Source organism: Anolis carolinensis, chromosome 3 (genome assembly GCF_035594765.1).
Source record: "Anolis carolinensis isolate JA03-04 chromosome 3, rAnoCar3.1.pri, whole genome shotgun sequence".
NCBI lineage: Eukaryota > Metazoa > Chordata > Lepidosauria > Squamata > Dactyloidae > Anolis > Anolis carolinensis.
The window spans coordinates 80,526,155-80,598,243 of NC_085843.1; the positions used below are offsets into that span (position 1 = coordinate 80,526,155).

At 42.3% G+C, this 72,089-nt stretch overlaps 1 protein-coding gene across 1 annotated transcript; it reads left to right on the plus strand.

The window, feature by feature from the left end:
• Positions 1–7,432: 7,432 nt before the first annotated feature.
• Positions 7,433–59,046, plus strand: bace2 (beta-secretase 2). Its single transcript, XM_003218963.4, has 9 exons — positions 7,433–7,930; positions 37,788–37,876; positions 38,977–39,193; positions 40,096–40,224; positions 41,907–42,041; positions 44,755–44,856; positions 52,767–52,916; positions 56,391–56,559; positions 58,075–59,046. Exons 1-9 carry the CDS (start codon positions 7,631–7,633, stop codon positions 58,323–58,325), a joined length of 1,542 nt encoding a protein of 513 aa, XP_003219011.2. The 5' UTR covers positions 7,433–7,630; the 3' UTR covers positions 58,326–59,046.
• Positions 59,047–72,089: the final 13,043 nt, after the last annotated feature.

The window sequence follows — 72,089 nt, forward strand, 5'->3', positions numbered from 1 at the left end:
AATCCCCATTTCCTTTTGCATTGCATATCCAACTCTTTTTGCAGTAGTTCTTCATGGAAATACCACTTTCCTTTGTTGTTTCCATATTTCTGGCCTCCCCGGTCTCTAGTCCTTGCCTTCTTTTTCTTTGGTTGACATATGGCCATGTCAGGAAGACTCATGAGTGTGTTTCTCTTTAACCTTTATAGGAAATCCACCCTGGGTGTACATAAGCCGAATTTCCTCTTTAATTACAGGTGAATTTCCCATGTAATTTTCTGTATTTCCTGTGCATCTATTTGCCTTCAGCTTCACTGGCCATGCCATTTTCCACATTGAAGCAATGTGGTCACTTGGTAATAAAAATGCATGACATGAAATGAGTCCTGCAAACAACAGCCTGCCAAACGGAAAGGAAGGGAAGGCCCAGAGGTTAGAAAAGTTACAATTTGAACTATAAGTCCAAGAATTCCCAGCCTGCATTTCCACCCTGCCCTGTCTATGTAGGGGATTCTGAGTGCTATAGTCTTAAGAGGAAACTGTCCCAGACTCTGGCAATTCAGTGGTATCACTATTTTGATGGCCTGAGAGCAACCTTAAATGGACTTGAGGCATACCTCCTTGACCAGTGGGCATTTATATATATAGGGGTATATCCTTCCATATCATTTAAAACTTGTGTTAATTTCAGAGGTTGGGAAATTCACATGTTGGACCATATTTCCAAGGATATGCTAACTAGTATTGATTGGCCACAGAATTATGGAAGCTATAGCCCAGAAAATGTAAATTTTCCTAACTCCTGTAATTTCAGAACACTTCAAAACTGCAGTGGCTGCTCTGATTCTGATCAATAACACATCCCAAAATTTCATGTTGCTAGACATGTATAATTGATTTGCAGATAAAAGAGTCCATTCCTTTTAAAATTCACAGATGTAAAAAATGATAAAGAATAACCATCAAGAAACTTACTACTGACAAATTCAGCCACACATCTCTTGATTCATGATAGCAGTTTAAGATTGCAGAGCATTATAAATAGTTGTTCCCAGCCTAAATTAGCAGTAACTACTTAAACAGTACGTAAAATGCAGCAAATTAGACAGTGATGCATAAAGAAACCACAAGAATAATAGGCATGTCATACTAAGTGTGAAATCTGCATGATTTACCAACACTTCAACTGAAAATATTTATGTACTTAGAAAGAAAATGTGGGATGTAAACAATGCCAAATGAACACGAGATATGAAACTGAAATGAAAAAGAACAGCAGCACTCATCATTAAATGAGGATGAAGATTTTGGAAATGATAGTAATGCACTAGAAATAATCCACAACAATCGCTTTACAGCTGGCAACCTGTAGTCTACTAAGTTTAGGATGTATTCCATATCCTAAGTAAATAGAGAAGAAAGGTGCCTGTGTTTTTATGGACACATTTTATTTTATGTTATGATTATTCTACTTTTCTCTGGATAAAATTAATGACTCAAGGTGGCTACTTTATTGCGGCTAGCAATGTGCATAGCCATGAATAAAACTGCATTATGTGAAATGTTGTCAGGTCAGCTGGATGGATGAGGATAACATTGTAGGAAAAAAGCAAGTACACAGAGATAGGTTTTAATGTGGAATTACAAGATGCTATTATCATGCTTGGCCTTTGTGCAAAGAAAAACAACTAGCAAATTATATGCAGGCACACAACTTCGATCATTTGGTGTAGCAAAACAGGTTTCTTCATGCATTCCTTGTGCGTGTGTGTGTAGTGAAGCATTTTATCTTTGCAGGGTCGATGAAATAGCATGAACTAAGCTGTCTTTTTTGGAGGTAGAGACCATCTCCCTTATTTCTTGCTTCACGCATTTTACACAAGAGATGACTGGGTTTTGTGGGGAGATCAGTAAACATTATTCCTTGGCGCGCACACCATAGACTTCTGTTCAACCTAGTCTTAGTTTCCTGGTCTCAGATATGAGAGCCAAAAGTACGCAAGGTCAATTCTTAATTCCTATAGAAAGAAAGGCTACTTGGAAACCCTTCTCCTGAATCTTCAGAAGTATGGTGATTTCCTCCAAGTGGAGAAAATATTTTGTGAGGTGTTGGAGGTGGTAGTATTTCTTTCTGTAATTTTTAAGGGTTTTAAAAAATATAAATATATAAACAACATTCCTGTAATCCATGGCAATTCCCAGCTCCAGCTGTAGTATTTTATTCTTACTCTCAAATGGGGCCGAATCTACACTGCCCCATATTCCAAGATCTGATCCAAGATTATCTGTTTATCCCAGATTATCTGGCTGTGTGAACTCGTATCATCCAATTCAAAGCAGATAATCTGGGATTGGATCCTGGGATATAGGGCAGTTTGCATCCAGCCTGGGTTGTTGTGTGTTTTCTGGGCTGGATGGCCATGTTCCAGAAGCATTCACACCTGAGGTTGTGAGGTATGCCTGCCATAGATGTAGGTGAAAGGTCAGGAGAGGATGCTTCCGGAACATGGCCATCCAGCCAGGAAAACACACAACAACACTGTGATTATGGCCATGAAAGCCTTAGACAACATCCAGCCTGGGTTTCTTTTCCATTTCTCCTTTCTCCTTACTTACTGAAAGTTATCATGTATCAATTAAATGGCACTGTTGCACTATAATGCAAAAAAAAATTCAGAGGAGAAAAACTGGTTGTCAAAGTATATTTTAAAAGATAAAGGTTTCTCCTGACATTAAGTCTAGTCGTGTCTGACTCTGGGGGTTGGTGCTCATCTCCATTTCTAAGCCCGAGAGCTGCCGTTGTCCGTAGACGCCTCCAAAGTCATGTGGCTGGAATGAGCACCGTTACCTTCCTGCCAAAGTGGTACCTATTGATCTACTCACATTTGCATGTTTTTGAACTTCTAGGTTAGCAGAAGCTGAGGCTAACAGCGGGAGCTCACCCCACTCCCCGGATTCTAACTGCCGACCTTTCAGTCAGCAAGTTCAGCAGCTCAGCGGTTTAATCCGCTGCACCACCATGGGCTCCCAAACCATATTATCAGTTCAGATAAAAAACTCCTGCTTTTTTTTTCTTTTTAAAAATCTTTCGAAGAGCCCTAGTACAAGAAACTGCTACAAATACCCCCTTCATCAAAGAATGAAATGAACGCGGGTAGTGGGGGAAACAACAGGAAAAACCCAAGCATGCATACTGTGAAAACTCACACTCCTCTGAAGCAGTCTGTAATTGTAAGAGCCACTCAAAACCTATTTAGCAACCATCTTGTCCTATTTCAGAAGTCCAGTCAGACTCAACATGTATCTACATTATAGAATGAATGCAATTTGACCCCATGTGGGAGCCCTCGGTGGCACAATGGGTTAAACCATTGTGCTGGCAGGACTGCTGACCAAGAGGTCAGAGGTTTGAATCTGGGGAGAGTGGGTTGAGTTCCCTCTGTCAGCTCCAGCTCTCCATGCAGGTACCTGAGAGAAGCCTCCCACAAGAATGGTAAAACATCAAACATCCAGTCATCCCCTGGGCAACATCCTTGCAGATGGCCAATTCTCTCATACCAGAAGTGACTTGCAGTTTCTCAAGATGCTTGTGACACACAAAAAAATCCCATGTGAACTGGCATGGCTCAATGATATGTAATCCTGGGACTTGAGTTTGCTGAGATTACAGCACTATTGGGTCGAAGATCTTGCAAAAATATAACTCACAAGATTCCATACCACTGAGCCATAGCAGTTGTTGTTGATTATTGATTATTATTATTATTCTGGTTGTAGTGAGTTTTCAAGTGATTCTGGCCATGAAAGCACATTATTATATGTTTATTTATACCCTACTTTTTCTCTCCACTAGGATACTCAAAGCGGCTTGGAGACTCACGGCAGGAGTCAAACTGCATTCATTCTATAATGTAGATGCACCCTAGTATTTTGGCTAAATCACACCCTCTCAGCCTCTGCCGAAGTCAATGGCAAAAGCTCTACTGAACAAATATTGTTGCGTGAAAAACTAGAATAACTTCATATTAGGCTCGCTCTACACTGTTCTTTATCCCAGGATCTGATCCCAGATTATCTGCTTTGAACTAGATTATATGAGTCTACACCAGTGGTTCCCAAACTTATTTGGCCTACTGCCCCCTTTACAGAAAAAATATTACTCAGTGCCCCCTGGAAATTATTTTTTTAAATTTTTTTAGTAGCAATTAAACAGAAATATATATGTATTAATGCATATGGCAAATGCACCTGTGGCCATCACCGCCCCCTGGATCACTGTAGCGCCCACCAGGGGGCGGTAGTGTCCACTTTGGGAATCACTGGTCTACACTGCCAGATAATCTGAGATAAGCAGATAATCTTGGATCAGATTCTGGGATATAGGGCAGTATAGAAAGGGCCTTAGAGTCATGATAGGTCTGCAAACAAACTGAACGCATACAGCAGCAGTGGGAACAACAGCACACTACAATTCCTCAAGCCACTGTAGGACTATGGGCATGTGTGTCTACTCAGAAGAATGAATGCTGGGTTGCTGTGAGTTTTCTGGGTCATATGGCCATGTTCCAGAAGCATTCTCTCCTGACGTTTTGCCCACATCTATGGCAGGCACCCTCAGAGATTGTGAGATCTGTTGGAAACTAGACAAGGGGGATTTATATATCTGTGGAATGTCTAGGGTGGGAGAAAGAACTCTTGTCTGTTTGAGGCAAGTGTGAATGTTGTAATTGATCATCTTGATACTTTATTTTTCTATCCCGGCTCCATCTACCTACAGGGACTCGGGGCAGTTAACACGGGCCAAGCCCAAAGAATAAATGATAAACAAAATAAAAACAATTTATTTATTTATTTATTTATTTACAGTATTTATATTCCGCCCCTCTCACTCCGAAGGGGACTCAGGGCGGATCACAATGTACACATACATGGCAAACGTTCAATACCATATGAACATAGAGACAGAGACAGAGACAGAGAGGCAATTTAACCTTCTCCAGCTTCCAGCTTCTTGAGGGTATGCTCGATTCCGGCCACAGGGGGAGCAGCTGCTTCATCATCCACTGTGACGCTGACTTCCTCATTCCAGACGCTACTGGAAGATTTTTATGGTGTCATAAATTAGTTAAATTAGCCTCCCCACCTAAGTGGTACCTAAATTTCCTACTTGATAGATGCAACTATCTTTCGGATTGCTTATGTCAACAACAAGCAAGGCTATTTATTTATTTTTTTAATGGTCGGGTGCTCACTCCGACACTGGCTGGCCTCAAACTCATGGCCCCTTGGTCATAGTGATTTATTGCAGCTGGCTACTAACCAGCCTGTGCCACAGCTTGGCCCTTCAAGCAAATAAAAACACATTAAAACCACAATATAATACAATAAAAACAGTAAGCTAGTAAAATGGTAACATTCAAGGACCACCATTTAGTAATGAAGTTAGTAAAATGGGAGGGTTGTCTAGACACAAGTGCAAAGATATGTATTGTAATGCCATTGGGGAGCGTAAAAGGACAAAGTGCTAAAACATTCTCTTGGAGTGGGGTAGGAATTCAAGTTACTTCCAACAAGGAGCAGAATAAAGTGCAAAATATTGTGATTTCATTTAAGTGGGGTTTTGGTAATGGGGACTAATTATTCAAAGGCGCACTGGAAGAGCCAGGTTTTAAATTCCTATTTAAAAGCTGTCAGGGTGGGTGCTTGCCTAATCTCCCTGGGAAGGGAGTTCCAAAGCCAGGGGCCACTACAGACCAAGCCCTCTCCCTCGTCCCAACAAGCTGCGCTTGTGATGAAGGTGGACACGAGAGGAGGGCTTCCCCAGATGATCAGAGAGATCGTGCAGGTTCATAGGGGGAAACGCGGTCACGAAGGTAGGTGGGCCCGGAACTGTTCAAGGGCAGCCCCATGTAGAGTGCATTGCAATAGTCCAGTCTAGAGGTGACTAGGGCATGGACCACTGTGGCCAAATCAGACTTCACAAGGTACAGTTGCAGCTGACGTGACATTGCAACACTCACACTTGCCGCAAACAGACAAGAGTTCTTTCTCCCACCCTGGACTTTCCACAGATACATAAACTCCCTAGCCTAGTTCCCAACAGACCTCACAACCTCAGAGGAGGCCTGCCATAGATGCAGGTGAAACGTCAGGAGATAATGCTTCTGGAACATGGCCACACAGCCTGGAAAACTCACAGCAACCAAGTGATTCCAGCCATGAAAGCCTTCAATAAGAAACAGGTTGTTGTGAGTTTTCCGGGCTGTATGGCCATGTTCCAGAAGGATACATCAAGGGAACCACTGACTGCATAGACAAGCTGATGAAGAAACACAACCTACAAACTATCTACAGACACACTAAGAAAATCCAACAAATGGACAAAAGGGACTCTCTTATACCTGTCTTATACCATACTGCTGTGGACAAGTCTACATAGGGACCACCAAATACAGCATTGCACAAACATGAGTCAAGGAACATGAAAGGCACTGCAGACTAATTCAACCAGAGAAGTCATGGCACCTGATGAACCATCCTCTACAGGACACAGCATATTATTTGAGAACACAGAAATGTTGGACCACTCTAACAACCATCATGTCAGACTACACAGAGAAGCCATTGAAATCCACAAGCATATGGAAAATTTCAACAGAAAGGAGGAAACCATGAAAATGAACAAAATCTGGCTACCAGTATTTAAAACTCTAAAATCAGGACAGTAAATAAGGAACAACTCTCTGAAAACAGACGAATTCCAGACATGAATCAATCAGGGGCAGTTCATGCCTCCCAACAAAGGATTCCCCCAGACAGGGAGAAGCCAGGACATGAAGCTGGCAAGGCCATTAATGCTAATCAAGGTGATTAATTACAACATTCACACTGGCTTCCAACAGACAAGAGTTCTTTCTCCCACCCTGGATATTCCACAGATATATAAAACGGCCTTACATAGTTTTCCAGCAGACCTCACAACCTCTGAGGATGCCTGCCATAGATGTGGGCGAAACGTCAGGAGAGAATGCTTCTGGAACATGGCCATATTTATTTATTTATTTATTTGCTATATTTATACCCCGCTCTTCTCACCCCGAAGGGGACTCAGAGCGGCAAAATCCAATGCCGCATTATACATACAAATAATAAATAGAACATTTCAAATTATAAAACAGTTAAAACACATACACATACAGCCCAGAAAACGCACCGCAACCCAGTGATTCCGCCCATGAAAGCCTTCGATAAGGGACAGGATGACTACAGTTTGACACTGCTTGAAGTGCCGCGGCTCAATGCGAGGGAGGCTCCTCTGGCAAAGGCGGAGTGGAGAGTGTTGTGTATCCCACCCCTTTTTTCCCTTTTTCCTCTTGACCACATTTCCAAGGCCGTCATATCCGCCGCTGGGCCGGCTTTGGGAAGTTCCCCGGCGTCTGTTTGCCAAAGGAGGAGGAGGAGGAAGAGGGCTGGGGAGGCGATTGGAGTGCTTGGGTTCTGCAGAGAAAGTTTCCCTGGAGTGGCGGCGAGGGCTTCGAGGAGCCTGGACGGGGAAGGCGGGATGCGGCAGCCGGGGCGCCGGAGAGCCTCCTCCTTCCTCCTCCTCCTCCCTCTTCCTCTCTAACCAGAGCCGGATCGGGACGCCGCCGGGATGGGCGAGGGCTTTTCGGCCGGGCTCGCCCTCTTCTCCGCCGTGCTCGCCCTCCTGGCCGCCTCCGCCCGCTGCCGGGCTCCCTTCGCCTTCCCGCTCCGAGTGGCTTCCCCCGCTGGCCCCATCCCGCCCTCGCTGAAGCCCCCCGGCAGCCTCCCGCAGCCCTCGCCGGAGCCCCCGGGAGCGGCGGGCTTAGCCTTGGCGGCGGCGCCCAACTTGGTGGCCATGGTGGACAACCTGGAAGGCGACTCCGGGCGAGGCTACTACCTGGAGCTGCTCCTGGGCACCCCGCCCCAGAAGGTAAAGCGGGGTTGGTGGCCCGGGAAGGCAAGGCATGCCCCCGGCCTCTCTTTCTCTCCACGGGTCGCCCAGTCTCTTTGCCAGGACAGAATGCTATGGTACAGCCTGGGAGGCAGCAGCGCTCTTGGACAGAGAAGGCTCAAGACCTGGTCCGGGTGCATCTACATCAGGCATGGGGAAACTTGGGCCTTCCTTCCAGGGGTTTTGGACTCCAACTCCCACCATTCCTCACAGCCTCAGGCCCCTTCCTTTTCCCCCTCAGCCGCTTAAGCTTAAGCGGCTGAGGGGGGAAAGGAAAGGGCCTGAGGCTGTTGGGATTGATGCAAGTTGAAGTCCAAAACCCCTGGAAAGAAGGCCCAAGTTTCCCCATGCCCAGTTTAGATGCACCCCAGAAAAGGGCTTCTACAACTACAACCCCTGTGAGTTTTCCAGGCTTGTTCAAGACGCACTCTCTCCTGACCTTTCGCCTGCATCTATGACAGGCATCCTCAGAGGTTGTGAGGTTTGTTGGAAACTAGGCAAGTGGAGTGTCTATGTCTGTGGAATGTTCAGGGAAACTAGGCGAAGGAGATTTATATCTGTGGAAGGGCCAGGGCGGGAGAATGAACTCTTGTCTGTGGGAGGCAAGTGTGAATGTTGCAATTAATTAATTAGCTAACGCCTCCCAACAAAGGATTCCCCCAGGCAGTAATCAGCCGGGCCTTGAAATTTCAATAATAATAATAATAATAATAATAATAATAACTTTATTTATATATCACTCTATCTCCCCAGAGGGACTCAGGGCGGTTTCCAACATAGGTAAAACATTCAGTTACCAACACAAAATGTACAGCAACAACCATAATAAAACATCAACATAATTACTATTAACACAACACACTCGTGTAAAATTAAAGCCAAGGCTTTTCAGTGCTAATCAAGATGATTAAGTGCTAATATTCAGTGCTAATCAAGGTTATTATTATTATGATGTTTATTTATACCCTACTTTTTCTCTCCAAAAGAAGACTCAAAGCGTCTTCTTGTGGACGTGACATTCACACTTGCCTCCAACAGACAAGAATTCTTTCTCCCACCCTGGACCTTCCACCAATATATAAACCTCCCTTGCCTAGTTTCCAGTATAACTCATAACCTCTAAGGATGCAGCCATAGATGTGGGTGAAACATCAGGAGAGAATGCTTCTGGAACATAGCCATGTAGCCTGGAAAACCCACAGCAACCCAGTGATTCCGGCCATGAATCAACAACGCCTTGATACTTAAAGTGCTGCCAAATCGGTTGATGTTACAGTGTAAATGCACCCAGAGGGGGCTACAGACTTTGTCAAACTCCAGTTCCCAGGATCCAGTAGCATTGAGCCACGGCAGTTGAAGTGGGGTCAAACTGCCTTAATTCTACAATGCAGATACACCCAGTGCCCAGATGCTTCCTTGCGGATTTTATTAGCCACTGGATCCCCCCCTTGTCACCTCATTGTCTTGTTCCTTTCTTAAGGGAGCAGGAGGGAGGGTTGCCAAATGAAAGCGGCTGAGGGGGTGCATCCATACAGTTGAATGAATTCAGTTCAAGATCACTTTAACTCCCATGCTTCAATGCTGTGGAATCCTAAGAGAAATGATTTGATGGGGCCCCAGAATTATTTGGCGGAGAAGGCAAGAGACCTTTTGAAACTACAACTCCCAGGATAGGTGGTAGAGAACTGAATGGATCAAAATATGTTGAAGCTCACTGAGAGAGTCATGTGAGCAAGGGATCAGTAAGGCATGTCCCCTCCCAAGTTTGTGCCTCTTGATTCCTCCAGACCTGGCTAGTTTCTTCCCCCACAAAGAATGATTTGTTGAAGGCTTTCATGGCTAAAATCATTGGGTTGCTGTGAGTTTTCTGGGTTGTATGGTCATGTTCCAGAAGCATTCTCTCCTGAAGTTTTGCCTACATCTGTGGCCGGCATCCTCAGAAGTTGTGAGGTCTGTTGGAACACTATGCAAATGAAGTTTATATATCTGTGGAAGGTCCAGAGTGGGCAAAAGAACCCTTGCCTGGACCACAATAAAGGTCAAGCATTTTGTTTCCAGAATAGCCAGCCAAATACTTCCAGATAGTCAGTGAAACTTGACACAAAAAACGTTATTTTCTGCTGTTTTCTATGCCAGCCCCTCCCAACATTTAAAGGTATACTGCATCTGTACCTGGAGGCTGTATTTAGCTGTTCTGATTAAGCACCACTGGCAATATTTTATTCTGATTGTGTCAATTCCTCTTCCATATACAATTAAACCTGTGACTACCAAAGATCTGCGTATCTTGTAGCAGCAGATTCCATAGTTTAGGTATAGGTTGTCTGTTTGGAACAGGATTTCCTAGATTTCCTGAATCATCTAATAGAATACACATGGGGAGGAAGATTTTTTCTCTCCACATCGTGTTTTCATGAATGCCTGGTTTTAAAACACATATTTTTATCTCTCTTTATTTTCTAATTGAAAAAAGGGCAAAAGAGATATCTGCTCCTTTGTCAAGTTTGTTTCCTTCTCCCACACCGTTTTCCAGATCAGACATTTATCTTAAGAGGAATGAAAAGTGATCTATGTTTAGTTGTTTCCCTTTGTCTACTGAGTGTAGTATTTGCCTAAATGCCACTGCACATGCAGGTCAGCTTTGAAAAATCACACACATTCCGATTTACTTGTCTTGTGAGATTTCATGGGGAGACTTTGTCATGTGCTCTTTTATTTTAGTTTATTACAAAAAATAAAAACTTCCTTTGGGAGAAACCACAAGGCAGACATACAATGCACAAAGCTAGAGCTGGAAAAATTACCATATATAATTGAATATAAACCAAATTTTTCAGCCCTTTTTAGGGCTGAAAAAGCCCCCCATGACATATATTTAGCAAGTCTATATTTAGACATATAAATAAATATGTACTTTTAACTGTACTATATATATTTTTAATTGACTAAAACATCATCTGGCACTTTGATTGCATATCTCAACACATTATTTCAGTAGGAACAAGGGGAACTTCCTTCCATTCTCAGATGCCCTTGTAAACTTACCTTTGTAGTCATGTTTCCATATGGAAAACTGATTTTTTTTCTTGTCAAAACTTTAGTATAAGTGCATTCTAACTCACAGCTAGCTTGAACATCTCCACGCTTTAGGAAAATGTTTCCTGTATTTCAATTCTTAGGGGAAAGTTCTAAAGTCTTTGCTTTTTCTACTGTGTCACGGGGTCTCATGTGAATAAATGGTGCATTATTGGGCAGGAGGGTGAGTCAGATGATTTAGATTAGTTGAGTATGTAATCTTCGGGCTTCAGCAACCTAAAGTCCGTCAGGGTAATTGGGGTTTTTGCTAAAGAAGCATTTGGTGAATTGTAGGCTTACTTCCTAAAATCCCTTAGGGGTTTCTCTTTTTAAATGTCTAAAAGGCTCACATGAACATTGGGAGAGGCAAGAAAACTTGGAGAATCTCTAATCCACTGTTACAGTGTTTCATTGTCTCATACCATTACGAGGGCTAGTCCTGTGGTTAGAAGTCTTCAGTCCTAGCCAGTAGGCTTGTGCATTTGTATGGAATTACTTACCATTTCTATTTGTTCCATTCATATGGTCCTGTTTCCATCCGCCGTTTAACAGAAATGGGTGCCTATACACATGGGCTTTTCTGTCCAAGATCCAACCCCCCCCCCCCCCCCCAAATTCAGATCTTGGGCATCAAAGCACCAGGCCCTGTGAGCTGGGCCTACAAGCCATCGAGCACTTGATGGCTCATAGACCCAGCTCGCAGGGCCTACAGTCGAGCGCTCGACAGTAGGCCTGGCAGCCAGGGCCTTTAAGCATCAAGTGCCTGGCTTGCAGGGCCTACGAGCATCTAGCGCTCGGCGCTTACTTGTAGGCCCTGAGAGCCAGGCCTATGAGACATCGACCGCTCAACTGTAGGCCTGGCAGTCAGGGCCTATGAGCATAGAGCACTCGATGTCTCATAGGCCCGGCTTGCAGGGCCTACAGGTGAGCACCGAGCGCTCAATGCTCGAAGGCCCTGCGAGCTGGGTCTATGAGCATCAAGCGTTTGGTGCTCGACTGGAGGCTCTGCAAGCCAGGCTTACGAGACATTGAGTGCTCGATGCTCGTAGGCCCGGCAACTAGGGCCTACAGCCAAGTGCTGAAAATCAGTTAGCCAAATGGTTACCTCTGCCTTTCGTTTCACGGTTTCTTTGGTTCCATTCGGATTGCAGTAGTTCCATGCAATCTGAATGGACAAAATGGCACAAACCCACAAAACGAATGAAACAGAATACGGGCCCTACTCGGGCTGTGGCGCAGGCTGGAGAGCAGCTGCAATGAATCACTGCAATGAATCACTCTGACCAGGAGGTCATGAGTTCGAGGCCCGCTCGGAGCCATGTTTGTCTTGTCTTTGTTCTATGTTAAAAGGCATTGAATGTTTGCCTATATGTGTAATGTGATCCGCTCTGAGTCCCCTTCGGGGTGAGAAGGGCGGAATGTAAATGCTGTAAATAAATAAATAAATAAATACTCCACTAGCCAGCAACGATCAGAAGAAAACTGCAGCTGTTTAGCACTTTGGTGCATAGTGCTAGGGTTGTTTCAGTCTGCTTCCATTATCTTTTGGATTTCCAGTCCCAGTGCAAAACCCTGCTTCTTTGTTCAAACTTAATTTCTCTGACTTTCATGAACATTTTTTTGTGAGATATTGAAGGCAGCATTGTAGAGCAGGGGTAAAGCACCTCACTTATTCATATGACTTTCCGCATTCAACTATCCATGGGTTGAGATGTGTGTGTGTGTGTGTGTGTGTGTGTGTGTGTGTGTGTATCCAAAAAGAAAACCTTGATTTTGCCATTTTATATAAGGGACACCATTTTATTATGCCATTGTATATATAATGGAACTTCCATATCTGAGGCCCTAGAACCAAACCTCAGTGAATATCAAGAATCCACTGTATACAATCCACAGAGAAATACTCTGAAGCCAGAATTTGAAACAGAGCTTGGAAATACTATATTTAGACTACATCTAGGTGGGGAATCATCCCTCTCTGTGGGAAGGATGACACTGGTTTGAAAACTTTCATGTAATGTAATGGTTTCATGTGGAAATACATTTACAAATGACAGCAGTAGATTAGGTAGACGCTTGTTTCACTGGCAAACACCCCACCACTAAATCATTTTGAAATATCGTCTGATTTCGTACTCTAACTACATGTTTTCTTTGATCTCCTTAAATGGTTTGGTTATTTATGTATATCTGAGTGAAACCATGGAACAGGCTAGACAGCAGCTAGGAATGCAAGTCGTGTAAGTTTCAGAATTAATGTGATGAAAAATCAACAAGGACACTTCACTGTGCTTTTCATATGGCAGGAAGCTGCCCACAATCATATTACTCTTTTAAGATTGTGCCCTCAGTGTCCAAAACGGCAGGACTATTCCAGTGGTAAGAGGCCAGAAAGATCAGAAATGGAATCTCAGCTACCTCCTATAAGCATTTTGCCATGTACATGGAAGAGAAAGTGACTCAGAAGTTGACACCATAGCCATTTTAGGATCTAAGGTGATGTCCAATCCATTATACGGTCAGTTTTAGTTATTGCAGCCAAATGATGTGGGTAAGATGCTTGAATCATTCCAAATACACTTAAAATAAACGTTGTTACTGGAGAACGAGGTAGATTCTGTGGCTCCAAATGCTTGGTAGCAGCTTCATCTAATGCACTACCTTTGACAATTTCAGGACAGGAATAACTTGCCTGAAGTAGCAACCTCCCCATTAAACTACTGTTGTAGAAGCTACATGGAGCTGCCCTGGAAGGTGCACTTAATGGATAATGCAGTGGCTCATTCCTTCCCGTGCCATATAGTCATCATATTATGCCAGCATAAAAAAATTGCATTGGCTGCTAGTACACATCCAATTTGAATTCCAAATGGGTGTGATGACATTTAAAGCCCTTAGCTGCTTGGAATCTTGATACTTAAGGGAATGCCTCTTCTTATATTTGCCTGCCCAGGGATGACGTCTGCTCAGTATCCCACCAGTGAAGTCTGTACATTGGGTGAAGACGTGAGAAGGGGGCCTTCTCAGCTGTGGTATCCCAATTATGGAATGCTCTCCCCTTGGCTGCCCAATATGCAAGTACAATGGCTTCATTTGGGCACCAAATAGAAACATGACTGTTTATAACATTTATTTATTTTAGGTATATATTCATATGTACATGCATTTATATAAAGGAAGAAAAAGGAGACATTATAACTGGGCTTTGATATATATATATATACATACATACATACACACACACACACACACATACACACATACATACACATACACACACACACACACACACACACACAGTATATCACAAAGAGAGAGGGGGGATTTTATTTATTGTAAGGAAAGATAGTAAACATAACACTGACCAACAGACATTTTGGTGCCTCAAATGTTAGATCTGTTTCTGGGTATATTTGACCTTCTGATTTCAAAACTAGCACCAGTTTCCCCCCATGCGCTCTCCTTTTTAAGATACAGAACTCATCTGATATACCAGTCTTCATCTGCTTGCCCACAGAAAATCATGATAACCGTATCTAAGAAACTAGAGTTGATGTGGTCTATCCAATGCAATTTTCATAATCAGCATCCCAAATAACCCCAGGAACAGGCCTAAAAACCAAGACACCAAGGAAAAACATTTTGGTTGGGCTGTGTCATTTTATGTGGCGACAAGGCTTTTAATGACAGGGCAACATACCGTAGCATATTTAGGAAGTCTTACAATTACAAATGGCCCTTTGAAGACAACCATAAGCTAATGTGGCCCTGGGTAAAAATGAGTATGACACCCCTATATCAGATGTTGTGCAGAGAGAAGTGTTATATATAAATAAGCACATTGTCGTCAGAGAAAAGGGAGCCCCCGGTGGCACAGTGGGTAAAATTGCTGAGCTGCTGAACTTGCTGACCAAAACGTCGGTGGTTTGAAACCGGGGAGCAGGAGCTCCCATTCATAGAATCATAGAATAGTAGAGTTGGAAGAGCCCTCATGGGCCATCCAGTCCAACCCCCCGCTAAGAAGCAGGAAATTGCATTCATTCTTAGCACCAGCTTTTGCAAACCTAGCAGTTCGAAAACATTCAAATGTGAGTAGCTCAATAGGTACCAGGTAACGGCGCTCCATGAAGTCATGCCGGCCACATGACCTTGGAGGTGTCTACGGACAGCGCTGGTTCTTCGGCTTAGAAATGGAGATGAGCACTAACCTCCAGAGTTAGTCACAACTAGACCTAATGTCAGGGGAAAACCTTTACCTTTGCTAGTCAGAGAAAAATGGGCAGTCAGTTTTAATGGGTGGTGGAAATAGAAACAATGTACCATTTATTGTAATTTAAATATTGTGATATTAAAATCTATACTTTATAATACATCACGAATACACTTAAAACATAGAATCACAGAGCTGGAAGAGACCACAAGGCGAATCCAGTCCAACCCCTGTCAAACAAGAAACTTATTTAAATGTTGGGCCTAGTTGATTTATTTCAAACTGCTTTGCCTAGTGGCTTATAAAGATGCTGAAACAAGACTAGGCCAACCACAGAACCATGCAGCACTTCTCTTCCAGATGATGAGGTACTGCTGGTAAGAACTCTTTGAGTATGGTCCATCAAATTCAATCTCCCTAATAGTAGCCTTGTCTAGCTGACATGTTATGCCTCTGTGCAAGAATATCATGAAGGACCTTGTCCAAAACCTTGCTGAAATACAGATAGCTTATCTTTGTGACATTCCTCTGAGCTAACTAGGTTGTAGCTGTATTTTTTTTAAAAAAAAGAAAGAGATAAGATTGGTCTGGCATGAGTTGTTTTAAAGAAATCCATGCTTGCTCTTCCTAATGACAGCATTCTCTTAAATGTATAAATAGTGTGACTCTTCAATTATCTCTTCTAGAACCTTTCCTAGTATTGACGTCTTGATGCTTATGACTTCCTATTAATTTAAAGCACCTTTTTGTGTACACAGCCTGGGATGACGTGCCACTCTGACTGTTTACTTAGGGATAGAAAATTGATTTTTGATTAACTAGAGGAGAACTGTTTCTTCTTTCTACCCAAGGAATTCAAAGGGCCATCCTTGTCCTTTCTTTGTTTAATTTTATCTTACAAAAACATATATGCAGGGTGTCCATAAAAACTTCAAATGGTAAAGAGACTTTACAGACAACCTGTGTATGTGTGTGTGTATATATAACTGGTTCCCAACCAGTGGTCTGCAGACCACCAGTGATCCGCAAGAACTAAAATATGGTCTGCAAAACATTTAAAATGTAAAACTTTATTCATTTTGATGAATCTGTTGCTACGTAGGCAGTGCCAGTGAGTAGGACGTTGGACGAGCTGGAGGGAGGGCAAGCGATCAACGTCACGTGCCACATACTCATGCTACTTGGTGTCAGTCAGCCGCAGACATTCCTTTGTCTTGCTCGGCTGTGTCAGTGATTCTGTTTAGTGATTTGACGGCTCCAGTCGTTTTACTAACTGTGAGTCTTCAGTATTCATATTAATTTTTGACTTATTTCATGATTATTGAAATTGGAGAGGTTGCAGAAGAAATCCAGGAAGAGCTCATTGAATTTCAAAATGATAGAAACTTCAAGGACGTTTGAATCTGATTCTCTTGGAGAGTTTTGGTGTAAAAAAGCAAATTTTCTACTAAAATTTAAGGAATCGCTTTCTTATGCTCTTCTCCATTTAATGAATAAGGGTTTTCTGCTTTTCTGGTAGTTAAAAACAAGTGTAGGAATCGATTGAAAGTAAGTGATGATATGCATGTAGCACTGAGTAATAATATTAGCCCCAGGATTGTAAAGAAGATCCAAGCTCAAGAATTACATTGATGCAAACCAAATTTAATTTTCTATTAAAATGTCCTTTTTTTTACATTATAATAGTAATCTTAATTCATTGTACTATTATGTTTAACAAATATGTTAAAAGGTTGATTAAAGTTTATTTTTAGATTAAAAATATTATTCTTGAACCTTTGTTGTCCCTGCTAACAACAAAAGAATCAAAGTGGTCACTGGTCAAAAAAAAGGCTGGGAACCACTGACACAAAGGAATAGAAGTGCAAAAAAGCTGCATTAAGTCCAGAAGGGTCATTTAAGTGTGCTGCTTGAAAGACATTTCTAAAAAAATTAAATATTACTAAATGCTTTTGCCAGGGGAAAAATATGGATTTTAATTGTATCAGAAGCGACTTGAGAACATACTACAAGTTGCTTCTGGTGTGAAAGAATTGGCTGTCTACAGAGACATTGCCCAGGGGACGCCCAGATGTGTTACCATCCTGCTGGGGGACTTCTCTCATGTCCCTGCAAGCTAGAGCTGGCAGAAGGGAGCTCACCCTGTCTCGCGGATTCGAACCGGCAACCTTCAGGTCAGCAACCCAACTTTCAGGTCAGCAGTCCAGCCAGCATAAGGGTTTAACCCATTGCACCACCATGGCTCATTGACTCGGGGACTGCCTGTTCTTCATAAAAAGGAAAATCCTCTTGTCTAACCAGCCTTTCAAATGCTGATTTGTTTTCAGTATATGTTTGCTTTGTGCACCCTTTTTCTTGGCCACTGAAGAGGACCATTGGTCAAAATCAGTTTGGAAACTGCTGTATTGAAGACCTGGCAAGACCTTTGGCAATCTGCCTTTCTTCAGCTACAGATTTATGCCTCAAGGACACTTACCCATACTGGTGTTTATTAATTTGGACTGCGCGAATAATCAAATGATTATTTGATTTTATCATACTTTTTAAATAATGTAATGTCAGAACCCTGCTACTAGAGCCTGGATGTGGCTCTGAGTTTCAGGGTCACTGACATTGATAAGACACCTGCGTCTCAGGACTCGGAGAAGAAACGGCTGCTGGACTTGGCGGGGAATCTGCGCGGGGTTTTGCTGAGCGGGAAGAGACTTTTCAAATGAGGGGGAGGGTATATAAAGGATGGTTGTCCGGAGCCTCCCATTCTTGGCTTTTCTGATGTCTATGTTTCCTGCAGTAAAGTTTCTGGTGATACCACAGAGAGTCTCGTGTGTTCATTCAGGAGCGGCTGTAGTGAGCTGACACTAAGCCAAGAACACGGACACCATCCCGCTGTAGCGGTGAGGTGCAACATGCAAGTGGAGGATGAAGAGCTCTTGGGCGCAGGAGGAGGAAGGTCGGGAAGGGCCACTCCCGAGCCGGACGCTGAGTTCCACCAGCTGGCGGCCCTGGCGTCATCCACCGCTTATGCCCAGCCGAATGGGGTAACCCAGAGGCGTGGAGTGGTGCAGGGAGACAGCACCGGAGGAGAGGAAGATTTACCTTCCCCAGCCCCACAAAGGATGGTGTTTCTGGAGGAGAGGATGTCGGCGATGGAGACCACCCTGGCATTAATGTCGAGGGCGATGGAGCGCCTGGCGTTTTTGGCGGAGCCAGAGAGAGGAAGGGAACTTCGGGCTGGCTCAATGTGGGACATGAGCGTGGGAAGCAGCCAGGGCTTTGCAGACCTCCCAGCACCGAAGGGAAGGGGAATGCGAAAGGAGCCCGGCGCCCAACCCAAGACCCAAACAAGCCTGATGCGGGTGAGGAGAGTGACGACGAAGGGGAAAAGCCTCTGAGAATCCCGGCTACGCTCCCAGCTGAGACCCTAGTGCCCCTGGCGAGTGCCGGGCGTGGCACAGGGCCAAGAGAAACAGCAGCGGGGCCCACTGGTCTGCAAGGGGGCTTGCGACGGGCGGAGGATTGGGGATTGCCACCACAGGGACTCCTACCGAGACGAGAGGAACTAAGGATCGAGTTTGGGGGAGAGTCCTCTGAACTGGATTTTTTCCTTACCATGGTGAGGGGCTATATGGAGGACAATGCTCACACTTTTAGAACGGAATCCAGCCGGATCCGGGCCATTGGTGCAGTGTTGAAGAGGGGAGCGGCTAGCTGGTACATTCAGCTGCACGCGCGGCGCGACCCATGTCTGGGGTCAGTCCGACGCTTTATGGGGGCCCTGGAGACCCGTTTCCGAGATCCATTGGAGCAAATCTGGGCGAGGGAGAAGTTGAAGACCGTCTCCCAGGGGCAGAGGTCGGTATCTGAGTATGCGGAGGAATTCCAATGCCTTGCCGAAAAGGTGCTGGAATGGTCTGCAGTGACAAAGATGGAACTCTTCAAAGAGGGGCTCAGGCGGGAGATCCTCTCCTGGGCGGTGCACCGTGATGAGCCTGACACACTGCACGGATGGATTCATCTGGCGGGGCGCGTCGAGACATCGCTGGCCCAGGCGAGGAGGCACCGAGGAGGGCTACAGCAACGGCCGCAGATGAAAGAGGGGAGCCGGAAGGAGGGATCAACCACAGCCGGGAGGAGAGCGGAGCCGAGAGGGAACGTGAGCGCCAGCAGGAGTGGCTGCTTCGTGTGCGGCCGGTTGGGCCACAGGGCTGCCGAGTGCTGGCAGAGAAAAGGGGAAGGCGGAGGCCCGCCCAAACCAAGAGCCATGGCAGGAAAACGCGCCAAGGAAGAACCACCGATGAGGGACCATTCAGGGGGGTTGGTAAGTCAGGACAAAGCTATGATGGTGGTCCCCATTCAGCTTGAAAATGGCAGCAAACAAGCAACATGCAAAGCGTTTGTGGATTGTGGATGTTCCAGGAACATCATTTCCCCTGAATTAGCCGGGGGATTGGGATGCGAAAGAACGAGCCTAGAATCCCCAATAGCATTTTCGCAGTTGGACGGATCCACAGCATCAGGATCGTTAGCTAGGCACAGTGCCGAAGATGTAAAGTGTAAGATAGGGAGTTGGGAAGGAAAGGTGTCATTTGTGATATTACAAATAGCCAACTATAATGTTATACTAGGCATGCCGTGGCTGGGGCAGGCCAACCCGCAAATCAACTGGGAGGATAAGAGCATGATTTTCGGGATGAGTTTGGAAGAAGGGAGCCAGGAAGTCGAGAGGGAGTCAGGAAAAAGGGGGGAGGAAGACTCTATCAGAATAGCAGAACTGGCAGATAAATTACCCCCAGAGTATCGTGATTTTGTGGACGTGTTTGACAAGAAGGAAGCAGACAATTTCCCACCGAAGCGGAGGGTTGAAGTGAAAATAGAGCTAGTCCCAGGAGCAGAGCTTCCCAAGGCAAAGATATACCTGATGTCGGCTAGGGAAAAGGAGGAACTGAGAAAGTACATTGATAAAAACCTAGCGAGGGGTTTCATAGAACCTTCGAATTCCCCTTTAGGGGCACCTGTGTTGTTTAGGCGGAAAAAGGACCAAACGCTGAGGCTCTGCATTGACTACAGAGGCCTGAATGCAATCAGTACTGTAAATAAATACCCTCTACCCTTAGTGAAGGACTTGATCGCCCAGTTATCGGAGGGGCAGATATTCACTAAATTGGATTTAATTGAGGCTTACCATAAATTGCAGATCAACCCAGAGGACAGGTGGAAGACGGCCTTCTCCTGCGCCTTCGGATTATTCAATTATTGTGTGCTCCCATTCGGTTTCTGCGGGGGAGGGGCCGCGTTCATGCAATTAATCAACGAAGTGTTGCATCCATTATTGTACAAGGGAGTTTTTATTTTTTTAGATGATATATTGATAATGTCTCGGACCAAGGAGCAACACGTAGAACTAGTCAGGGAAGTCCTACAAAAGTTGAGGGAAGCGAAACTGTATGCGAAACTTGCCAAGTGCGAGTTCAATAAAGACCAGATAGACTTTCTGGGGTATAGGATTTCCTCCCAGGGAGTGGCGATGGACCCTGCGAAGGTGGAAGACGTAAGGGGGTGGGAAGCCCCCAGAACACGGAAGCAGCTGCAATCCTTCCTGGGGTTCGCAAACTTCTATAGAACATTTATCAAGGACTTTGCGCGCCTCACTTTGCCATTAACTGATTTGTTAAAGACTAAAGGCAGGGGAGAAACAGCCAAAGTGAAGGCCCCTGGGGCCAAACTGACCTGGACAATAGAATGCCAGGAAGCTTTCGAAGCCCTAAAAAAGCGTTTTACTGAGGAGCCTGTCCTACAGCACCCTGATATGTCTAAGACCTTTGTAATACATTGCAATGCGTCAGACCGGGCATATGGGGCAGTCCTGCTGCAGAAAGACGAGGGGGGGAACCTGAAGCCATGTGGCTATCTGTCGAAAAAGTTTAGCGATACAGAAAAAAACTGGCCGATTTGGGAGAGGGAAGCCTTAGCGATTCTGAAAGCACTAGAGTGCTGGAGACACTTTCTGGAAGGGAGTGGAATACCGTTTGAGGTGTGGTCTGATCATAAAAATTTACAATATCTGAGATCCCCTCGCAAACTATCAGCGAAGCAGATTAGATGGGCCCAATATTTCAGCCGTTTTGATTTCAGACTCAAGTTCTTCCAGGGGAAACACAACATACTCGCTGACGCTCTCTCTCGGATGCCTCAGCACGGGGGAGGAATTCAGGAATCTGAGGGGAGCCTTTTCCTAGATAAGCAACGGGGCCTGGCAGTACTGACTTGAGCACAAGCGGCCAAAGAAAACAAACGTACTGCCATTTCCACGGGGGGAGGAGAAATATGGGAGGAAGAGTTGAAGCGAGCATATGGAATGGACGAATGGTTACAAACGAACAAAGAACAGGGAGAACTGTGTGGGGATTTGGTGTTTGTTAATAAGAAATTGTATATTCCTGAATGTTTGAGACAAGAAATGTTAAGGAAATGCCACGATAACAAGGGTGCAGGTCATCTAGGCCCTACCAGGACTATTAAACTGTTGGCCAAACAATGCTGGTGGCCTGGAATGAGGAAAGACGCCAGGGGGTACGTCACGCAGTGTGAATTATGTGCAGAGGGCAAAACACCACCTGGGAAGCCCCAGGGGCTATTGCAGAAGGTGGTGGAGCCCATGAGGCCATGGGAATGCGTGGCAATGGATTTTGTAGGCGAACTACCCCCCAGCAGAGGCCACAGATACATTTGGACAATATTGGACCTATTCTCAAAACAGGCGCACTTTGTAGCCCTGCCAAAACTCCCCTCGGCTGAAAAGCTCGCGGATTTGTATGTAAAGCATGTATATCGCCTACATGGGTGCCCCGACAAAATAATTAGCGACCGGGGAGTCCAATTCACTGCAAAATTTTGGGGAAAATTCTTACAGCTGTTAGGAGCAGAAAGGAACCTGAGCTCGGGCTTTCATCCCGCGACCAACGGGGGGGTCGAACGTACCCAACAAACACTGTGCCAATTCTTGAGGATGTACACCAATTATAGACAGGATGATTGGTCAGACCTTCTGCCGTTTGCTGAGATGGCATTTAACGGGGCCATACATTCGGCCACAGGTCGTGCCCCATTCGAAATAGTATACGGACAGGAGGTGGCACCTTTCCCCAGGCTACCCGAGTGGAAGGAAGGAGAGGGCCAGACCAACAAGGAATGGCCGGCTAAAATTAAGCGAGGGTGGCAGAACGTGGTGGAGGCATTGCGGGAAACCCAAAAGAAGTACAAGCTCTTTGCAGATCGTAGGCGCCGAGAGGGAGACAAATTGGGCGAAGGAGATCTGGTTTGGCTGAGCACAAAAAACCTGAAATTGGGGTTCCCATCTAAGAAATTGGCTCCATGCTATATAGGGCCGTTCAGGGTGGCGAAAAGAATAAACGAAGTGACCTATCAGCTGAGGCTACCCAAGGACCTAGGAAAGGTACACCCGGTATTCCATTGCAGCCTGTTAAAAAAGTATAAAGGAACTCTGGACAGCGGAGAACAATAGTTGTGTTAAATCTTTTCCTTCCAGGACGAAGGGGAGGAGGATGCCATGTCAGAACCCTGCTACTAGAGCCTGGATGTGGCTCTGAGTTTCAGGGTCACTGACATTGATAAGACACCTGCGTCTCAGGACTCGGAGAAGAAACGGCTGCTGGACTTGGCGGGGAATCTGCGCGGGGTTTTGCTGAGCGGGAAGAGACTTTTCAAATGAGGGGGAGGGTATATAAAGGATGGTTGGCCGGAGCCTCCCATTCTTGGCTTTTCTGATGTCTATGTTTCCTGCAGTAAAGTTTCTGGTGATACCACAGAGAGTCTCGTGTGTTCATTCAGGAGCGGCTGTAGTGAGCTGACAATGTAAGGTGTGTGTACATTCTAATTTATCTTCTGACTACTTCCCACAGAACTTGTGATATAAGTCCCATATTTTTTCTTTTGTTGCACTTTACTTTTGTTCTTTCTCCGTGCCCTCAAAGTGAACAGGATCAGTACTTCTAGAACAATGCACCATGGCCAAATAAAAATTATGGTTGTGGGTGGGGGTTCCAGTTCTGTCCTCTGTTTTATTTTATCTTTGGTGCGTGCTTTGGAAGTCAGTTCAAAATGTCAAAACCTGATGAATATTAGCCTCGGCAGGAGCTGTATGGAAGCTAAACTATTGTACCTCTTCACTGCACATTTATAGTTGAGTTATTTATAGTTATAATCAATAAACTTCCAGAGTTTACCACAAAGAATGTTAATTTTCAGATATCACAAGACTCATTCACAAACTAGATTGCCTCCTGTGAGACCTGTTCTTGCTATCTTGACTTTATCAGAGGCTGTACCAAAGACAAATTTAACATCTGTTTCCTCAGCAAATAAGAAAAGCTGCTTTACTTTACTTATTTTTAGGGGTAAAATTTGCTGCCCAAGCTAACATCCGAAAATGTTCAGGGCAAATGTTTTCTTTAATTTGATACTTGATTCATTTCACTAAACAGACCCAACATATTTTGATGCTGAATTTAATTCTAGAAAATAGGTTTTTATAGTGAAGTCCAACAACTTTAGAGATTCCATTTTATCTCTTTTTCCCTTTTGTTTCTGTTGTGTGTGCAGGAGGGGGGATTGTTGCTATGTTAGTCATCTTTGGCCTATGCTTTTTTATGTCTCCAAATAAATGATACATCTACAGTGAGTGATTCAAGAATCTATCTTTAATGAGTAACAGAGAACATTAAAGAGCCAACTTTCTACAAGTACAGGTGAAATACTTTCCCCTTTGCACTAATTCCTCTGTTCTTACCTGTCAAACTTGGTGCTGGTTCTGTTCTGAATAGTTTCGTAATATTGCAAAAATTTTTAGCTAATTTGTGCTTTTAAAGGCACACAAATTGGCTGATACAGATACAAAAGGTCCCTTTCTGTTGTGCCAACATTCATCGTCTACATTTTTCATCCAATCTGAATTGGCTCCTTCTTTGTTAGAGTTTTCCATTACTGCATCTTTGCCTTTGCCATCCGTGGTTTCGGGATGATTTCTCTGACTCCTCTCCAACATAGTGTTGCTGCTGTTGCTCACTTTATTTTTATTCCACCAGAGTTTGAGAGCGGCTGCTTTGAAAACCCCTTCTCAGGTCCCCACCAAATGCACCTGTGAAGGTGCTGAAACTTAGAAAAGAGCCTCACAGCCTTAGAGGGTTGTTTTCAAACAGTGGAGCATAAATATGGGTTTAATTTTATCTTTGGAAAGGATAGCAGTGGGAAGAAAAAACATGAAATAACTATTGCAATCCTTTTAGTGTCATCATACCAGCACTGTGTTCATACACCAAACCTTCAGCAGCTAACACTTCTCTTTTCTACTGTCTTAATCCCTTTGTAAAGATATACTGTATTAATAAATACTTTTTAAAAAAAGTATAATATATGGTGGCACAAGGCATTTCATCATGAATTATCAGGCTGTTTGGACTGATAGAGCATGACATATACATGTTTCATTAAAATCAGAAGTGCTGGGGGAGGAAATATGGGTCTGGGTTGCGGTGAATTTTCCAGGCTGTATGGCCATGTTCCAGAAGCATCATCTCCTGACATTTCACCCACATCTAGGCAATGGGGTTTATATATCTGTGGAAAGTCCCGGATGGGAGAAAGAACTCTTGTCTGTTTGAGGCGAGTGTGAATGGTGCAATTGGTCACCTTAATTAGCATTAAATGGCCTTACAGCTTCAAAGTCTGGTTGCTTCCCACCAAGGGGAATTCTTTGTTGGGAGGTGTTAGCTGGCCCTGATTGTTTCATGTCTGGAATTCCCCTGTCTTCTGAGTGTTCTCCCACCCTGGACTTTCCATTTCTGGAACATGGCCATACATCCCAGAAAACTCAGAGCAACCCAGTGATTCTGGCCATGAAAGCCTTCAACAACACAATATTGGTCTGAATCTTACTGATAAAGTAGATTCATTGTATTATTTGTTGAATGGTAAATCGACATATAGCTACATTCTAGTGGTCTATTCTAATTGGGTCTAACAATAGGATTCAGACCACATTCCTCTCTGCTGCTATTTCTCAGATCTAAATACTTCCCATGCTGTTAAAATCTCCACTGCCCAAACTATTGTGTTTTCTGCTAATAGAGGTTTCAGAAGGATGATTAAAAACAGAGAACAACAGGAAGGCACTACATTCATGTTCACCACTGTGCTGATCCATTCACTCTGTGGTGGTTTTATCTAAAACACCAGAAGATTGCCTCCCAGATTGTCCACATCTGACCAGTTTTGACCCTGCAGCTCCAATCCAAAGCATACTTTCATGGAAATACTCCTATTGTAATCAATGGTGGCTGCTTTTGGATAAACGTGTTGCAAATGACATAACAACAAGGAAATAACCTGTCATTAACTCTGTCCTCTTTTTAAATCAGAAATGTGTGTTACATGTGTCTTTTAAATGAAAGTAAATATTTCTCAAAGATAAATATGGATAGAAATTGTATAGGATAAGAAATCTTACTGGGACCTGAGTAAGCCTTGCTCTGCAGACAAGGTACTACTAAGTGGAAAACAATCAAGTTGTTATGTTCCCCCAATACCTACCAGTGTACTGAGGATCTGAGAGGTACTTCTAATGGCTCGAAGTGCCCATGATGGCTTTGTCAAGGTTAACTGAACAAATCCTTTTACCTGGAAATATCCCTAGGTGCATTAGAGAGAAAGGGAGAGAGGAAGAAAATGGGAAGTAAAACCATAATGTGCCAATCAAGGCAGCATTAGCTGAGCTCTTTTCTACCTAAGTTTCTTTTCTCTCTTTTTTCAAACCAGGGGGGCACAAATGTGTTTTTTTCCCCTTCTTTTAACAGATTTTCTGAATTGCAGTGAGAATACTCTGCAGATAAGACTCAAATTGGATGTCCATCAAATGTAAATTGATTGGGCTTGTTATTAATACAAGATAGGTACATTCCGTAAGATAAGACATTAGTTAAAGTCAGCTCTCCATCATCTGTTTTTATGTAGTGAGCTTTAAAACTTAAAGCGAATGTACTACCTTCTGTTTTGAGTAGAGAAAGTGGACGTGTTTAGAACAAAAATTCTCAGAAATTACAAAATGGAACACATACTGATTGTATTTAGACATGGCAAAACAGTTTATCTGCCCTGCATCTCCCACTATTGCTCTTCAATAGTTCACTGTGACAATGGCAGAGCTATTTTTGCCTGACTCTTTTCTCGAGGTTTTACCGTCAGCACTCCACATTTGCTGAGGCTAGGAGTATAGGATCCTCCCATGGAAGTGAAAAATGGTGAATTAAAAAAATACAATATTCTTGTATTTCTTGTCTCTTGAAATCATATAAATCTCTCATATATACACCTCTGTAGGAATTTCTAGGTTCCCCTGCATAGCTCTATGATCAACTTCTACTAGAAACTGACAATTGAATTGCACTAGGGGACCTAGAGATTCCTAGAGATAACATTTCAATCAAATCTGTAAATAATAATCCACAACAATCAATGTACAGTCACCTCTCCATATATAATATAACCTTTCGAATATCATCCAGCCCTTTACCTCCTCCAGGCATTCATTCAGAGGAGACACGCTATCCTTAGCTGTAGCTGTTTTGGAAGGCATAGAGAAATATATTTGGGTGTCATCAGCATACTGATAATACCCTGCCCCATGCCTACGGATGATCTCTCCCAGCGGCTTCATATAAATATAAAGAGCATTGGGGATAGAATGGCACCTTGTGGGACACCACATAACAGCTCCTTTTTTGAGGAGCAGCTATTCCCAAGCAGCACCATCTGGATCCTGCCTGAGAGGTATGACTGGGATTACTGCAACACAGTGCCTCCAATTCCCAGCCCCCTCCCCCCAGCCATTCCAGAAGGATACCACGGTCAATGATATCGAAGGCTGCTGAGAGGTCTAGAGAAGCACCAACAGGGATACACTCCCCCTGTCAGTATTGAGATGGAGATCATCCACTAAGGCGACCATAGCAGTCTCAACTCCATATCCTGCTCTGAAGCCAGTTTGAAATGAGTCAAGGAAGTGTGTGTCATCCAAGACCACCTGGAGATTTGTATAAAGCAGTAGTTGTCAACCTGGGGTCCCCAGATGGTTTTGGCCTTCAACTCCCAGAGATCCTAACAGCTGGTAAACTGACTGGGATTTCTGGGAGTTGTAGGCCAAAAACATTTCGGGACCCCAGGTTGAGAACCACTGGTATAAAGGCTTAAAGTTTTATTTTGTTTCCTTTCCTAATGATGCCTAGTATAAAATTTGCCTTTATTGTAGTAGCTGTAGATTGGGTTGATTTTTTATCCCGTTGAACTGGTTTTCATCCCCATGACTTGCAAGTTGGATAATACCATAGCACCTTGTGGGACACCACATGAAGACTGTCTGTGATACAGGTCCTCATATGGTAGTTGGTGTAAGGGTATTCTAAAGAATAGTTGAAAAATGCAGACAGTTGTGCTGATCTAATTTTCATTAAAAGCCAAAAACATTTCAAGCATTTTTCATCTCTACTGGTAGTGGTCTTTTGTAATACTAATGATTATTTTCCACATACAGTAGAGTCTCACTTATCCAAGCTAAACGGGCCGGCAGAAGCTTGGATAAGCGAATATCTTGGATTACAAGGAGGGATTAAGGAAAAGCCTATTAAACATCAAATTAGGTTATGATTTTACAAATTTAGCACCAAAGCTTCATGTTATACAACAAATTTGACAGAAAAGGTAGTTCAATATGCAGTAATGTTATGTTGTAATTACTGTATTTACGAATTTAGCACCAAAATATCATGATATATTGAAAACATTGACTACAAAAATGGCTTGGATTATCCAGAGGCTTGGATAAGTGAGGCTTGGATTAGTGAGACTCTACTGTAATTCAAAGCTACTTGAAAATACTTTCACTTAAAACCAAGCAATTCCAAAATACTTCAAGCTACAGAGCTGGCTCATACAAATTTGCTTGTCACGTACAATACATTTCTGAGACATCTACTATTGGGATTATGGCTGCTTTTAAGGGAATTTATGAGACGGGATGACAAAAATACCATAGGTCATGCTAATAAAGAAAAAATTCAATTGTATGACTGATTATACAGTACTTTCTCAAAAGTATCCTACTAAAGCCTGGAGCCTAGATTATGACACTTGAGTTGTGATAAGTCGATTTTGATGATGGGTTACTTTGTTGAATGCAATGAAGGCCTAAATATCCCGCGTTTATTTCATGATAGCAAATAGGCTTCACTAACTTTCTGCATGGGGCCCATAGAAGCTTGGTGAAGGCGATTCAGATGAGTTAAAGACCACAGGGAGAAATTAAATTACTGCACCTCTACAAGATGTTCCTGCTCAAGTCAGATGATTATGACCACAATTTAAATTAGGACTGTATTTGCCTACTGAAGAGTTATCTTTGCATGATACTCATTAAATATATGATGTAGATTGATCCATGAAAATTAGACCTGGTTATGTTTTACTTTAAATTTCTTTGTCACTGAATGGTAGGATGTCAGTTCTATCAAGAAATGCTCTTCTCACATATACATTTTCTTTTTGAGAAAATCAGGTGTTTATTTATTCTTTAATTTCTTTCTTTCTCTCACTCCCTGGAGCCAGTATGAATACTATGAAGTGTGGAAAGAGTCATATTTACAAACCCAGTGCCAGTAATAACATGCAGTAACTTGAGGAAAGTCCACATTATAGCAGTTAGACTGCTTTATCAGCCCTTTGTTATGGTTGCAAGCAGTTTTTTTCCAGATGGCTTGATGGTGTAATTAGAGATTGCTGTGTTAAATGAGGCAGGTTTTAAATTGGCTCCTAATTTTCCCACCTATTAACCAGCTTTTTCCCACATTCCTCTTCACAAAAAAATCACTGAATTAGAATGACTGCTGGTGGCTGATCATTAACTACAGAATAGTTAAGAGCCCTCTGTGCCAAACACTAGAAAATATGTATTCAGCACTCCCATGGTGTGCCTCTCTGGTATTCTCCTATATTACACAAGGCTTAATTTTTGGCAGGATCTGGGTTGGGAGCAGGGCCGGCCGGAGATATTTTTAAATGTTAAGCGGGGGGCTAAAAAGCGCCCCCGCCACCGGCCCCGCCTCCCACGCCCTGGCCCCGCCCAGCGTGCCCTGGCCCCGCCTCCCACGCTGTGTGGGAGGCGGGGCCAGGGCGAATAGTGCGGGGGGCGGGGCCAGAGTTGGCCCCGCCCCCCGTGCCCTGGCCGCGACCAGGAAGTAAGGCCCGAATGGCCTAGCTGTGCTGTGCGCGTGCGCACAGCACACCTAGGCCATTTTGCCCTTAGTAACAAACTAAGGGCAAAAATGGCTTATCTGGCTGTGCGCATGCGCACAGCACAGATAGGCCATTTTTGCCCTTAGTTTGTTACTAAGGGCAAAATGGCCTTACTTCCTGGTCGCGGCCGCCGATCGCCTGGGCGATCGCCGGCCGCGACCAGGAAGTAAAGCCCGAATGGGCTATCTGCGCTGTGTGCACGGGCACAGCGCAGATAGCCCATTCGGGCCTTACTTCCTGGTCGCGGCCGGCGATCGCCCGGGCGATCGGCGGCCGCGACCAGGAAGTAAGGCCATTTTGCCCTTAGTTTGTTACTAAGGGCAAAATGGCCTTACTTCCTGGTCGCGGCCGCCGATCGCCCGGGCGGCCGGCGGCCGCGACCAGGAAGTAAGGCCCAAATGGGCTATCTGCGCTGTGCGCATGGGCAGATGCTTGCAAGATGCTTGCAAGGAAGGTGCTCTTCTAAGGTTTTTCAAGAAGCACACCTTTCCTGTCCCAAAAAACCTTCCTTGCAAGCATCTGCAAAACAAAAGAGCGACCGAGGAAGATCGTGCGGAAAGTTGAGCGCACCATTTGACAACTGAGGGAAGGGAAGTCAGCCTGGTTCAGGACACAAGCCAGGTGGGAATCTTGGGGGGGGGGAGGGCTTTTCAAACACTTTTATCGCTATGATAACTACCTAGATTTCAGTGGGGACTATGGTGAGAACTAGTATTTGGGTCTGGCTTTCAACTGAATATGGTAAATGTTTTCTCCTATACTTTGTTTATTTTTAATTCCAAAACGTAATGAACTTTCTGGATAATCCTCGTATAATCAATTAAAACTATAAAAATACATCATTAAAATACATTATAAAAATTAAAACATATGTAAATTAGATCCATTTGTCTAAAAACCTCATGCTCCAGCCTTCAATCGGACCATGTCGACGTTATCATATTACTCGTTAAAAGCTTGTGCACACAGCCATGTTTTCACAGCCTTTCTGAAACCCAGAAGAGTTGGGGCTTGTCGGATATTTGTGGGGAGCGTGTTCCACAGCCGGGGAGCCACCACCGAGAAGGCCCTGTCCCTCGTTCCCACCAGCCGCGCCTGCGAGGCAGGTGGGACCGAGAGCAGGGCCTCTCCAGATGATCTTAGGGATCTAGCTGGCTCATATGAGGAGATACGTTCAGATAAGTAAATTGGGCCAGAACCGTTTAGGGCTCTATAGGTCAATACCAGCACTTTGAATTGGGCTCGGTAGCATATCGGCAGCCAGTGGAGCTGGCTTAGCAGGGGGTGGTACGCTCCCTGTATGCCGCCCCAGTTATTAATCTGGCTGCCACCCGTTGTACTAGTTGGAGCTTCCGGGCCATCTTCAAAGGCAACCCCACGTAGAGAGCGTTGTAGTAATCTGAAAGAGCTGTAACCAGAGCGTGGACCACCGTGGCCAAGTCAGACCTCCCAAGGAACGGGCACAGCTGGCGCACAAGTCTCAGTTGCACGAATGCTCCCCTGGCCACCGCTGAGACCTGGGGCTCCAGGCTCAGCGATGAGTCCAGGAGAACCCCCAGACTGCGAACCTGTGTCTTCAGGGGGAGTGCAACCCCGTCCAACACAGGCTGTAACCCTATTCCCTGTTCAGCCTTACGACTGACCAGGAGGACCTCTGTCTTGTCTGGATTCCATTTCACTTTGTTGGCCCTCATCCAGTCCGACACAGCGGCCAGACACTGGTTCAGGACCTGAACAGCCTCCTTAGTGACAGGTGGGAAGGAGTGACAGAGCTGGACATAATCTGCGTACAGGTGACACCAAACCCCGAAACTCCGGATGATCTCTCCCAGCAGCTTCATGTATATGTTGAACAACATGGGGGACAGTACTGACCCCTGCGGGACCCCACAAGACAATGGTTGTGGGGTCGAGCAGGTGTCCCCCAATGACACCATCTGGGAACGACCCTCCAGGAAGGACCGGAGCCACTGCAAAACAATACCTCCGAGACCCATCCCGGCAAGGGGCCCCAGAAGGATACCGTGATCGACGGTATTGAAGGCCGCTGAGAGGTCCAGCAGAACCAGCAGGGACACACTCCCCCTGTCCAGTTCCCGGCGTAGATCATCGACTAAGGCGACCAAGGCTGTCTCGGTACCATGCCCCGGCCTGAAGGCAGACTGCGCCGGATCTAGAAAATCAGTGTCAACCAAGAATGCCTGGAGTTATGCGGCCACCACATGTTCCACGACCTTGCCCAAAAAGGGGAGATTGGAAATAGGCCGAAAGTTCTCCAATTGAGTGGGGTCCAGTGATGGCCTCTTCAACAGCGGTTTGATCACAGCCAATTTGAGGCTCGCTGGAAAAATGCCTTCCCGAAGGGAGGCATTCACCACCACCTTCACCCACCCGGCCAATCCCCCTCTGGCTTCTCTCACCAGCCAGGATGGGCAGGGGTCTAGGATGCATGTGGTAGCCCTCACCTCTCCAAGCACCTTGTCCACATCCTCGAGCTCAACCAATTGAAAAGAATCCATCAAAATGGGACAAGCAGGTGCTCGTGTTACATCCTTGGAAGCTGCCGTTAATATGGTGTCAAAGCCAGAGCGGATCAAAGCAACTTTGTCCGCAAAGAAACGAGCAAATGCTTCACAGCGGGCTGCCGAGTTGTCAGGGATCCCATCTTGGGAGACGGGATATAACAAACCTCTGACAACTCGGAACAGCTCCGCCGGACGGTTCTTTGCGGACGCAATATTAGCTGCAAAGAAAGAATTCTTTGCAGCGTCTATTGCCGCAGCATATGTCCTAAGATAGGAACATAGCCGTGTTTGGTTTGACTCGCTCGGCTCAGAGCGCCACACGCCCTCTAGTTCCCTCTTCTTTCGCTTCATCGCTGCCAGCTCCTCGGTGAACCAAGGAGATGGTTTAGCTCGGGTACTCGAGAGGGGACGTTCCGGAGCAATCGTGTCTATTGCCCTAGTCGCCTCCTTGTTCCAGAGGGCGACCAGAGCATCGACAGAATCACCAGCCAAGGTGGTGGGAAACTCCCCAAGAGCCGTCAGGAATCCATCCGGATCCATAAGCCTCCTGGGGCGGACCATTTTTGTAGGTCCTCCACCCCTGCGGAGGTTGGGGGGCGCAGTAAGTCTAAACCTGACCAGGTGATGGTCGGTCCATGACAACGGAGCGATGGTGAGCTCCTCCACACCGCCACCTTCCTCCCATCCCTGACAGAACACCAAGACAGAAAACTACGGCCTGCGGGCCACATGCGGCCCATCGGAGCCATTTATCTGGCCCCCGCAGTGGTGGCTCCCTCCTCCTCCACCATGGAAGGTACGTGTGGTGCAAAGGAGAAGGAGGGAAAGGCACATGCCTTTATCTCCTCCCTCCCCTCGCGTGCACCTTTCCTGCCCCCGCCGCCGCCGCGGAAGACGCGGCTCGCCCTGCGCGCTCCTTTCCTGTCTCCTCCCTCACCTGGTGTGCGTCTTCCTTGGCGATGGAGGAGGCGAAACAACAATGGAGGCTTGCCTGTGGCGAAAGGAAGAGGCCTCCCGTTTTATCTTGCCACGCACACTCCCTCCTTGTGGATGCGTGCATGCGGCAAAACAAGGAGGGAGTCTACGCGGTGGGATAAAGAGGGAGGCCTCTTCCTTTTACTACAGGCACACCTCCATAGTTGTTTTACTGTGCGCGCACACATCCACAAGGAGGGAGAGTTAGAGCGAGGCATGTGCACGGCGAGACAAGCAGGGAGTCCATGTGTGCCTCTCTCCCTCCTCCTCAATCATTCCAATGTGAATGACTAAAAGTAAACTCCTCAGCCCTGCGGTGGATTCATTCTTCTTGAAGGCTAGCGGTTAATTCAAACCCTAATTATTACAGTATTATTGTTGTTGTTGGTTAGGGGTGCTTTGATTATGTTTTAGTGCACAAAGGCAAAGGGGGTTGGACTAGATGGCCCAAGGGATCTCTTTCAACCATGTTTATTACGGTATTATTATTATTATTATTATTATTATTATTATTATTATTAGTTGAGGAATGCTCCAGAACTTCCCCACTCTTTCTTGGTAGTGTAAACAGTGGGGCCATCCTGCTTTCTCCATGCTTCACATCTTGGGCATAGGAAAGTGACTCCTACCTTTGTTGCCCTGTCACCATTGCAGCCGTGGCCACAGAATGCCATGCTACCAAAGGTGCCTGCAAGACTTGGAGAAAAGAGAGTTGCCTTCTCTTCTCCTCTCTGAATCACTCAGGCACCCTTGCTAACATTAGCAATGGTGCCCAGGGACGGCATTGGCCAGCTCTTTGCAGCTCTATATCCATCCCCTTGATAGCAACAGGATGACAAAGGTAAAGGTGACCATCCAGTGCTACAGTGGAACAGAAGCGGGCAGTGTTGCCACCTCTGGAGTTGGTCCAGAGTAATGTACTCTATGCCAGCCCTGAAGAGTTTTTTTTACCCTTTATCTCTTGTGCTTCCATGTCTGTTGATGTCTTATAGTTGCGCTGTATAATCTGTCCCTCTGCTTTGGCCCAACTTATATAAAACTGATACAGATTTTGATATTTCATACTTCAACATTAGTTTGTTTCTCTGTAATTTAAAAAAATGTGGTCATGTGAAAGCTTGTGATTATGAAAGGATGCCTAGTGAATGAGAAATAGATGACCTCCTGCTTTCAGCGTGATGGTTAAGGACATTTTGGTTACATGAGGCATTGACTGATAGTGATGCTTGATAAAGTAGAGAGTAAAAGAGTGGTTTTCAGGGCCAAAGCTAGGGATGGACTTGAAGAAACAAAAACTAATCGTGATCCTCATACCAGCAAAATCCTTAATAAAACATCAGTATACAAAGATGACTCAGTCACTGTTTGACCAAGACATTTTTTCTTTAGAGAAGATAACTGAGTGGTGGTTGATCATCCAGATCTTTCACTAGCCCTTTTGACAAAAAGGAATTGCTTTATTGATGCTTTAGGACTCAGTGTAGACCATTTATATAGATTATACTAGTTTTAACTTTTTTTAAAAAAAAAACCCTTCTATTTAAAAAAACTTTTTAATACATATGACTGCTTAAAAGGTTTCAATATTTGCGCTTTGAGCATAGCTCAGATATAATCACTGGGAAGACTCGTCTCAGTGTTTTCATAGCAGTTGCTTAACATTAAGAGAGAAAAGGAAGTTAATAACCTGCAATTTTTTAAAAGAAGTCTGATTGATACTTAAAGTAGTTTAGGACAAACTGGCAGTTCTTCTAATGTTATCATGGGCACATGGAGAGTTTATATTGCAGCTTACAATGGAGCAGGCATTACAAAAGACCAGATGTGGTGCTACAATGTACAGTGATACTACTTTGACCAGTCTTAAATTGACCCAGGTTTTTTGTTACGTTTTTGTCAAGTATACATGGGATGTCTCAGCTAGTAGGAACATCTGGTTAAAAGCTGCTATGAGCAACACTAAGTTAGATGGACTAAGGAGGGCCAGGATGTTGTAGTAGTCTGAGCATTGAAACATGACTATAGAGACCAGAATCCCCACTGAGCCATGGAAACCCACTGGGTGACCTTGGGCAAGTCACACTCTCTCAACCTTAGCCTCTGAACAATTCTTGCCAAGAAAACTCCAAGATAGCTTTGCGTTAGTTTGCAAACAATATGAAGGCACACAATAGTCACAAACAGCTTGGAAAGCACATAATAGCAACAAGTAGGTAGGATTGATTATCTGTTTTGGAGTAAAAAAAATGTATCTGTTGATTTCGTATTTACCAAAAAAAAGAGGAACATGCACACACAAAACTGATGAGAAGCAGAAGTGATTGTTACACTTTATGATTTCTTTTATGAGGAACATGCTAGAATGAAGAAAATATTTGAATCTTAAATAAAATGAGCAATTTTTTAAATTCTCTGCATGTATTTAACTAGTGCAATTGTGTTGACTACAATAGATCAGTGTTTGCCTCAGTGGCCTATGCCTGAGGATCCCAGATTCATATAGATATGGAATGTGAGTCTGAATAGCAATCAGTTGTGTGAATTTCAGTTGTACGAATGTGGGTGGCAGCTTTGATATTTGCCTTATGTTTTATGGAGAACTGTCTTGCTTTGGAGAATTAAACATGGTGAACATATGCAGGATGGGCAGTCAATTTCCCTTTTAAAAATATATTTGCATTTTGTAGGGTTATTGGTCAGTGTTTCCTTTTCATGAAAAACTGTTGCAACTAGTGATGTATTCTAGAGATATTAAATAGCAGTCCCACACAAATATGTGGGAGTGGTAAGTTACAAATACCATACTTTTACAGCTGAAAATTTCTGTAGATTTTATTTAGTTTTAGAAAAAGTCCATATCTCTCTAAGAAATAAGGAGAACCACCACATGATGAGAGGGTATTTTCTGTATGCTTTTTAGGGCTGTGCAAACTTTTGTCATATTTGTTTAGTAAGATTCCTACATACGATGCAATATTAAGAAACACAAGGGGTGCCCACGCAAAAAACCTTGATTCAAAACACTGGCCTATGATTTTTTTTAAGCTATGTAAGTCTCATAAATGGTCCCAAGTCTCCATCGTGAATGCCACTTCTACCCAAAAGGGCTGGGTTTGGTTCCCCCAAAGGGCCCTGAAAAGGATGGCGAGGCTGGAGTGGAGGAAGAAGCCCCACTCTTTCCCCAAAGGGGGCTGCGAGGGGGGCCCGGAGCTGGAGGGAGGGAGGGGTGCCTGGCCCAATAGCTGGGCAAATAAGAAGCCCCTCCAGCACATGGCCAGCCCAGTGAGAAACAGGCAGAGACCATCACATTGAGGATTTAATGTGGGAAGCGAGCTGAATTCTGGGAAATGTAATTTAGGATGGGGCCTTTTGAATTCTCTAGCACAGAGGTCTTGCCTTCCCAAACTACATTTCCCATAATTATGCTTACCTCCTAAGCCTCTGGAGGGGTGCAGGGGTTGCAAGTCAGATTCTGGAGATGTTATTTCTCTTAATTCTGGAACGAAGTTGGTTTTGCCCATTTGCTGCTTATTCCCTTGCATATTTTAGGGCCTTACGTGGCTCAGGATAAGTCCTACAGTCTATATGTGGTGGTTGGTAGACAATGTACTCCCCACGTTTATGGGATGACTAATTGAAAAGTGAAAAAAATGACCCGAATTCCTAGAATTCCAATGTATCATTGGCCCCATTTCAGATCCTTTGAATGTACACATTATCTATTTTTCAGATGTTTGTAATTGTAATTTGATTTCTATCCTTTCTGCAACTTCTGCCCATATTTAACCATACATCTGCTACTCATGATCTGTTCTTGTGCCCTAAATTTCTTACACTGCTGTTACCTTAGTATGAAGCTAAAATATTATATACCAGAAGTGAGGAACGTCCGATCTGTGGGCCAGATGTGACCTTCTTCCCCTTTAATCCGGCCCATGACTTTCCCTCCTTGGCCCCTTCTCTTCCATGGAAGCTAAACTGTGGGGTGTTGGCAAGAAACAGGAAAAGTATCATCTGTGCAAATGAGATCACTTTTTCAAAGCCTACTTAGTACATGATGTGGGTGTCAGTTAGAAGAGATGGGGAACAGAAACAAAAGGTTATTGGAGACAAAAAAGAGGAAGAGAGAGAAAGGTGATGGGGGAATCCATTCCATTTCTAAGGTCCCTTCCATATTGCCCCTATATCCCAGGATCTGTTCCCATATTATCTGTTTATCCCAGATTATATGGCAGTGTAGACTCATATAATCCAGTTTAAATCAGATAATCTGAGATCAAATCCTAGGATATAGAACAGTGTGGAAGGAGCCCAAGAGAGTATAGACTTTGTGTTCCAACATCCTCTATATGTTGACCTGAGAATGATTGCAACTGAATCTGAATAGGGCCTTCTTCTGAATAAATGAAGTCACATGTTTTTCAACATAATGAGTATGTGATTCTTTCTTGCAAATGGCAAAACAGTAGAAAAACGAAAGGCCTTAACAAGTCCTGTTTATTGCAGTGAGGAAAATTATACAGAATCATTATTTGAAAGAATTTCAAGAAATTCAAGGACTTTATTTTCAGAATATTTATATTGGGGGGAGGGGGGCAAAAGTGTGACATTATATTCTGTAGTTGGGTATATGCATTAAAGGTTAAAATAATGCCATTTATCTTGACTAATAATTTCCATATTTTCACTACAGCTAAATATTCTGGTTGACACTGGAAGCAGCAATTTTGCAGTTGCAGGTACACCAAATACAGACGTGACTTCCTATTTCAACAGTGAAAAGTAAGTGGCATGGACCCTGCTTACTTTCATGAACAATTCATCAGGAAATATAAAATAATGACTGTATGTGAGGTGTGTTCAAAAAGTATCCAACCTTTATTCATAAAAAATTGTATTAGGATACAACAATCTTATACTAATCTCCTTCAAAGTAGTCTCCTTGGTCTGCCACACACTTCTCCCAGTGGTTCAGCCACTGTCGGAAGGCAGCGCTGAAACACCTCTTTTGAGATGGCGTTTAGCTGGTCCCTCACATTCTGCATCTTGTCTTCTCTGGACTGAAATCTGATACCTTTCAGGGCATTTTCAACTTTGAGAAAAGCCAGAAGTCATGTCAGGAGAGTAAGGAGCCTGATGAAGCACAGGTGTGCTGTGTTTGGCTAGGAAATTCTGTATCAAATGTGAAGAATGGGCGAGTGCATGATTGTAATGGAGCTGCCAATTGCCCACTGCCCACAGGTCCAGCCATTTGTGTCTCACAGTGTTATGAAGGCATCACAGAACTTCTTTGTAGTACTCCTTGCTGATGTTGGTGCCATGTCGTGCGTACTCGTGATGAACCATGCCACTGGAGTCAAAGAAGATGGTCAGCATGACTTGGACATTGCTGCAGACGTGCTTTGCTTCTTTTGGCCTCGTGATAACTGTGTTGAGGAAGTTGAGATCATACCTGAAAACTGGATAAGGAATTTCAAAGTTGCATTTAGAAGTAAATTCCAGGTTTAATTTTAAAGTATAGTTTTAAATTATTTTGGCATTGTCAATAATTTAATACCATTTTAATGTCCACTTTTTGTATGTTTTAACCAGTATTGTTTTAATTGTTTGCTGTCTTTAGTTCAAGTTTCGGGAGAAAGGTGGAAGACAAACACATATAATAATATATTCAAGTGAAAAATTGCTATGTGGAAGAATGCAAGGGAATCCATTTGATTTATAAATTATTGTATATTATTCACATAGGAGAATAAGATTTTTTTCTGAATGTAGTGGTAACATAATTCAAGTTTTCTTGCCTGTGTGTGTAAAATTGTATTGTGAGCATGGAATACGTGCAGCCTTGTTTCTAAACCCATTCTGCCTTTTCCCAACTCTGTTAGATCAAGCACATACAAGCCACTGGGCATTGATGTCGCTGTTAAATATACTCAAGGAAGCTGGATTGGAACTCTTGGAACAGATGTTATCACTATGCCAAAAGGAATCAATGGCACTTATACAATCAACATTGCAAGCATCTCTCAATCTGAAAATTTCTTTTTACAAGGCATTCAGTGGCAAGGGATCCTTGGTCTTGCTTATGATGCCTTGGCCAAGGTAACTTGACTTCTCATCTAATAACTCCTGTCTTTGAGTCGAAAAATAAAAGCAGGACTATGGAAGGCAGGTGGTGATCCTGGAACATTATTTCAAATACTGCAATATGCACAAAAATGTCTCAAGAATTATGCCTGGATAAAATGTACCACAAAGCTAAAGCTAGTCTGTTTTCTTATATTCAACCACATCCTTTTCCTGCAGATATTTTAACATTCTATGTTACTGAAAACTGAGGTGGACAGATACTGTTATGAGTTATACAGGTTATGTAGAGGAACTACTAGGCTAATCTCAGTGTGAAATGTTACAGATAACCCTGTGATCGATATAATACAGGTTGCATATTATTTATTTGAAATGCTTGGGGCCTGAAGTATTTTGGATTAAGGATTTTTTTCAGATTTTAGAATATCTGTATTTGCATGTATATACATAATAAGATATCTTGGAGACAGGATCCAACATGTAATTCATGCATGTTTCGTATACAGCTGATACACATGGCCTGAAGGTAATTTTGTACACAATATTGTAAATAATCTTGTGCATAAAATGAAGTTTGTGCATACTGAACCATCGGAAAGCAAATGTGTCATTATCTTAGCCACCCATGTAAACAATTTTACTAATATTGGAATTCCAGATTAGGAACTTTGTGGGGATTTGGCCAGCCTTTTGGGGTGGGACGTAGGGCACACAGAAATGACCATAGTGGAAGACTGTGTGAGAACCATGGCCTCATATTGCACATCTCTGGATTTAATAACTGTGTCAGTAGCTCATTGACCCTTAAATTCTGTATTTAAACTATTGCCTGACTTCATTACTGAGAGGATAAGCAATAGAAATTGTCATCCACCATTGTGTTTACAACTTGTTTTCGTTGTTTTTTATTGCAGCCTTCAGGTTCATTGGAGACATTTTTTGATTCCCTGGTGAATCAAGCAAAGATTCCCAACATTTTTTCCTTGCAGATGTGTGGAGCTGGTTTGCCTGTTTCTGGAACTGGTACCAATGGAGGTAGTCTTGTGGGTATCTGTCAGCCTGAAATTCAAATAATAAAGCTCTTTTAGTACCATTTGAAAAATTTGTTTCTGTAAACTGTCTTTTTATCGTATTAGGCTATTGTATTACCATGCACATTAGAAACCAAAAAATCATACCGGTAACTGCAGTTGCTTACTAAATTTGTCATACAGCCTGTTAAATCAGATAATAAACTTCTCTGACTTTTGCACATTAAATTTCTTGTAGTGATTATTCTAATACAGAATGAAATATCTGCTCTACTGAAGATAAGAATTCAAAGATTTATTTTCTTTTGCTAAACCTAATATAGCATGAAAAGTGAAAGTACTCAAAATCTGGAATAGGTGTTATTTAGTAGAAGTTGCTGAATTATCAGTCTTCTAATATTTGGTTTTAACAGCCTTGCTATTTAAACACTACATACCTCTGAAATCCCATTTCAGTACTATCAGTTTTGGTATAAAACTTGCCTGTAATTGCGTATCGATGGAAACATACCATGGGGATTTGGTATCCATGAATGCCAAAATCCATGGGTGTTCCTTTCATTATATATAATGGCATAGTAAAATACCATCCTTTATATAAAATGACGAAACACTCAACATTGCACCAGAGAGCCAGAGGTTCTGTGAAATGGTAATAGGTTGTAGCAGGGAATACCTACATATTGGCCTAGTGCTTGGCACATGGCAAAATTAAAATTTGCTTTTTGGGGAAAATACATTCAAGTTGTGATTTGTTGAGCCTTTGGATGTAAAACCCTCAACCCTGACTGAAATAACTGAAATGCATATATTCTGTGTTTCTAAGAGATCCATGCTTTTAACAAACGATAAATTAAGACATTCTCAATGATCTGTCTTCTCTTGCTGAAATTTTATTGTAGTTAACATGCTATCAACATTATATGTTGACGTTGCTTTTAAAGATACCAGATTCTTGTAAGCCAAGCAGGGTCAGCCCTGGTTAGTTCTTGAATAGGAGACCACCAATAATTACTGCATGCTGTACGCAGTGTTTCGGATGAAGAAACTGGCAAAACCACCTCTAAATATTTCCTGTTTACGAAAACCCTATGAAATCCATGGGGTCACCATATGTCAGCAGGTGACTTGAAGGCACACCTGTGACTGTAGAAGTCTAGGGGACCACATTAGCCTCCCAGAATATTTTGGTAACCATACCAAGTCCTGCAAAAAAAAAAAATCTCTCTTAATGTTCTCCATGGGACATGTGGGACATTCACATTGTGTTTTGTGGAAAGGTCTTTTTAAGCAACAGGATGTGAGCTGAAGTCACTTTCTGTTCACTTCTTGTTTCAAAAAAGGTATAACAAAGGTTGCATTAAGCTCATGAATGACGTTTTTCCCATCCCTACTGTACAACCTGTTCACAGTAGAAATTTTGTGATTGCATTTTGTATTCCTGAGTTACATATTTCTTGCTCAGACAATGCCTTCTGTGTCTGAAAAAGTCATTTCACTATTCATTAAGTGACTTTTTCTAAGTGAAAACTATTTGAATTGATTTATAGAAGCAATTTATGCAACTGCGTTTTAAAAAATGCAAGGTTAAATGCCACTTAAATACTTTAAGCGGGGTGTATGCACACTGCATAACGTAATGGTTTTTTTAGTGTGTGATATAATAAAGGCTGATGACCCTCGTTTCTTTTCAGATCCTTGGTGGAATTGAACCAAGCCTATATAAGGGAGAAATCTGGTACACACCTATTCAGAGAGAGTGGTATTATCAAGTTGAAATACTCAAATTGGAAGTTGGAGGCCAGAATCTTAATTTGGACTGTAAAGAGGTATTTTAAAAACAACAACAATTCATTTTTTACTTACGTAATATTTGGGAGACTCAAAAGCAAACATTCCAGATATCTGGTGTAAAATGTTAATCAGTACACCAGCGATGAATAGAACTATTGTATAATCCTAAACATATTTCAAATGCCTACTAAAGTCAAAGTTACTCAGTTGAGATTACAGACATTTGGAACAAAGGATGTAAATATCACAATAATAATAATAATAATAATAATATATTAATATTATAATTATAATTATTATTATTATTTATATTCCGCCCTATCTCCCCAAGGAGACTCAGGGTGGATCACAGTACACATACATGACAAACATTCAATGCTGTTTGGACAGGCAGGATAGAGCAGAACAGACAGAAAGGAGGTATATTGTCTCAAAGTCCATTTTCAATGCCTTGGAGATTGAGCTTGATTCAGTCACAGGGGGAAGCTGTTGCTCCATTCTCTATGATGAAGAGCCATTAAGACTTCCTCCTTCCACCTTCCTTTTGGTCATTGCATTTCTGGTCTTGTTCTTTATGATGTCGTAAAATACCTCCCCCTCTAATTAGTGTTACTTAATTTCTCTAATTATAGCTCTAAGCTGTTTTTGAACTGCTTAGGTAAACAGTGATGGTTGAGCGCTCACCCCACCTGGGCTTCGAACTGGCCACCTTTCAGTTGGTAGATCTTACAGCTGGTGATTTACATCCCAGCCCAACATTCACTTATCTTATTCATGGTGTCTCTCCAATAGTTTTTTCCTCCATGTATCTGAACTCCCCAAAGCAGTTCTGAGCTATTCTGCATTATGTTTTTTCTATTTTATAAAACTGAAACCTCTTTAACTGATTTAAAAACTCAAAACAGATTTATCAATATTGGACATCATATGGTGGGAAGTTCACCAGCACAAGTGTTAAAACTAATTGTTCAAGAGCAAATACCAGTCAGTAATCAAAAAGAAATGCAAAATTAGTTGTAGATTAAGCAAATGGCCATTTTAAGTATAGTAACTTTATCAGTCATTATCAGTGTATGACTGGCTTCTAATGCAATGATTTCAAGTTTCCCATCTTTCAGGTTTCATCTCACCAAACCTCAATCCAAGTGAGATGAAAATATTGTGAGTTGAGGTTGTGTCTGTTCCTGGTTAAATTGCACATTATTGAAGTGGTTTTCATTGGCATGGTGTTCTTCCTATAGACTTGGATTTACAATTTGGGCCATAATCTTAAATCTTGCTCTGCTCTTGAATTTCCAGCAGCAGCAGCAGCAGGGGCTAAGATTGCTTTTCACCGGTTTAGAGGAATTTACCAGCTTTATACATTTCTTGTCAGTAATAAGTGAGCCATAGTAGGCCTGTGTTAAGTAAATATCATGCCTTCTCCCAGTGTGGCCTGTAGAGACAGATTGCTCTGATTAGCCCTCCACTTGACAGAGTACCTGCCAATTAGTTCGCTTAATATTTTTTATGTATACCCACCTTTCCATAGTAGACTGTGCTCAAAGCAGTTGACAAATATCGATTTGTTGAGCAGTGTGCCATTACATGTGAAAGGTGGTGGAAAGCATTTAGCCCTGTTTCTAGAGTCATACAAGTGTGAACTCCTGCCAATGTGAAGCTTCTGCGTGTAAAACTTCCATATGACTGAAAACTGCTTCCTGAACAGGATCTGTGCCCTATAGGTGCTTGCATTGTTCATATACATGGATTCTGAATGAATGGGTGCCATGTTAACAGTTTGAAAAAGCCTGGTAATTCATATCCTTGTGACATCCCAATGTGACTGATAAGCAGAGTATTCCTGGGGGTTGCCTGTGTAATTTCTCAGCAATTTTTTCAGAAATTGAATTCACCAGGATCCTGACCAGGCTAGGTTGTAGCCAAGGGGGATGGGTTAGGAGTTCAACCCCCACCCCCCAAATATTTAAGGTTTTTTTTTAACTGGTTTACTCATGAATTTTAACTGGTTAACCAAATCCCCATGAGTCTCCACTGAAGTTTATCTGTCTTGAGTGTCCACTGAAGTTTATCGATGGAGCCTGAACTCTATTATTGTGTTATGGAACTATTCTTCATGATTCACTAAAATAAGCCCCCCCACCAAAAAAAAAATCCAGCTATGGCCCTGATCAGGGTATCAGAAAGAAAGCATTAATACTAGTTTTATATGAATTTTTGCCAATTGAACTTATTGCCTTGGCTCAAAACCTGGATACAAAAGCATTTTAAGCTAGAGTTATTCCTTTGTACAGTTCCAAGTATCCTCTGCTGGCTCTGCTGGATGGGAGATTCTGGGAGATTTGATTCAATTTTTGAAGCTGTTCTAGCTCTTTTACATACCACCCTGCCCCATCAGTCAAAACTGTGAATGAACCATTCTTTGTAACTCTACCTTGTTTGAGGGAAGACAAGGCAGAATGCTTGGCTGAGACATAACAATAAACAAACATTCAAGACCCGTGATTTGTTCAACTCCTTCTCCTTGCAACAGAATTAATAGGGCAGTGTACACCAGCACACACCTGATATGCCAGTATGGGATCAGTGTAGGAAGTATCTATCACTGTATGCTGTCTCTGGGCAGTATCCTCCCTGTTCTGCCCCTGCATCCCCATCTAACCCCTAACACAACAATGAGTGAGATGGCTTGCAATGCATTTGGCTGCTGAAGTACATTGATCATTTCGTTTCTGTTTTCCTGATTAGTACAATTTAGACAAAGCCATTGTAGACAGCGGCACAACACTCCTGCGCCTGCCAGAAAAAGTCTTCAGTGCTGTTGTGGGAGCAATTATCCAAACCTCCTTGGTAAGCTACAGCTCATGAAATTTGCCTTCTCGGGAAGATTGTTTCTTAAAGGAACCATTCTTAATAGAAGTTTTAGGATAAGAGCTATTTATTTATTTATTTATTTTACAGTATTTATATTCCGTCCTTCTCACCCCAAAGGGGACTCAGGGCGGATCACATTATATATATATATATATATATATATATATATATATATATATATACACACACACACACACACACACACACACACACAGTAGAGTCTCACTTATCCAAGCCTCGCTTATCCAACGTTCTGGATTATCCAACGCATTTTTGTAGTCAATGTTTTCAAAACATTGTGATATTTTGGTGCTAAATTTGTAAATACAGTAATTACTACATAGCATTACTGCATATTGAACTACTTTTTCGGTCAAATTTGTTGTATAACATGATGTTTTGGTGCCTAATTTGTAAAATCATAACCTAATTTGATGTTTAATAGGCTTTTCCTTAATCCCTCCTTATTATCCAACATATTAACTTATCCAACATTTTGCCGGCCCGTTTATGTTGGATAAGTGAGACTCTACTGTATATATATATGGAAAATATTCAATGCCCATATACACATAGAACCGAGACAGACGCAGAGGCAATTTAACCTTCTCCTGAGGGGATGTTCGATTCTGGCCATGGGGGGAGCAGCTGCTTCATCATCCACTGTGACGGCACTTCCTCATTCCAATGTCATGAATTAGTTAAATTTGCCTCCCCACTTTATAAGCGGTACCTTATTTCCTACTTGATAGATGCAACTATCTTTTGGGTTGCTAGGTTAGCAATGAGCAGGGGCTATTTTATTTTTTATTTTTTAATTGATGGGTGCTCACCCTGCCACGGGCTGGCCTCAAGCTCATGACCTCATGGTCAGAGTGATTTATTGCAGCAGGCTGCTCACCAGCCTGCGCCACAGCCCGGCCCCAGTTCATAATCTGGAAGCTGCAACTAAGTGTTCCAACCTTTTCCATTCTGAGTGGAGACTTCTCAGTTGAAGAAACGTGTAAATAAAAGCTTAATTGTCACTACAATGGCATCATTCTCTTTTGCTCCATAGTATTTAAAGATATAAAACAGCTGTTCTGTCTGAACCATGGAAGACCTTGGTCTAAAACTGAATCACTTTGTTGGCAACTATTCACAAAATTAGTACCTTTTGCTTTGAAGTACTGGCTGTTGTTCTTTGTCAGTAATACAGATAGTGTGTCGCATGGCCCTAAATGGTTCAGGCCCCACCTATCTTCACGACCGCATCCCCATATACCTGCGTGAACGTTAAGATCTCCCGGGGAGGCCCTTCTCGTGGTCCTGCCACCATCACAAGGGCGATTGGTGCGGACGAGGGAGAGGGCCTTCTTAGTGGTTGGAGATCAGGCAGACCCCCACCCTGTCCTCCTTCTGGAGGGAATAGAAGATTTGGATGTTTAGACAAGCCTTTGAGAATGTCTAGCCCAACAGTCTGCAATTATGATACAGCACAGCACTTTTATCTCATTTCCTTGTTCCTTAGCAAAACTTGCACTATCCCTTTCCTTCTTGTTTACAGTTGGCCATGATTTTATGACAGATGACACTTTAGGTTATTGGTGCTGGTCTGAGTTCAAATGGTTGTTTTATATACTAGTGGTTTTATTTTGTATTGTACTGTGTGTTTCTTTTATCGGTTGTTTTAGGCACTGTGCCATATGTAAGCCATCCCAAGTCCCTTTGGAGTGATGGAAGCAGGGTACAAAAATAAAGTTGTTGTTGTTGTTATTATTTTATTTGCTCTAATGGATTATTATCTTTGTGGGGCTCAAGGCCCAGAGCATAAGACATATTGATCAAATTAAGTATGCATGTGTTTAGTTTGTATCAAAATTGTGAGAACCCAGAAAGTGTCATGATGAAGTGAAGCTTTTGACATAAAGTCAGATTACCTCAGGCACACACAACTAAATGACTCCAGTACAAGGAAGAGTGGAAAAATAACTGGTTACATAAAATATGTATATTATGAAGGAATTACACTGCATGTTTCCAAGAAATAAGGAGGAGGAAGAATGAGGAAATCATACTTCCTTGTCTCCCTTTTTGGAACACAGAAGAAATTTCAAGCGGAAAAGCTTAACTATATGTGTCCAAAAAGTTTTTAAAAACCCATTTTACCAAGACATGGGTGACTTCACTCATTGGTGAATATGACTGGCATGTTGTGGGAAGTTGTGGGGATGATATTGTGGGACAGTTCCAGTCCTATTTTGGGCTCCTGCGGTGGGAAGAAGACTGGAGACTTTCTGAATGACAAAAAAGAGACAAGCCCCTTTTCTCCAGCTGGGATTCCTACTCAAGAGCAGGAAAGCAGATGGGAAAGGTCTCTTTCCTTTTCCTTCTCCCTTTGTTCTTTTCCTCCCTGTCACCTGAATTTTTCATTGGAAGTTTTTAAAAAGGTATACAATCAATCCTCCACATTTATAGGTTTGTCTTTTTGTGAATTTGATTATTTGCGGATCTGATTAAAACCAGCATGATTCCATTGGAAGTCGATCATAGAGTTGTGCTGGAGAACCTAGAGAGCTGTTCGCTCCGGTAAAAAAGTGGGCTTGGCAAATGTGGAAGGCTGGCTGTATTTGCTACCTTTTAGGTGACAGGGCTCCACATTGCCTTCCCTGGCTTTTCCAAGGGAAAGTCACAAACAGTTTGGGATGTCAAAGTGCTTAACGGACATATAATAGAAAAGTCTATCAGGCTTCTGATTGTAATTTTTGGCTTGCCTGGGAAAGAATGGTAGACCCCATATCCAATGGAGATGAACTTTTGCTTTTCCTATCAATACCATAGTGATTTTTGTTAAGGTATATAGGAAACGGAGCTCCTGGTGGCACAGTGGATTAAACTGCTGAGCTGCTGAACCTGCTGACTGAAAGGTTGGCAGTTCGAATTCGGGGAGTAGTGTGAGCTCCCACTGTTAGCTCTAGCTTCTGGCAACCTAGCAGTGCAAAAATATGCAAATCTGAGTAGATCAATAGGCACCACTCCGGCGAGAAAGTAATGGCGTTCCATGCAGTCATGCTGGTCACATGACCTTGGAGGTGTCTACTGACAACACCAGCTCTTCGGCTTAGAAGTGGAGATGAGCCCCAACCCCCAAAATCAGACATGACTAGACTTAATGTCAAGGAAAAGCCTTTACCTTTATATAAAAAGCTGGGTCAGTTTCACGAGGACCAGCACTAAGGTTATCACAGATATGTGTAAAGAAAGAAAGATTTCACATGCAAGTGCATTGCATGTGTCAATAAAAACAAGTGGTTTATCTTACTACAATCAGTAAGGTATAACAACAGAGGTTACAGTATACCATTTGGAGCTCTTGCAAACTCTTGCTGTGGGTGCTGAACTACCTGTTTTTCCTGCTGATTGTAGGTACCATGCGCTCTAGGAAGGACCGTTTGTTTTTGCGTGTAAGCTCACAAAGATGAATTAAGCTGTATTTTATTGTGCATGCTAAAGAACTGTATTTTCTGCTGCATTTGGAGAAAGTTGTTTGTTTTATCTATTGGAAAGAGTAAAGTATTTTCTTTTGTGCAAGCCTACTGTGACCCTGATGTTATTTTGTCTTCAAGAAGACTGCAGCAGGACTTTAAGTTTAGTGCTGTGGGGGACAGATTGTTTTTGATACTAAACACAACCATTTTAATACATAGAAAATGCAACGTAGAAGGTAACAATGCTGGGGGTGGAGTGGGAATGAAGTCATTGAAATGAGTTGGCTTTCCACTGATTCGAGCTCTTGAATAACATCTTGGCACTGAATACCTTGGCAGCTTTTATTACTTGGAGTCATGTAGGTCCTCTGCATGGTGGGAGGGGAATCATCTGCACAGAGAAGTCAAGAGCTGCTTGCCCATTCTGCTGCCTTTGATGTTTTATCAGAAGCAAAGTTTGGGAAAGTTACATTTGAGGGCTGCAGCTCCCAAAAACCCCCAACCTGGTTCAGGGATGTGGGGAGATGTAGTCAAAAAGCCCAAACGTTGGCCCTTTCCACACAACTGAATAAAATCACACATGTTCTGCTTAGAACTGGAATATATGGCAGTGTGGACTCAGATAACCCAGTTCAAAGCAGATATTGTGGAATTTTCTGCCATGATATTCTGGGGTATATAGCTATGTGGAAAAGCCCTTTCTTTCCCTGTGATGTTTGGATTTTGAAACATTTGGTTTGTTGTGGGCAGTTCAAAACAACTTATCTAAATTCCTCTTGCATAAGACAAAATATTTTAGTACTAATTGTAGGTTGAACTGCTCAGTATAAAATAGCATGATTTCAAACTGGCTTTCTGGCCCATCTCAGTGCTGTCCCCACTTTCTTGCCCCATGCTTTACATTCCATGGTTTTCTGCTCTTCAGTGTAAAATCTTAAAATAATGACACTCTTTATCAAGCCAGTATTCTGTTGTTTTTATTAATTGAATGGTACCCTTACCCCACCCCCCAAAAATCACACAATATTCTCTTATTCCCTCGTTTCTTTAATGAATGCATGTATTCCTTCTGTCCCAATATACCAAGGGTAAATCTGGTTTTTTCTCTTTTTCCTTTTACAGTAGAGTCTCACTTATCCAAGACTCACTTATCCAAGGTCCTGGATTATCTAATGCATTTTTGTAGTCAATGTTTTCAATATATCATGATATTTTGGTGCTAAATTAGTAAATACAGTAATTACACCATAACATTACTGTGTATTGAACTACTTTTTCTGTCAAATGTGTTGTATAACATGATGTTTTGGTGCTTAATTTGTAAAATCATAATCTAATTTGATGCTTAATAGGCTTTTCCTTCATCCTCCTTATTATCCAAGATATTCGCTTATCCAAGGTTCTGCCGGCCCATTTAGCTTGGATAAGTGAGACTACTGTATTTCCTTTTTTTAGGGTATGAGTTTTCATTGCTGTCCATCAGCAGGTTATGTTCCCTTTTTTACTCCTTGTGGTCTCTAGAAGTAAAATAAACAATAAAGGAACCACTCCTTCGTGACTTTTGAAGCAATATAGCCCCCTTTTTTGCAATATCGGTTATAATTTTCTATGTGACATGGTACTAGTAATTGAAGTCTCTCATCTATAGCATGGATCATTCCACCCATACCAACATAAATGAGTTAAATAGATACTATACAGCCTGCAGTTCCACACACATTAAGATTTCCTTTCCCATTAATTCAAAGTTTGGCACAGCAGTAATATTTGTACTGTAACTCCCAAAGAACATGTAGGAGTTATAGTCCAAAGACGTTTTGAATAACAGATTGCAGAGTGTTTATTGGTGTGGGTGTGTTTGGCAAGAAAATGGAAAATGGTTCAGGACTTTCTTTGGTAGAGTAAATAAACGCAACCCAGAGCAGATGGTATGTCTTCAGCAAGGGATACTTGAGGGAGGAGCACTTTGGACAGCCACCCTTTGCGAGAGGAGGAAGTCAGGATGTGTATTTTTATCTGTGAAAAGTTTTAGGGCGTGTAAACAAAATGTGCTCAGAGTAAATGTACATACCAAACAATAGAACAGTGGAGATAGTCTTTCCTTAATAAGATAATGTTTTCTTGTTAGGATGAACTTTCCCAATGAAAAGTTTTAAAAAAAAAAGCAATGATTGACTCATAAAGGATATGTTGACCACAGGGAGCTCTGGATTAGGAAACATCTTTGTTTTGTTTGCATTTGTGTTGGCTTTTCGTGTCCCTCTAAGTGTCGATGCCAGAGGGAAAGCTTGGCTTGGTTCAGGAAAAACAGGTTGTTAACTATTTCCTTTTAAAAATATTTGGTTGGCTTATGTGTGATCAGCCCAATCATACTTAGGCCTGCTCAAATATAGCTCCCACCAAGTTCAGGAATAACTTCCCTTAGCTGACTTACTATATAACTGCAATCTTTAACAGGTAAATGTGCCACAAAGCCCCATTTAACTCAGTGGAAGTTACACTTCAATAAACATAAATGGAATTGTTTTGTAAGGACCCCAGGAGGAAGTCGTAGTTTCCACATCCATCGCATTATATGTCAATAAAGTTAAAATGAAAGAAATGGGCTGACCACTTCAGTCGTGGTTCCATTAAATAAACAGACAGATGTGTATGATTTTAGAAGAAAGGCCTTTTTGATCTTTTAAAAGCTTGAGACATTTAATAAGCACAGGAGGGAGCAGCACTGGAAAGATTATTTATTGTTCATACACCTTGGAAAGTGGGACTTTTCTTAGTTCTTATATTATTTGAAAATGTTAACTTTGCTTTTAGCATTGGCTTGCCACTGCCCTTTAAAACTAGTGCCCAACACACTCAGAGAGGGAACTAATTCCTCAAAAACAAGGACCATAGGGAGTGCATGCTTTATTTTAAAATTCAGTTGCACTTCCAGGAACGTATTTCGGTTCAAGTATAATTTTATGTTCCTTGCATACCTTGAATTAAATCAACATTGGTTTTCCCCTCACTAAATCATCATCTAAATACAGGTGCATCAGTGGCTGGAAACAGGCAGGGACTGCAGGCAGGCCTCAGATATAACCTACTCCTCTGAATCAATCTCAGTGAAAACATTTTTATTAGGCTTGCAGCAAAAGCTGGATTTGAACAGCATATTTCCCTAGCCATGGTATCAGTGGGGCAAAGCTACCTCATACAATCCTGATTTGGTGGCCCTGGGTCTGTCACAAAACTTGCCCTACTTCATGAAGTGGGTGGGGGAGTTTGTGATTTGAGAGCAAACCACTTTAATGTTTTCTTATTTACAGTCTTCATATACCGAGGATGGGAACAAAGTAGGCACATTATGTAAGACACTGTGAATAGAAAGAAGCAACCAGAATTACGGTAACTCTGGGGGCTTTACATATGTGGATAAGGGCCTTGGAAGCAGAAATCACATTTCAGCTTCCAGAATAAACCTCTATATCCAGATCTTCCTTCTAGTACCCATCACTACATACAACCCTTCAGGATGCCAATGCCTACTGCAATGGTTGTAAAGGGCGTTCTTAATGATATGTGTGAAAATACTCAAGTAAGCCCTACTTGTGTGTGACTGCAATCATGGCAAAAAAAAAAATCTTTATTTGTTGAATGGGAAGAAATTTTCTGTTGGTTTTGTAAGAAATTTACACAAAGTTTTCCAAGAATTACACGGTTAAACTAGCATAGCTAAAGTCCTGTTCCATAGACATTTTGACAATGGACTTTTTTTGATTGGTCAGTGGGCTTTGTCAGTGTGCTTTGCCATTGTTGTTGTGTGCATTCGTTGTTTCTAACCTATAGTGACCATAAGGTGAATTTATCACAGGGTTTTCTTGGCAAGGTTTGTTCACAAGAAGTTTGCCATTGCCTCCCTCTGAGTCTGAGAGAGCCCAAAGGAACATCACAGCAGAGCCATAGTCCCGAGTCATAGTCCAAAGTTCAAACCATGATATCATGCTGGCTTTGTTACACCCGGGGGGGGGGGGGGGAGGATCATTTAGCGGACATTTTGTGAAAACTGTGGAAACGTCATTGAGAAAAAACACTAGTCTCAGTCTTGTGCTGGACACACACGTTTTCTTTGAGGCTGATAAACTCAGGAAAAGTTATCCACTGTGTTGTCTCATCAAGAATAAATAATGTAGCACACAGCCGTATACTAACATACACTCAGCCTTAATGTATTATAATCTAACTTGCAAAAAATTAATGAGATGCTTTTTCAGAATTAACACACTTTTATACAGACAGAATGCTAGATAGAAATGTAGTTCTTCAAGAAAGAATATGATCTACCTCCTTCAAACAGACTATGAAGAAGAGAAATGTAATTGAAGGAGTATCAGAACTACTGCGACTGAGGGTATTTTTGGTTTTCTTCCCATATAGATCCAGGATTTCCCAGGTGGATTTTGGAGTGGTACACAGCTCGCTTGCTGGATTAAAACGGAAAAACCATGGACCTTCTTTCCTGAGATCTCTATTTATCTGAGAGATGAAAATGTCAGCAGATCATTTCGAATCACAATTCTTCCACAGGTCTGAACAAACACTCTTTTGTATTACAGTAGAGTCTCACTTATCCTACACTCACTTATCCAACGTTCTGGATTATCCAATGCATTTTTTTAGTCAATGTTTTCAATATATCATGATATTTTGGTGCTAAATTCATAAATACAGTAATTACTACATAGTATTAATGTGTAATGAACTACTTTTTCTGTCAAATTTGTTGTATAACAAGATGTTTTGGTGCTTAATTTGTAAAATCATAACCTATTTTTATGTTTAATAGGCTTTTTCTTAATCTCTCCTTATTATCCAACATATTCACTTATCCAACATTCTGCCGGCCCGTTTATGTTGGATAAGTGAGACTCTACCGTATGTGGAGAGTAATAGCTGCATTGGATCATATGTTAAAACTGGCAGTTTGACAAGAGTTCAGGAGTACTGCACGATAGTCCCAGGGTCACTAATCTAATATACTAATCTGTTTATAGCAGTATGCATCCCATTGTTTTTTTCTGACTGATTGCATACTGTTTTCAGACAGAATGCATACTGACCCCATCACACCCAAATACTATTATTTTTATCTTCAGAAAATACTCTGCTTTGATTCATCACACCACAGAAGGCTGGCTCTTCCAAATCCATTTGGAAGACTTCCTATGTCACTCCGTGGCCTTTTTTAAAAAAATTGCTTTCCTAAAACCGTGCAGTGATGTAGCTTCAAAGCCTCAAGCTACCACTCTTGCAAGATTTGAAAACAATACCACATCTGCGCAGTAAATATGTTTGCCTGATCACTACCTTTTGGTGTGAAATAAGGGGTTCTGGGGAACCTAATAAAGAGTTCTGCAGAATCTAATCTTATCAGATTTGTAAATGATAGATTACTGATTCATTCAATTCCCGATTTCCTTAATTCTGAGGATCTTTCTCCTTTGATGTCCCAAATGGAAATGATGGTCACTTTGATCATGAACAGTCCAGGGGCATGAGGCTTCACCGCCCAGACACGCCCTCAAATTTCAAGTCATATTGTTGCTGACGGGATGCATACTGATTTCCTGATCACACACAAAAACAGTGCTGCAGCGAAAATTCTGTAGTACAGTATTTCAGATACAACAATTAGAATCCAGTTTGCAAATACTTCGTTTCTGTGACATTTTGCAGGTGGATTTCAACAGATTACTGACAGGATGGGTCAAATGTCATGCGATAGGATCCATTCAACATTGTTCTCAAACTGTATCAGAAAAAGTGTTACCTAATGTGATGAGGCCCTTTGTTTCATTCACAGGATCATCAAAATATTATGTATAAAATGCCTCTTTTCTATGTGTTTCAGGTATATGTGAAACATAAATGAATATTTAGATACCTCATTATGTATATGCAAATCTCCCAAAATCTAAACAAAAAATGGAAAGCACTTCTGTATTCTTAATAGAATATTTTGACAGTAAACCTGGTATGATTGCATAGGAGCTGTCATAATGTATGAATCAAGTGGTGGAAGACTGGAATACAACCACACTTGAGAGATTAATGAAAAAAGCTGCTTCTAATCTGGCTGCAGATAATTTCCTACCAGGAACAATGTGGAGGGTGTACTAAAACATCCTTTCTCCCTGAAGAGGAATAACAAAGTGCAGTTTTATGAAGCTATGAATGATCTTTATCATGTTACTATTTCGAGGCTATGAATTGATTCCAGAGAGTCCCAGAATTATTCATGTGAATCTGAGGATTATGAAATATGTCTGCAATTTTGTTTCTTGCCCTATGCTTTGAACTGATTTTAATGAAGCAAACTTTGAAATGACCTCCCATTAAAATTCCAGGCTCACATTTTTAATGAGCAGTCAAGCAAAACAGAGGTTTTTTCTTGCCCTGGTGGCATTGTTCAATCTAAAGCAGAACATTTCAGAATCTTACAGCAATGTTTTAGGGAAGGCCATACATACCGATAGTCACATTAATGGGTAAATTCATAATCGGAAAACTTTGAGTGCACCTTACACACATTTGGAGTTGATATTCTTATCATTGTGAAGCTACAACTGATATTTTGTTCATTGTTTCATGTACCCACACTTCAATCCCAGATACAGTATAAATATAGGTTTCAGGCATCCAAGGGGAGTCTTGAAATGTAGTCCCTATTAGACTTGTAAATTTGTATAAAATTACTTACCGTTTCTGTTTGTTCCATTCATATGTCCCTGTTTCAGTTTTTGTCTGTTGCTTACGGAAACGGGTGCCTATACAAATGGGCTTTTCCGTCCAAGGTCCAAAAAAAACAAAGATTTTTCAGGACTTGGGCGGCAAAACGCCGGGCCTACCAGCCATCGAGTGCTCAGTGGCTCATAAGCCCGGCTCGCAGGGCCTACAGTCAAACGCTCGATTGTATGCCTGGCAGGCAGGGTCTACGAGCATCAAGAGCTCGATGGCTTGTAGGCCTGGCTCACAGGGCCTACAATTGAACGCTGAGTGCTCAATACTTGTAGCCCCTGCGAGCTGGACCAACAAGCATTGAGCGCTCAATGCTCGACTGTAGACCCTGCGAGCTGGACCTACAAGCATCAAGTGCTTGATGTCTTGTAGACCCGGCTTGCAGGGCCTACTGTTGAGCACTCGATTGGAGGCCCAGCAGGCAGGTCCTACGAGCATCGCATGCTCAGTGGTTCGTAGGCCTGGCTCACAGGACCTACAGTCGAGCACTCAATTGTATGCCCAGCAGTCAGGGTCTACGAGCATCAAGGGCCCGACGGCTCATAGGCCTGACTCGCAAGGCCTACAATCGAGCACAGAGTGCTCAATGTTTGTAGGCTCTGTGAGCCGGAACTACAAGCATTGAGCGCTCAACTGTTGGCCCTGCCAGCCAGGGCCTACAGCCAAGTGCCAAAATCAGTGGACCAAATGGTTACCCTTTTAAAAAAATTGTTTCACTGTTTCTTTTGTTCCCATGGGGTTGTGCCGTTCTGTGATCCGAATGGACGGAACAGTGCAAAACCACGAAACAGATGAAACAGGCTTTGGGCCCTACTCTATTCCCTATGTATAGGAGGGTTGCTCTTTCTATATTTATTCAAATCTAATGATCACTTTTTTTGGCTAAATTACATATCCAAAAGTGAAGTGTGCATTAGATTTGATGGTACGTTAGAATCGCGCATGTAAACCCAGCTATTCTGAGGCAGGCGGTAAAATGGCTGACAGGCAAAGGGAAGCCACACATTACATTCACAACAAATCTTTTTTATTTTCTTTTTTCAGTGGGCACCTTTGAAATGGTGGCAAGCATTACAATCAATGGCGTGTTATACCCGCGTAAATATGAGAGTGCATTTCTGTATGATAGACAAATGGGAGTTGAGCACTATAACAAGAAACCAATCAGACTTCTAGTATTTTAATAATCAGAAGAGTCATCACACTGCAACTCATTTGGCTACATTGGTGATTAATACTCCCCTTTTTCTTTCCAATAAACAGCTTTACATTCAGCCTGTTCTAGAATATGGCCAAAATCTAGGCTGTTACCGGTTTGGCATCTCCTCTTCTGACAGTGCCTTGGTCATTGGTGCTACAGTGATGGAAGGATTCTATGTCATCTTTGATAGAGCTCAAAAGAGAGTGGGCTTTGCTTTAAGTACTTGTGCAGGTAAGAGGTTGGTTCCTGGGCGATGGGAAAGAATAGCCTTTTACTTTTTTCTAAGACAACGTCTTAGCTAAATCCTTCAATTAACATTTGCAAATCTGAAAAATTAATATTCTTATCACTTCTTGATATTCACATCAATATTGCTGAGTAAGGCAGAAAGATGGGAGCTTGGTATCACATGGGAGCTTCAGAACTGGACTCGAACCCAATGACTCATGTAACTAGTTTCATAAGAGCAAGGGAACCTTTGGCCTTGTATTTCTATAATTGCAGTATTTTTCATATGGCAAATTTACTTTTGCAACAGGAAACTATGAAAAGCAGCTGCAAGATTACCTGTGTTAAGTACATAAATGCTCTAAACATCCATTGTACACAAGCTGTTCAATAAAGATTGGGGGGGGGGGGGGGGGACGACAATTCATGATACTGCATATAAGGTTGTTTTTTTTAAAAAAAAAAATTAAACTACCCGAACTGTGTGAATCTTCTATTTAGTAGGAGGAAATATATTTTCTTATATTCCAGCTTAAATCTTTTTATCTTGACATACAATGTAAAGAGATATTGCCTGATATGCAAATTAGTAAAAGCGTTTTCCAGAAAGTAATGATAATTTTCAGAAGGCATTAGAAACTATTTTGCTGTTACATTTTAGAAACCACTTCAAGAAAGCAAATATCAATCCCTTCCAAAAATCAATTGGGCATCTGGGGGGAAATTAAGAGCCAAAATGAATATAGAAATAACTTAATGGTGCCTCCAGTGGCACAATGGGTTAAACTCTTGTGCCGGCAGGACTGCTGACCTGAAGGTTGGATTGCTGACTGAACGGTTGTCGGTTCAAATCCATGAGAGTGCAGATGAGCTCCTTCTGTCAGCTCCAGCTCCTCGTGTGGGGACATGAGAGAAGCCTCCCACAAGGATGGTGAAAACATCAAAACATCTGGGCGTCCCCTGGGCAACGTCCTTGCAGGCAGCCAATTCTCTCACACCAGAAACGACTTGCAGTTTTATTATGGCTTTTCTTGCAACTCTGCTCAAACTATTTCATACCCTTAAACATGTCTATAATGTCATTTGATTTTTTTTATAAATTATGAAGCAAGGGAAAAATTGGATAGAGGAGAAATGAATGAACGGAAAGATGGACATATTTTGTTTTAAGGAACAAAAACAGCAACCATCTCAAAATCATTAGTTTTGTGAAAGGTGAACAGAAAGTTCTCTTTCCCTTTAACTAAAATGAAGTTCATTTCCCCCATTCAGTATGTCTTTCATGTGAGAATAAGCATTACTGAATAAGAAATGAACTTTCTTAGGTAAAGATATAGCTGGAATCTACTTTTAAATGTGGGTATCCTGAATATGCATGTTTTCCCTGGTTTGAATTATAGAGAGAAGGGAAATGTAGCATTTAAGGATGTTTAAGCATATATTCACTGAAATCTGCTAGCATTTTAAATTTTAAATATTTTTCTCTTTTGTTTTCATTGTGCTGATTTTTTTTTTAAGAAATGGATGGTTCTCCAGTATCTGAAATCAAGGGCCCTTTCACAACTGCAGATGTAGCAAGTACCTGTGTTTCTACATTATCCCTCCATGAACCATTGTTATGGATTGTGTCATACACACTTATGACCTTCTGTGGGCTTGTTCTTCTTGTTCTTGTTATCTTACTTCTCCTTCCATCTCGGTGTCGTCAGCGTACCGCCAACAATATTGTAAATGATGAATCCTCTTTAGTAAGACATCGTTGGAAATGAAGAATTCAGTCAACATACAAAGATTCAATGTACTCTGTGTAGAAGAATTTAGGGGGGATCCTTTTCAACATAAGTTGCAAGCCCACGCATCCTCAACATCAAATAGTTCTCAGCTGTGCTGCAATGAAAATGTAAGCTGTTTTCTAATACTGTTTTTTGAACCAAGAACATATATAACCACTGCAAGTGCTATTCTGCTATTTCTACTTGACAATCATATAACTGAGATAATTAGTATAAACATGTACTTTTTAAAAATGTTAAAAATTTGTTCCATAGTTGCAATAAGGTTGGCTTCTCCGCCCTACCTAACAAGAACATTAAAGTCATGAGAAAAATAGAATGGCAAAACAGAACTATGAAGCAAAATATTTTTTGATTTTTTTTATATTAGTCACTACCAAAAATAAATGTGGTTTGTTAATCACATTTACATCAGTGGTTGTTATAAAGGGAGGATGGACCTTTGTGAAGAAATGTAAGCAAGGCATGCTAAAAAGTAGGTATTTATTTTGATTCCAACAAAAAAAGGATTTCTGTTACTGTCAATGGTTCCTTCTTTGTAACTCTCATTAGAGAAGACTGTAAGGAAAACAATGAAACCAAAACCTATTGTGCAGCCTTAATATAAAACAAGACTACCTCTGGATTTGCAATGATGCCATTCACTATTATGATGTTGGTAGAATGCTCTTAAAATAAATATCACTTTTCATAGAAATATATCTCCTTTCAGTTTTGACCCCCCCCCCCCCTCTAGTAATGACATTTAAAGCATTTGACTTCACCTCTCCTATTAGCATTCTATTTTCTAAATCTTTGCATACGTAATCTTTGGAAGGATTTATCAAAGCTTTGAAGGTATGTCTTGCAAAGTCGATGACCTATAAGGATAAGTACCTCTCTTTACACCTTTTGAATGTCTATAATAAATAAAAATTCAAAACATTTCATTGTAAGGGCAATCTCCCAGTGTGAAAGGTGGCCCATTTGGCTAAGGCTGCATGTCTGACAAAGTCAAAGCCTCTTTTGAAAGCGAGCTGTGAATAAGGTAAAGGTGAAGGTTTTCCCCTGACATTAAGACTGTCAAGGAATCAGCACCCTGACCAATGATGAATCAGGCCTCACCTTCTGCTCATCAGTCAGACCACTCAGGCTGCGGTGAAAGTGGCACCGACAAACAACACCTCAGTCGTTAATTATTTGCTGATCCCAGCGGTTCTAAAGGCTTTACAAGTTATTTACAACTCTAAATACCATCACTCTCTGGACAAATGTTGCCTCAGCAAGGGCAAAACATGGCGTCCTCTCCGCTTGCCGAGTAGGTTATCAGTGCAAGCAGGCACCTCCTTGCATACCACAGTTCATGACGAATGTTCCATAGTTGAAATGGAAGTCTTGACCCATTGGCCCTCCTGGCAATCAATCAGGGCTGGCTATAATTAACTCCTGGACTGTTGGAATGCTTGCCGGAACACATACACTCATTCCAACAGCAACAATTGATTGAACATTTCACACTATACTAACAAAGTCTAGTCGTGTCCAACTCAGGGGGTTGGAGCTCATCTCCAGTTCTAAGATGAAGCGGTAGACACTTCTAAGGTTATGTGGCCAGCATGACTGCATGGAGCACCGTTACCTTCCCACCAGAGTGGTACCTATTGATCTACTCACATTTGCATGTTTTTGCACTACTAGGTTGGCAGAAGCTGAGGCTAATATTGGGAGCTCACCCTGATCCCCGGATTCAAACTGGGTGGTAGAGCAATTAATTACATGGATACATTTTTTTTAGTCTACGGTTTCAGCATGCCACTAATAGGACACCAAAACGTCTTTGTACTAATGACTTGACCTGCATAATCTCCTATCTATATCTTTTTTTTAACATATTGGGATATAATCTCTGATGAATTTGATACATGACAGCAGGAAACCTCAAACCAATTTAGCAGAGATTGAAAATGAAATACTGTATTGTATTTTTTCCCATTCCTCAACCCAGTAATCATCACATTTAAAAAAAATAAAGCTTTTCTATGGGTGTGGTTTTTGGGGTTTGGACTTTGAATCAAAGAAAATATGTGAAAAGCAGCAGCATTTATCAGATGGTTAACCATTTTCTTTTTACATCAGTATTTAGGATTACTTTGTAGCTCATGACATTTTGCTCCCATTAAAGGGACAAGGGGTGTGTGTGTGTGTGTGTGTGTGTGCGCAAACACACACACACACACACACACACAAATTAGCTACATCTCAGGCAGCAGAATTATTCTACAAATGATATGAAAGACAGAAACTTTAGGGAGGAAATCCATTTCAGAATATTTGGAATTAACTTTCATAATCATAATATAGGATTCCCATGATTCAGCTAAATAATAAATCTTGCCATCTACAGTTCCACCCATGGCTGAAAAGATATGTGGCGGGGATTTATTTATTCCACACAATGTGAATACTGTTTGAAAACACTGAACATCCACAATTGTTAATCCCTTTGAAATGCATCAAACCACAGTAGAGTCTCACTAATCCAAGCCTCGCTTAGCCAAGCCTCTGGATAATCCAAGCCATTTTTGTAGTCAATGTTTTCAATATATCATGATATTTTGGTGCTAAATTTGTAAATACAGTAATTACAACATAACATTACTGCATATTGAACTACTTTTTCTGTCAAATTTGTTGTATAACATGATGTTTTGGTGCTTAATTTGTAAAATCATAACCTATTTTGATGTTTAATGGGCTTTTCCTTAATCCCTCCTTGTTATCCAAGATATTCGCTTATCCAAGCTTCTGCCGGCCCGTTTAGCTTGGATAAGTGAGACTCTACTGTATTTCCCTCTATTAATTTGGTGTTTCTAATTCCAATTACTAAATCCAAGCTTTTTTTCCTATTGAGAATAGTGAGATATTTCTTCAGTAAGCAATAAACTATTACTATAAAAAGTACAACAGCATTGAAATATGTACATAAGCTTTGCTACTATTGAAGAAAAACGTGTGCTAAAAGATTTTTTGTTTTCTCAGATTCGTTTTAATAAGACACTTACCAAAAGCTCTTAACTACATAGTATTTTTTCATCACTGTCAATTAACTATTTTATAATAATATTGTTGAGGTTGTCGCACTCTACATAATACATAAAGTATATAAGCAATAACCAAATCAGAAATAGCAATTCAGAGGGACTTTGGAGGTAGGTGGGTAGAATCCCTTGCTACCAAAATGGCTGATGAAAAAACGACTATCTGACATTTGCTTGTTGTAGTTTTCTTCCATCATTTTAAATTGAAAAGTACGGTGGTAGAGAGGTAGTTTGTAGACAACAAAAGTCCTGGTAAGATTTTTCACCTGAAAATCATTAAGAAAGTGCACTGAGAAAGATGCTTCACCATTCAGTCTCGTACTTTATTTATTCAGATTTTTTTTATTCTAGAACAGTGGTTCTCAACCTGTGGGTTCCCCAGCCAGGTTACCAGCTGTTAGGATTTTGGGGAGTTGAAGGCCAAAATAATCTGGGGACCCACAGGTTGAGAACCACTGTCCTAGAAGTACGTTAAAGAATTTTGGCTCCTGATTAGAAGAGATTATTGTGTGAAATCTTTAAATGGCTCACCAATTGGCACATGTACAACCAACACAATCAGTTTAAAATGCTGGCTGGCATTCTCTATCAGCTACTAGGCTACATACCCACCTCAGTTACATAGCTATGTTGTCTCCCAACCCAACTCCACTCCTCAATTTGCCACTTATTGGGCATCAACTGCCATGAACTTTTTTCTAGCTGCCACATCACGCTATTGACTCGTTCAGCTTGTGATCTACTAAGACTCCTAAATCCCCTTTTAATGTACTGTTTTCAAGTCAGGTGTCACCCATCCTATATCTGCATTTCAATTTTTTTAGCGTAAGTGTAGTACCTTACACTTCTCCCTCTTGAAATTCATTTGATTACCTTTAGGAAGAACTTCCTGATGGTAAGAGCTGTTTTGCAGTGGAATACGTTCCATTGGTGGAGTCTCCTTCTCTGGAGGGTTTTAAACAGAGGCTGGATGGCCATTGGTCAGAAGTGCTTTGTGTGTTCAGGGGTTGGACTAGACGGCCCTTGTGATCTCTTCCAACTCTGATTCTTTGAACAACATGGTTCATTCTCTTGTCTGCTGGGAAGCAGCTGGCTGACATTTCCACATTCCCTGTGAGCTATCTCAGCTGCGACAGGCAAAAGCAGATTACCTGTCCCAATTCATCTTCCTATCAATAGATTGCTTGTGGAAATTGAGGTGGAAACATCAGTCAGCTGGTATTATCTATTTAGATGGCAAAGTGATCATATCTGTTTGTGTATTCTTTACAGCCAAAGTTGGTTCCATAATCAAAGCTTGTTCACCTACAATCTACATTGACCACTCTAGTGTCCCATTTGTTAATTTTATAACTTTGTCTGCAGCCTTTAAAGCTTTGAGTTGGTAAACTTTAGAAAGAACATTGGAGGGAAGTGCTTGGGAAAGATGGTTAGCACTGACACAGTTGTGCAGATCAGCCTTCCTAAACTTCTTCACTCCGAGGAATCTTCCAGAAGTCAGATGTCGGTGGTACAGGTTGGTTGAGATAGCAATCATTTCCAGTGATGACAGTATTTTGGCTTTCTTACTCTAAGGCTCTTATATGATTTGGGTAAAAGACCAATGGCCAGCATATTAGACTGTTACACAAATTTCGTACACTTAACAGGATTCCAATGTGTAATTAATTAAATCCTATTTTAAAACTAAAAAAAAATTAACATGTAAAAAAGGTGAAATCCAATAGTGGTAATTCTAGATAACAATAGAAAATATCAATGATATTTCTGCCGTATGCCTAAATTGGTTAAAGGTTTCTTGGTATCCTACACTACCTAAGAGATAGTCCAGAATCTCTTATATTCTTTGAGACTTACTTGAAATTCAAAATAAGCTAATTATGATCCATTGTTCTGCTATGGCTCTCCCATGTCCTTTGAAGACATTGCTCACACACAACTCTCCATTATAATAATAATAATAATAATAAAACTTTATTTATACCCCGCCACCATCTCCCCAATGGGGACTCGGGGCGGCTTACATGGGGCCATGCCCAGACACCATACAATATAACAAAATAAAACAACATATCATAACACAATATAACAGTGCAAAATAATCATATACATTACAGCACAAATCAGAGAAAACAGTAAAAAACAGGGCGGGCCACATGAACACTTAATTAAAAACTCGGGAGAGAGAGACATAGGAATAGGGGGAAACAGGGAAATAAAATGGTGGAGCAGTCTAAAGGATAAAAACCAAGGGGAATGGCCAGAGCAATATATTACATTTACTCCCCAAAGGCACATCGGAAAAGCCATGTTTTTAGATCTTTCTTAAAGGCTAACAAGGTGGGGGCTTGCCTAATCTCAGTGGGCAAAGAATTCCACAGTCGGGGGGCCACAGCAGAAAAAGCCCTCTCCCTCGTTCCCACAAGACGGGCCTGGGACAGAGGCAGTGGCGAAAGGAAGGCCTCCCCGGATGAACGAAGGGAACGAGCAGGTTTATGGTAGGAGATACGGTCCCTAAGGTAGGTGGGTCCCAAACCGTTTAGGGCTTTATAGATGATGGTCTGCACCTTGAATTGGGACCGGAAAGTGAACGGCAGCCAGTGGAGCTCTTTAAACAGGGGAGTAGATCGTTCCCTGTAGCTCGCCCCTGTTATTAATCTGGCTGCCGAGCGCTGGACCAATTGTAATTTCCGGGCCGTCTTCAAGGGAAGCCCCACGTAGAGCGCATTACAGTAGTCCAGTCTAGAGGTAACTAAGGCATGCACCACCGTGGTCAAGTCAGACTTCACGAGGTATGGTCGCAGTTGGCGCACAAGTTTGAGTTGTGCGAAAGCCCTCCCGGCCACCGCTGACACCTGAGCCTCAAGCGTCAACGCTGAATCCAGGAGGACCCCCAAACTGCGGACCTGTGATTTCAGGGGGAGTGCAACCCCGTCCAGCACAGGTTGCCACCCAATACCCCGATCAGATGGGCGACTGACCAGGAGGGCCTCTGTCTTGTCAGGATTGATCCTCAGCTTGTTCCTCCTCATCCAGTCCGCCACAGCGGCCAGGCACTGGTTCAGAATCCGAGGGGCTTCCTTGGAGTTAGATGGAAATGAGTAGTGGATTTGCGTGTCATCTGCGTAGAGATGGCAACGCCCTCCAAAACTCCGGATGACCTCTCCCAACGGTTTCATGTAGATGTTAAATAGCATGGGGGATAAAATAGACCCTTGCGGGACCCCACAGGTCAATGGCCAGGGGTCCGAGCAGGTGTCCCCCAGCTTCACCATCTGGGAACGACCCTCCAGGAAGGACCGGAGCCACTGCAGAACCGTGCCACCGAGCCCCATCCCGGCGAGCCTCCCCAGAAGGATACCATGGTCGATGGTATCGAAAGCCGCTGAGATGTCCAAGAGAACCAGCAGGGTCACACTCCCCCTGTCCAGCTCCCTGCGGAGGTCATCCACCAAGGCGACCAGAGCCGTCTCGGTACTGTGCCCAGGCCTGAAGCCAGACTGCGAGCAGTCCAGAAAATCAGTGTCATCGAGAAATTCCTGGAGCTGCGTGGCAACCACCCGCTCCAGAACCTTGCCCAAAAACGGGAGGTTGGAGATTGGTCTGTAGTTGTTACAAATAGATGGGTCAAGCGAAGGCTTTTTTAGTAGTGGTTTTACTACCGCCTGCTTAAAGTAGGATGGCACCGACCCCTGAACCAAAGAAGCATTTATTATGGTCACAAACCAATCCAACAACCCATCTTTGGCCAGCTTGACCAGCCAAGAGGGACAAGGATCCAGAGCGCAGGTGGTCGCCCTCACAGACCCAAGAATCCCCTCCACGTCATCAGGAAGAACAAGCCGGAAAGAATCCCATAAGATCGAACAGACAGGTACCTCGGTTACCTCCGCTGAGAGCACAATTGAGCTGGAGTCTACCTCAAGGCGTATCTGAGCAACTTTGCCTGCAAAGTGGTGCGCGAAATCGCTGCACCCAGTTGCCAAGTCATCGGGAAGCCCCTGGACCTCAGGAGGCCGCAGGAGCTCCCCCACAACTCGGAACAACTCCGATGGCCTGTTGGCTGCAGACGCTATGCGGGCAGTCGTGAAAACTTTCCTGGCTGCTCGCAGAGCCACGGAGTACGCCTTAATAGCGGCTTTAGCCCGTGCTTGGTCGGACACGTCCCGAGATTTCCTCCAGATGCACTCTAGTCCCCTCCTCCTACGCTTCATCACAGCCAACTCCTCGGTAAACCAAGGAGTCGACGCGACTCTACGCAGTGAGAGGGGACGTTCGGGAGCGATCGTGTCCAATGCCCTTGATAGCTCACTATTATAGCGATCAACCAGGACATCGACAGGATCGCCAGTCTCCAGGACAGGAAGATCCCCAAGAGACCTCAGAAGTCCATCCGGATCCATCAGTCTCCTGGGGCGGACCATCTTAATGGGTCCACCACCCCTGCGGAGGTTAGAAGGCACGGCGATACTTAAACAGATCAGATGATGGTCAGACCATGACAATGGAAGAATGTTTTGCTCTTCCACTCTGACTGTTCCACCGTCCACAACAAAAACAAGGTCCAAGGTGTGTCCTGCCTGATGTGTGGGCCCTGATATAACTTGAGACAGCCCCATGGTTGTCATGACAACCATGAAATCCTGAGCTGCACCTGTCAATGTGGACTCGGCATGAATGTTAAAGTCTCCCAAAACTATCAGTTGTTGGGAGACAAGGGCCGCATTGGAGACCACTTCCACTAGCTCGGACAGAGAGACTGCTGGGTCGCGGGGTGGACGGTACACCAACAGAATCCCCAAGCTGTCTCGGGCTCCCACCTTCAGGAAGACACACTCGAACCTCGGGGATTGTGGAACGGCGCACCTGATCAGGGCGATGGTCATAAGGATAACTCTTGTTGGAAATCACTGTACGGAGCTATCTTACATATGTATTTCCAATAACTATACTGCAGCTTTCACGCCTTGGCAGATAATATTTGAACTAGTTGCATTTATTTTTATTCTTATCCTTAAAACTCGCAAACATTTGTGTTCATGATATAAAAATAAGGCGATTTGTTTATTGTCTTTTCTCATACTCTAATGTGAGAAGTATAAATATGATTAAAGACTGACGAATTTAAATGAAACTGAGCACAAGCCCCTTTCTCAGACATTGTGGAATAATTTAAATCTGACCTCATGGAGATACACACACAAAATGCCAGAGATGTCCATCAAATAATTTAAATTACCACAGGGCAGACTATTGGTTCTCTAAAACTTCAAAGTGTTCCTAGTACACTGTAAGATAAAAGTTATCAGTATCGAATCTGAATAGATAAATCTGTTGATTTCTTTGATATAGTATCTCATTAATTTGTTATGCCACAATATTCTAACCTTTTCATCAAGTGTAGGTAATTGACTACCTCACAGCTCTGACTTCTACTTCTGTCAAAGGTTGGGGTTTTTTTTAATGTTCAAAATTGCATTTAGAAGAAGCTACCAATAGATTGTTTGGTTAGTACATATATTGGCTCAATAAAAACATAGGAACCAAAAACTTCATAAATATTTACATTTGTACAAATGGAGTTTAGAATTTATCTTCTAGAGAAGTAAATCTGCCAACTTCAATAGACCTTCACAGTCTGCATTTTTTAAACCCAGCAATACATGTTATACAAGAGATCATTTGGGATAATCAGCAAAGAGGAATAATCTTTTAAGCATTCCTGTATTTTATCTTTGCATTCCATAGATGTTTGTGAACAAATCTTACTTCACTTGTAGTCTGATTATCACATGTTATCTATTACCAAATAGATTGCAGAGGAAGGGGGTAAATGAATGGGATCTCCCATTCATACATTACACAAAACTTAAAACACAGCAGCATTATGTCAGAAGTTCTAATGTAAAGTACTGCCTAATATGAGAATTCTGTCTGTATAGGGAGATTTTGCATAATTACAGAAGGTAGTGTTCAACAGATTTATACATGTGTCTCATAAGGAATTGAAGAATCTTTTGACTTTTACAGTGCCATAATCTGGTGAATTAAAACACGAGGTGAACCTATCTAGTAGTTTGTAACATTTTTGTAACATGTATAAATTGTAATGGAGTGTGGGAATTAGAAAATAAGATTTGCTATTTAAAAGGCACAATATTGGCAAATACATTGACATAACATCCAAATGTTGTTGCTGCCTTTATATGGTGATGTCATGTAGCCACCATGACTGTAGCCAGAAATATATGTCACCAGCATAAGGCCCAGTCTCTGACATATAAAATTATTCACCATGTGAAGCGATTGCCATGCAGAAGTGACAAGTATATTGTGTGAAATGGACATCAGCATTGTTATGGCACAATGGTTTAGGCTGAAGGTTTCTTGGCCATGGCACATAACTGTTAACATCCGCCCTGGGACTGCAGAGCTGAAGGGAAGCAGACTGGCTTCTGCCATTAGCCAAAAATAATTATTGCCACTATGCATGTGCATATATGTAAAAGCCAAAAAGGCTTATGTCTCTAGATCAGATGATTCTTTGGAGACTGTGTTACTTCAATTATTGGTACAGTACTTGAATTTTCTTCCTTTCCACTCTTCTTCTTTACCCTTTTTCATTGTGTACTAGATTGTGAGCCTGCAGGCAGGAATTGATTTATCTTTCAATACCTGTGAGTGCTTAGAAAATTTAAATACCAGTAGTTTTATAATTGATAACCAAAACAATATAATGAAGCCAGGATTTTGGGTTACTATGTTTTATATGATGTTAAATCTATGAAGCCTGTCAGTCATTACTTTTTAAACTATTGCTATCTTTTTTGTACTTTTAACTGCTGTTTTCAGATGTGCACTATGTAAAAATTATTCTCCCTAACACTGGTTTAAATTAATAAATGAATTTAAGCTTTTCAACATTGGTGAGCATACATGTGTCCTTAGTCCTTTTGTTATTATTCATACCAGCAATATGGAACCCATAGTCATCTACAGAGAGGACTGCAAATTCTGTTTCTTCCTGTTTGTCCCAGCCAGTTGTCAGAAGTGAAGGCAGTAGTTAGGGATGAGTGCCATAGGTTCTGCGATTCAACATAGCAGCTTATACAGTAGAGACATGTGCTTGCTCCAAAAGAGCTTTGCTGTGGCCATTACATGCCTATCTTTTCAAGACCCCCATCACCTTACTCTTCGTTGTTGCTGCCGTCATATGCCTTCAAGTAAGCCCTAAGTTACTGCAACCCTGTTTTAGGGTTTTCTTCATAATCTTGTTCAGAGAGGTTTGCCACTCTGCCAAGACAGACAGTGTGACATACCATGTCTAAACAGGCATTCAAACTTTGTTCCCCCAGAGTCTCATGGTTTGTATACACAGGCCACAAAATCTAGAACTGCTCTAGGTGCTGCCTTGGTATTTCCACTCCTAAACTGGCATTGTCAGGACAATCCAGTTGGACTGAATCCAGTTCAGCCCTGCAGGACAGTCATCCTTCTCTTTGTGGGTGTTTGTCACTACAGCAGTGACCTGAGAGCTCCTGGCTATCATTGGGCACCTTTTCAGACATCAGGAAATTCACCCACATTACTGAGAAGGGAGCGGGGAAAGGAGGAAACGACTTTCCCCTCCTCTCTGCAGCTTGCACAGGCCTTTGGTGCAATTTCCAGGAGCTCTGTAGAGCTCCATGGCCACCGCTGTAGTGACAAACATCAACAAAGGTAAGTGCTAGCCCCTTCCCCCCATGCTGTGCAGAGCATGGAGAAAGCAGGATGGTGGCACTGGTTCATGTGAACAGGAATTCTCCATGCAGCCATCTCTCCCCCCCCCCCCCGCCCCGCCAAGCAGTGTGAAAAGTGAAAATCCGAACGATGATTAACATACACCTTTTCCACATTTTGAATCTGAAAGTAAGGAAGAAATTGGAGAAGTTTTGCAAACTTTCTCATCCATCCTACCATACACAAAAAGGAATAAGTAACAAATATATATATATAAACTAGTCCATAGCCACTCTATCATCAAGTATGTTTCACAACAAAAGACAGAACTTTAGATACATAATATATAGAGTAATTTGCCAAAACAATTCAACCATTATAATGCCCAGTTATACTATCCAGGATAGAAGGACTATTGCTATTCAGCAACTCTCCATCTTCCTCTTCAGTAGCCTCCCAAGTTTTCCTTCTATTTCTCAGGATGTATTTTCTGAAAGAAAGAAGGGAAAAATCAAGACATCTGAAAGAAGAGCAATTGACACTCACCAAATACCATATTTTTGTTACAGTAAAACCAAAAGTAGAGGGAAAACAGCCTATCTGAGCAAGGGTTATTTTTATATGTGTCTCTCTGTTAGTTGATGAACTCATCGACAGACACCGCTGTTCATATTGCAATTAGAATTCCACTTCAGCACCAGATCCTTCCCATCCCTAGTCATAAGGTTTGCTTCACACCTACACCAAGTTATCATGTCAAGACTAAATGGTGGTGGCCTCGGCCATTCTGGAGCAGTCCTAACCAGCTCATCTACATCTCCTCAAAGATATTTCTAAAAATCACATACATGTTCCATTTTTTTAAAAAAAATCCTGTATCAATTTGCATATGTAAAAATACTTAATGTTGAAATTAATAATAGAGCATTAATGTGCACATATGATTAGTTATCTGGATCTATAATATTTTGACCCCCATTTGGATGGAGCGGATAATATCTGAAATAACACAACAATGAAATCATCCTTAAGACCAGCCAAAAAAACCCAACATAATTTGATTGTAGTCAAAATAGTTATAATATAATAATAATAATAACTTTATTCTTGTACCTCACCTCCATCTCCCCGAAGGGACTCGGGGCAGCTTACATAAGAAAAACAGTCCATACATTTAAAACACAATATAATAACATAGTTATAAAACAACATAACATGACAATTATTAAAATCAAGACATCAATTGCTATGTACAGAGGGTAATTAGTGCAAAACTCTGAGTAAAGTCCATGAGTAAAATAGAGACAGGTGGGGGAGGACAAGAAACTGATCGCCTTCAGACTCTAAAACCTGTAAAATGGGGGGCAATATTAAAGTGCAGCACTGTTTGAAAACAAGATACATGGCTGGTGTATCACTCAAAAGCGCACTGGAACATCCATATTTTTAGGCTCTGGTGTAAACTGGACAACGAAGGAGCCAGTCTTATCTCCCTGGGGAGCGAGTTCCAGATTCAGGGAGCCACTACCGAGAAGGCCCTTTCTCTCGCCCCCCCAAAAAAACTGTGCTTGAGATGGAGGTGGAAGCGAGAGAAGGGCCTCCCCGGAAGATCTTAGGGCCCGTGTGGGTTCATAGGGGAGGAGGCGATTGCTGAGATAAGCAGGCCCTGAACTGTTTAGGGCTTTGTAGGTGATAACCTGCACCTTGAATTGGGCCCGGAAACCACAAAGGCGACCAAAGCCGTCTCCATACCATGACCAGGCCTGAAGCCAGACTGTGATGGATCTAGATAATCAGTCTCAATCAGGAATCCCTGGAGCTGTGAAGCAACCACCCACTCCAAAACATTGCCCAAAAAGGGGAGGTTGGAAATTGACCGGTAATTGTTTAACACCAACGGATCAAGGGACGCCTTTTTAAGGATCGGTTTAACCAATGCCTGTTTTAAGTCAAATGGAAGATGTCCCTGCTCCAGTGAGGCATTTATAATCCTTCCTCACAAATCAATTTGCCAACCCCCCACTGGCAAGTTTTATTAGCCAAAAAGGACAAGGGTCTGAAGTGCACATAGTCGCTCTCACAGCTCCAAGGATCCCCTCGACGTCATCTGGGTGAACAAACTGGAACGAATCCATTAACAACGGACAATCAGGTACCTTGGTTACCTCCACTGGTGCTGCTTCAAGACTAATGTTTAAGTCGGAGTGTATCCAAGCGACTTTGTCTGCAAAATGATGGGCGAAATCGCCACATCAAGTTGTCAGGTGGTCAGGGACAGCCCCCCATTACAAGGATGAAGGAGCTCCCCCACCACCCAAAACAACTCCGCTGGTCTATTAGCTGCAGATGCAATGTGGGCAGTCGTAAAGGTTATAGTCCTTAATTTCAAAAGTGGACATACATTTCTGCAAATATGAAAAAGCTAAACATTTTAATTTTCTAGCTTGAACCAAAAATACACTTGTGAAAATGTGCAAAGTTATTTATATTACAAGATAGGCCATGTTTTTATGATTATTTTTTATTCAGACAATTTAAAAGAGCGGGGCACATTTAGCCTAAAGAAGAGAAGGTTGAGAGAAGACATGATGGCCATGTATTAATGTGAGGGGAAGTCATAGGGAGGAGGGAGCAAGCTTGTTTTCTGCTGCCCTGGAGATTAGGACGCGGAACAATGGCTTCAAACTACAGGAAAGGAGATTCCACCTGAACATCAGGAAGAACTTCTTCACTGTGAGAACTGTTCGGCACTGGAACTCTCTGCCCCGGAGTGTGGTGAAGGCTATTACAGATTGATGATGATAAATGGAAGCTTTTAAGTGCCTGCAATCCAGAATCACCCGCAGAACAATAACATGCCACTCAGGTTTGCAGAACAAAAATACAGGAACTTTACTAATTCCAAGAGATCAAGAAAAACAGTAGTATTTACAATGGTCCCTCT

Excerpts from the sequence above, each read along its gene's own strand:
- bace2 (XM_003218963.4), top strand. The coding sequence starts at position 7,631 with ATGGGCGAGGGCTTTTCGGCCGGGCTCGCCCTCTTCTCCGCCGTGCTC. Across the intron at positions 40,225-41,906 it reads GTACCAATGGAGGTAGTCTT|ATCCTTGGTGGAATTGAACC; the intron begins GTGGGTATCTGT and ends GTTTCTTTTCAG. Across the intron at positions 44,857-52,766 it reads CAATTATCCAAACCTCCTTG|ATCCAGGATTTCCCAGGTGG; the intron begins GTAAGCTACAGC and ends CTTCCCATATAG.